At 36.9% G+C, this 68,434-nt stretch overlaps 3 protein-coding genes and 1 long non-coding RNA gene across 5 annotated transcripts; all 4 read right to left on the reverse strand.

Moving 5' to 3' along the window:
- Positions 1-10,143: 10,143 nt before the first annotated feature.
- LOC120262499 lies at positions 10,144-12,339 on the reverse strand. Its single transcript, XR_005536787.1, has 3 exons — positions 12,128-12,339; positions 11,076-11,125; positions 10,144-10,374 (listed from the first exon to the last, which is right to left on the reverse strand). It is a non-coding gene; the product is annotated as an uncharacterized LOC120262499 (long non-coding RNA).
- Positions 12,340-16,556: 4,217 nt separating this feature from the next.
- LOC120262503 (EG45-like domain containing protein) lies at positions 16,557-17,611 on the reverse strand. Its single transcript, XM_039270632.1, has 2 exons — positions 17,481-17,611; positions 16,557-16,923 (listed from the first exon to the last, which is right to left on the reverse strand). Exons 1-2 carry the CDS (start codon positions 17,581-17,583, stop codon positions 16,637-16,639), a joined length of 390 nt encoding a protein of 129 aa, XP_039126566.1. The 5' UTR covers positions 17,584-17,611; the 3' UTR covers positions 16,557-16,636.
- A 1,627-nt stretch (positions 17,612-19,238) lies between these two features.
- On the reverse strand, positions 19,239-20,177 carry LOC120259989. Its single transcript, XM_039267438.1, has one exon. It carries the CDS (start codon positions 20,175-20,177, stop codon positions 19,239-19,241), a length of 939 nt encoding a protein of 312 aa, XP_039123372.1.
- A 15,610-nt stretch (positions 20,178-35,787) lies between these two features.
- Positions 35,788-57,483, reverse strand: LOC120260931. Of its 2 annotated transcripts, none has more exons than XM_039268522.1 (26): positions 57,353-57,483; positions 56,217-56,411; positions 54,003-56,132; positions 52,899-52,974; positions 52,004-52,123; positions 50,611-50,824; positions 50,064-50,540; positions 49,807-49,992; positions 49,372-49,662; positions 47,108-47,752; positions 46,343-46,742; positions 46,092-46,234; positions 45,435-45,605; positions 43,950-44,138; positions 42,884-43,450; positions 42,733-42,789; positions 42,267-42,598; positions 41,629-42,058; positions 41,054-41,521; positions 40,109-40,225; positions 39,864-39,985; positions 39,032-39,794; positions 38,636-38,890; positions 38,365-38,547; positions 37,393-37,731; positions 35,788-36,980 (listed from the first exon to the last, which is right to left on the reverse strand). In XM_039268522.1, the coding sequence occupies exons 2-26, from the start codon at positions 56,398-56,400 to the stop codon at positions 36,228-36,230; spliced, it is 9,612 nt and encodes a 3,203-aa protein (XP_039124456.1). In that variant the 5' UTR covers positions 56,401-56,411; positions 57,353-57,483; the 3' UTR covers positions 35,788-36,227. The 2 variants fall into 2 exon arrangements, with proteins under 2 accessions (XP_039124456.1, XP_039124455.1); XM_039268521.1 differs by having other exon boundaries at positions 42,730-42,789.
- Positions 57,484-68,434: the final 10,951 nt, after the last annotated feature.

Genomic DNA, 68,434 nt, shown 5'->3' on the forward strand with positions numbered 1-68,434 from the left:
CTGCTTCATTTTCCCATTTTCTTAGCAATAAAAACTGAGTTAAAATCAATAAGATAATATGAAAAATGAGAAATCAATGAACTACACACCCAAGTATATGGGCATGTATCTTTGACTGTGGCCATGTAATTTAAATTTTCTTCACAAAATTTTCCCTTTAGAGAGAAACACAGACATTTACATGGCTGGGTAAATCATGATGTGTCCATCTAATTCCCAGTGAATAATAAAATTATCCAACTTGAGAAATACACAAGCATGAACACGCCCGTGTATACTGAGTTTGAGCCATGTACTTTAGGTGGCTACACTAAAAACCCCAGCCAGAGATTTACATGGTTAGAAACACAATCTTGTATATCTGGCTAGAAATGTGTAAAATGAGATCAAGCCAAAAGATATCGAGACAGAGATTTACACAGGTATAAACAAACCCATGTAACTCAAGCAGAGACCATGCAATGGTCGTCTTCTTCCTGAACATGAAGGATACATGGATGAAAACATGCCCATGTAGCACATTATGGAACCGTGCTCTATAAAACCCTAAGTTCAATCGAAGCGATTTCCTTGAGAAATTTCAAGATCTAAGATCCAAACTAAACTAGATGTCACATGCAATTGTTTTACTACAAGAATCGAACTAAATAAGCAAGAAATCTCAAAGAACAATTGATAGAATTATATTGATAGAAAACGGCAAAATAAGGTTTAGAGGGGAAGAGAATGTGATGAATGAGCGGGGAAATGACGTCCACAAGTTCTAACGAGGTCCTAAACGTGACAAGGACTGAGAAATGATGAGCGTAGGAGTAGTTTAAGTGGTGGAGGAAAAGGGAAAGGAGATGAGCAAATGAGAGAGATGATGAACAGTCTCTACCCTAACTTTACCCAGTACATGGTTAGAAGAACACGAACATGTATATCTATATCTACCCGTGCAATCAACAAGAAAAAGGAACCCTCGTGCAATGCACGTGACCACGCACGCATGAGACAAAGCTTTGCAAATAAAACTTGCCAAACTACGGGCCATGCAAATTTGCCCGTGTAGTTCAAATGTGATTGTCTACCTTCCAAAGCAGAAAGGTCTCACACGTGATAGACATGTGTGGACCAAGGTGAAGAGAAAACTCTCGGTCAGGATTACATCGCCACGAAAATTTAGTTATGTAATACTTCACCTGGCCGTGTAAATTACTGCCCCGAGAAATAAAATCTTCTTCTCACACCTGAGAGTTACATGGTCAAGAACATGACCGTGTATCTCATCCTTGGCCCGTGTAGTTTCTAGGTTTTACAACGTTAATACAATGTCTCAACAACCCAAGAACTACACTAGCATATACACGGCCTTGTACAGCCCGTGTATCTCCCCCAGGACACAATTGTCCTATTTTTAGAAACTGAATTAACTCAAATTCACTCTAATGTCCAAGCACAATAAAGAATGAGCAATCTAGACAAATTTGTGTTAACAACAAGGGCCCTAATGCATTCTAATCGCAAGAAAATGGATTGAAATCATGAATTATTTAAAATACACAAACTAATAAAGCAAGATCTAAAACAAGAACTCAAGCAAACAAAACTTGGGTTGCCTTCCAAGAAGCGCTTGTTTTACATCACTAGGCTTGATGTACCTGTGCAGATAAAGGAGGTTCATGAAGATAAAATACTTCCTTGTGTTCACTTTCATGACCCAAATATTTTTTTAAACGATGTTTATTAACCTTGAAAGTACCTCTATCTAGATCTGCTATTTCCATAGCTCCATATGGAAATACTTGTGTAACTGTAAATGGTCCTGCCCATTTGGATTTCAATTTACCCGAAAAAAGTCAAAGCCTCGAGTTGAATAGCAATACCTAATCGCCTTTCTCAAACTGCCTACCTCCCTTTACATGTTTGTCATGGTAATATTTCACTTTTTCCTTGTACAACCTAGAATTTTCATAAGCTTTCATTCTCCATTCTTTTAACTCATTCAATTGGAGTCTCCAATTTTGTCATACTTGCTCTATGTCAAAATTTATAGTTTTGATTGCTCAATATGCCTTGTGCTCTAATTCCACTGGTAAATGACATGCCTTGCCATACACAAGTCTAAACGGAGTGGTGCCAATTTAAAAAGGAACCTATCAACATGTTTAAAGTGAAAGATTTATCAAAATTAGCAGCAATGGATATCTTTCAAGCCCATCAAAGCAGGAAGTAGTTGAGGTATTGAAATGCTACCAGCTCTCACAAATGACAAGTTTGACATAGCAAAAATGAGAGAGACTACTGCACATTGGATACTTATGCATGAGCATCCATTTTCAATAATAGAAGAGGAAGGTTTAAATATGATGCAAAAATGTGTGATGCCTGAATAGGAAATAGTCTTACGTGTTACCATCAAGAAGGATTGCATGCAAGTTTATGAGAATGAAAAAAAATTGAAGGCATTGTTGAAGAATGTTAACAAGATAAGTTTGACTACATATTTGTCGAAGTCAAGTAATCAGAAGATTAGATATATGGTTTTGACAGCCCATTTTATTGATTGTAATTGGAGGTTGCAAAAGCGTGTCATTAATTTTGTTCACATTCCACCTCATCGTTGTGGTGTTGAATTGCATATTGCATTTTTAGGCGTTTGAAGGAGTGTGGAATTGAAAACAACGTGTTTACAATATCTATTGGTAATGCTTCATGATGTGGCAAATAAAATTCTCAAAGACACCTTTTCAAGAACTAAGAGGTTGCTTTGTGGAGGAAAGTTATTTCATATTTTTGTTGTGCACACATCATAAATCTCATGGTTTAAGATGGGATTTCTAAAATTGAAGAAATAATTGAAGATATTCATGAAAGTGTCATATTTGTTAATCAAATTAAGGCAAGGATTAAGTTATTTTCTGATATTGTGCAGCAGCTTCAATTGCCTCAAAGGAAACTCATTCTTGAATGTAAAACACGTTAGAATTTAGCATTTGAGATGTTATCAATTACGATAAAATTCAAAGAAATCTTTCTAATGTTCAAAGATTGGGAATCTCTCTATCATTGTTGTCCGAGTCCTGAAGATTGGGAGAATGTGTAGAAAATTTGTCAGATTTTAGAAGTGTTTAATGCAATCACAAAAATCATCTCTTGTAGTGATTATTCAACTTCCAATTTATTCTTAAATGAAGTTTATTGTGTGAAGGTTTTTTTGGATAAAAGGGCAAATGATGGAGATGATTTTATTCAAGCAATGGTTGGTCGAATAAAGTATAAGTTTGATAAATATTGGGGAGAATGTAATTTGTTGATGTCGGTGGCTGTGATCTTAGATTTAAATGCAAAATGAGGGTTGTTGAATTTTCTTTTTCCAAAATGTATTCAGATAGAGATGCAAGAGAAAATATTGTTAAAGTTCGCTAAGCTTTATATGATATTTATGAAGAATATATTCGTGAGAATAACTTGACAACAAGCATAGTGGTGAAACTTCAATTCTTAATAGTGATGATGTTGGTAGGAATGGTAAAGAGAAAAATTTATGTTGGTCTGAATTTTCAAGCTATGTGAAATTTGTTGAAAGAGCCTCACCATAAAATTCTGATCTTGATGCCTACCTAGCTGAAGGTTGTTTCCTTCTTGAAGGAGATCCTAATCAATTTGATGCTCTAGAATGGTGGAAAGGGAGTACTTTAAAGTATCACATTTTATCATAAATGGCCTGTGATATATTTGTTATTCCTATCACTACAATGGCTTCATAAGTTGCCTTTAGTACAAGGAGTAGAGTTATTGATACTTATCAGTCTTCATTAACTCCTGAAACAGTGCAAGGATTACTTTGTGAAGGAGATTAGTGTCGAGATCTTCATGGAGGAGATTTTTTGTGTCAATTTGATTATGTTTTTGAATGGCTATGATTATTAGTTTGCTTTAACGTGATATGTTTCGCATTTAATTAATTTGTGATGTTGATATAATTAATTTTTCCTTTTATTCTTTTAATTTTTTCCCTTGTTATAGTATGATTTTTTAAACAATTTCTATTTTATCTTGTTCATTTTAGAAAGAGAAGAAACAAGTTGAGATTACACTTGAAATTCCTTGAAGTTGAAGTCTTAAATAGTATGAAACATTACTTTTTCATGTTAATAGCATTTAAGTTTATTTATTTATGCCTTATTTTTTCTTTTATCATTAATTATCAAACTTTTTTGTTCTCTAATTATTTATTTGTATAGGTTTAATGAAAGACATGGTGGAAAACTCTCACTCCAGGAAAATTTGTTCATTAGATTATGAGAGCATATATGTTAATGTGTTTACTAATGGTTTTCTTTTTCGTTATGGAGTCGTGGACTATTTAAAATTTAGCAATATGATGTATTGTTAATTTGTCACTTGCAAGTGGTGACAAGTATGAATTGTAAAACCGGATAATTTTATTGTTCTAAGTGTTCTATTTGGTTAAGTAGAATGATGTTATCTTTGTTATCCTTACAAAAAAAATTAAATTTAGGTGTGTTGATGTAATGTTATTATAATATTTGTATTTATTATTGTTTTGAATTTTAATGCCTACCAGGTACATCCTAAGATCCTTGCGTGTGCTCAAAAGCAATGTTGCATTTCTTGTTCTCAAATACACCAAATTTTGCTAAGGTAACTGTGGGTTTCATACACATCGAGTTTTGCAATCACACAAGGATCTCTATGGCAATCCACATACCAAGTTTTACCAAAGCAACTGTGCAAATCAAACACATCAAGTCATGCAAATGCATGATTTAATGGAAGAATACACTAGAACTCCGTAGACATTAAATGCAAGTAAATCAACATAACACATAAACATCCAAGTTCATAGATCCAGACACAAGAGAATGGTTAGCCCTCATAGTTGTACAGATCAATACAATGCTAAGGAAAACAAAAGAATAAGAAGCCATGAAAGACTACCCTCTTTGCTTCTAAACCATTCCGACGATGCTCCGATGAAGTCACGCCGGCCAAGCTCCGCTCCACTCAAGATCTGCACCGTAGCTTCACTCCAGCCCCAAAATTGTGGATGGTGATAGCTTGGTAGCCACCCCTAAGAAGAAGGAAGAAAGAATCCCCTTCAAATGACCTAGATCTAGGTGTTTTTTGGGGAGAGCACGATCATGCTTAGGCCGTGCTTCTCCCCCTAATTATCTCAAGAAAGTCTAGGCAATTGAATCACAGAAATTCAGCATGAGCACGGCCCTACTTCTCAAAAGAGCAAGGTCGTACAAGGGGTACACAAACCATGTTTTTTCTCCAGACTTGTGCTACAGTGAAATAGCCCCGAATCCTTTTCTCCAGACTTTTTCCTGCAAGGAGCACACAAATTGTGTTTTGACCTCTTTTCACACTATAATTGCGCCAAATCCTTTTCTTTTGTACAGGGACTTATGTTCCTACACAATTATACAATAATACCCATAGTAGCATCGAATCACCACAAATAAATGCTTAAATACAAGATAATTACATGAAAAGGGTATAAAAATATCTATATGAAATGCACTCATCAATTTTTATAAGCTACAAAATGAAATTAACATTCTAGTTGAAGCCTATGTATTTAATGCTTAAGATCCAATGAAGATGAAGAACTGAGAATTATATTAAAATGATTCTGAGCTCAACATCAAATACCTAAATAGAATTGGATAGGGTATAATTTTAAAATAATTTTGATGCAAAGATTTAAAAAAAAAGAATTTGGATTGTAAATACATACTTGGCTTGTAGTAAGCAACAACTTAATGGTGAGGATTAAAGCTCTCTGATTCTGTGATTCTCACCTCCGACTCCAGCTTTAGAATTACAAATGAATGAGAATGACAAATGAATGAGAAGAATAGGGTAGGGTTATAAAATTGAGTCTTGAGACAAAGGAAAGTGAATTTATCTTTTATTATAGATTTTTTCCTATAAGTCATTAGACAATTCTTTAATTGCTTTTATAGAGATTTTATTTCTTGGTTTTAGTGGCGGAAAATTGAAAAAATAAAAAATAAATCAATATTATATAATGAATTTCTCCAAGTTGAGTGGGCCAGCTACCCCCATTGCCCCCACTCTAAATCTGTCCCTGCCCACACCTAAGATTTTAGTGCTACTTTCATTCACCATAATGCCCTAGCATTTACCTCATGTTAGATATGTGCATAATTGTGCTTGAGAATAGGAAATGGCTGGAGTTGAAAATATCGCATTAAATGTAGTTGAGTTGGTCATCTAGTCCGTTGTGAAAGGTATAGACTCATTTTTATTGAATTAATTTATTGTAATGGTAAATATTTATATTTAATATGCATTCTACGGGCTTAGGGTGGCCAAAATCATTTTCACACCAGAGACTTTATTTTATTTTAAATAAGACACACAATAGTAAGATTCATTGACTGGTGAGACATCACTTTCATTGAAAAAGATAGTGGAAATTGAGTCTCATACATCCTTGGAGGTGGAAAATCAAATAAACTTTCCAATAAGAAGGATGGATCAAGAGAATTAATCAGCTAACTTTGACAATGACATTATAAATAATCCATTTTTGAAAGGAACAACCATATTAAGATAGGATAAGTAATTCACTATTAATATGTCCTAGTTTATTTTTGCCCTAGATGTATATCTCAACTATTAGGAGTATGCCTATGAGCACCAACAAGGATATTTATATTAGAGCATTTCATTTGTATTACATACTTTTCATTATTAATAATAGGTATTTCATTTAATGTTCATATAAAATCTTAGGTTTGTATTTAAATAAGTATTGAAAATGATAGTTTATGTGTATTAAGTTAAACATCTACTCCAAATAGGATAAGGAGAAGGGCACTAGAAAATTTTAGTACTTATACACTTAAATAGTCTACAAATGAGAGAATCTTCAATTGGGCATTGAAGATTCGTATAGATTTGTATGACATATGCTTTAATAAAGAGTGTAAGTTGAACACTATGGGATAGTGGGAACATATGCCATAGATATATCAATAGGATTGGTATATTCAAACATGACTCGTAATAATCCCATTACATGGTTTTAACTCATTGATCGTCAATGAGTGGGATTGTTGATTTTGATCATATAGGTGGACCTTAGACTTAAGGTTCTATGATCATAATATGTTTATGATGTCTAATTTTCTACTAGAGTAGTTAGGTTTGATTTACCACTACAAGAGTAAAAACATTTAAGGCCCATTTGGTATACGAAAAAGTTAAAACTTTGCAATGAATGTAAAATCCATGAAAAACTTTCGCATGTTTGGTTCATAAAAGAACTATGCAATGTAGGTGGTTCTTTTGTAATCACTCTTCCTTTGAAGAGGAAAAGTGATGCACGTATAGGGGAGGGATATGAAAAATATTATATGCCTTGTTGTGAAAGAGTGGGAAATACAAAAATTCCCATATTATCCCTCCTTTTTTTTTATAAAAGAAAACCTTTCTTTTTCCTTTATTCCTTTCCAAAACCATAGCCTAAAATTTCTATCCCCACTTTTGAGTTTGGATTCTAATTCTTTAATAGTACATTAAACTAGTTAAGTTGTGACTGTTTTTCATTGTTATTGCAATTTTATGAGTCTATACACACTTGCAAATTATAAGCTAAAAATCAATTGTTTAAAATTCTCCAAAATTATTGTTTACCAAATTGCTATTGTTTACCAAATTATCAAAATTTATGTTTTCAAGTATTTAATTATTAAAAATTTATATGTTTATGAAATTTTAATTTTCTTTTTATATTTTAATTTGGATTTTTGCAGGATTATTTATCTTTTAAAATATCTAAAAAATTCAAACAAACCCCAATAAAAAATACTTTTTAGTTTTTTGCTTTAAAAACCTAGAAGTTTATATGACATTTCTATTTTTAAAATTAAAATTAAACTTAAATTGACAATTATTGAGAAATCACAAAAAAAAAAATCTAATAGATAAAATAAATCATTTTTAAAAAATAAATTTGAAAAGGATATATATATACTCAATAATGATAGCATGTAAAATGAACAAATGAAGCAAATGCTAAAGACTTATTCCTAGTAGTAAGGTGAAGTTATGAGTACTTTTATGAGTGTGGAGAATGGTGCCATGTGTCTTGACAGTTTGGCTTTGTTTTATTCACTAACCCCACCATGGCTCAACTAGCTTTAGATGAGGTAAGTATTATTGATGATTACAAGATTTGCTTTAATTTATGCAGCGGATGAGAGATGATTGTTGATTTGCTACGTTCTTTTTTTATCTTCAAAGTTAGGTTTCTTGAATTCCTTTTTTGATGATGTCTCTCTATGCTCTAATATTTGTGAGTTCTATAATCTACGTGCATATTTGGTTTTGTTAATTAGATTATAATGACTTTTCTCAGTTAATAATTTTTTAAAATTTAGGATCTCATGTTTCAAAATGGAATATAGTTTTTCACATTTTGATTGTGTGGTTTTACTAGTTTTCATGATTCCTTTATCTACTTTAAACAACAAAATCTTAATGGAATATTGAACTTGGGCTCTTCCTAATAGAGAAAAAATAATGGTATCAAAGTTGCAATTTTTTTTGAAATTTTTAAAATTACTTTACTAAGTTCTTAATTTTTATCTAAAAATACAAGATAATCATAAAAAATAATGAATAACACCTATGTCCCAAGGAAAGAGTCAAATTTTAGTAGTAAAAGAGACTAGAAAGAAACATTAGCGTTATTACAAGACTTGTTGAAATCACATGACTAAAACAAAGATTTAAATGTGTAGAGGAGTATTTCATCTCAAAATTTACATTGGACCATAGTTTAGGGTAGTTTTGTAATTGTATTTCGGATATTAAAATTTTTAATTTTATATATTCAAAATTAAAATTTTATATATTGGGTGATATTTATTCATTTTATATAATATTAAATATTTTTATATTCCTTTTGAATTAATAATTTTTTGTGACAATAAAAATGGCACTATTGACAACACTATCTCTAAAAACAATAGTGACAAAGTAATGGTCACTAATAAAAATATCATAGGTGACAACAAACTTTGTTACTATTTACAATCATTTTAGTGTCAACAATGGTGTCAGAATAAAATGAACTATTGTGATTATTTTATTTGTCATTATTCCATATTTTTTTATGTCAACAAAGTTATCACAAATAGTAAAGTTATTGTAACAATATAATTTTATCACAAATAACAATGTTTTTAAGGATAACAATTTGATTAAAAAATTCTGAGTACTTGTGGTCATATAGTTTATCACAAATATTAAGGTTTTTAGACATAATAATTTGGTCACAAATGTTTTGCGCAATTGTTACCATATTTGTAAAATGGTTACTATTATATTTATTACAAAGGTACTTGTGTCACGTCCCGAACCCGGCTCGCCGGACCTGGTGCGTAGACAAACGGCCACAGACCCATAAGGTGTGAACCCTATAGGCCTGCAAGGCCTCAGAATCTGATTCAGGACAGGCAAAACTATAACAACCATACTGAGTTACAGGATTATAGATTCTACAAAGTACATGATACCGAGATATAAGAAGTCCAAAATACAAAATACAGGAATACAGGGATAAACAATGACAAGAACTCAAAATTTACAACAAGATAAGACAACATCTATAGACAATCTTTCAAGATCCATGCTGGTCTAACACTCTTGATCTAAAAAGGATTTAAAGAAAATCCATGAGCTCACTAGCCCAGTAAGTAATCCAGAAATTGTTTTATAACAACAGGGTTTATGAATCTCGAATTCAGATATTAAGAATAATTCAATGTTTAAACATAGTTTAAACAAATACAAAATAAATAATTCAATACAGGTATAAATCTCAAGTAATAACGCTATTCAAGATAAGTGAAATCAAAAGAATACCATATTTCAGAACCGTGAATAATAATTCGTCAAAAATGAGCATAGGTCTTCAAAACATAATTTAAACAAAATACAAAGTGAAATACTCTAATAAAAGAATATTTCCAAACATGATTTACCAGAATTCAAAACCCAAAAAAAAAAATACGATATGAAAAATACAGAAATTTTCAAGGCAGGACAAATATTTTTGTTTTTTGTAGAAAATAAAAATCAAAAGGGCAAAGCTAAAAAAGTAATAGATTTAAGTGTATGTCTCCAAATTCACTATAGATGCCAGAAGTCATTTTTTTACCCTCAGTGGCCTAAGCCAGAATAACAGAGATCATTTATTTATCCTCGGTAACCCGAGACTGAATATCAGATGGCCGTTGATTATTTCACCAAACGGACACAGTGTGAAACTGCAGTCTCATTTTCCAAAACATCTTGTCAACAAGGTCACGGTTTAACCCCCCACTGAATACAGAATATCCATAAGTATTTTCCAAAAATTCATGTAATAAGATAAGGTAAATAAATAAATGAATAATTAATTAATTAATTACTTAATTAAATGCAAAAGAATATACCAACTTTTTCATACCTTAGCCTGATTTCCATTTTGAAGAAATAGTAACAACAATTCACAATTATTTTGCCAAAAATGCATGCAAAACAAAAAGGAGTTAAATAATCAATAAATTATATATATATATATATATATATATGAAAATGCCAACTTCCAACTTTGGCCGGATTCCCGCATTAAGACATAAGAAATATCAAGCTTCCACTAGAACAAACATCTCATGAAAAATAATAATGATAAAATAATAATAATTAATTAATTATCCAGAATATACCAAATCTTTAAATCTATTTGAAAGACTAAGATAGTAATTCAAAATCATCATGTTGCATGATTGGATGGTTGGAAAAAAAATATTATTATACAAATTTGGTTGATAAGGGAAAAATAAACAAATATAAATATTGGCAAGGCAAAAACCATGGTTCCAACTAAGTCTAAGAGTAATTTAAGTAAAACATAAATAATAAAATGTGATGGCATTTCCTAAATAATTTCAAAGAATAATCATAATAAATTTTCAGAAATTTATATAAAATAAATTCAAAACAATAAAATTTTAAATACAAGAGTTCAAGGGATTACTTACTTGATGATCTCCTAAATTCAATAGAAATCCAAGATTATTGCCCGGTGGTCCTATAATCCAAGGGAAGAACCAACCAAATGGTAAGAATACTTAAGCATGAAGAGTTCATGCATAGGCTATAGATGAGCTAGCCTACATACCAACTCTACAAAATAAAGCAAAAGCTTTTCTAACACCAATTCAAACTTATAACTTTAAGGGGGCAACAAGGGAAAGCCTCACTTGTTATAATTACTTGCACACAACCCAAACCCTAAATAGAGTAGTTTAAACATGCCAAAACAAAATAACTAGCATCTTAGAAGAATAAACTCAAAGGTTGCTAGTTCTTTTTCCAGGTAGCTAAAAGTATGAGTTTTTGAAAGGCATGCACAAAGAGCCGAAAATTAATAAAGCTAAACACACATGCTATAAATGTATATGCATTCACTAGGCATGCAAAAGCTTGAGTTTCATGCATAAAATGATATACAAGTAGATGGTTCTATGAGTGTGTGTATATATATATACATTCTTGGATGCCAAGAACTAAAGATATTCAAGGGGCACAAGAGTGCTCTTCAACCTAAGTAGATGTGGTTTCAAGTATGAATAAATATTTAGCCTCTTGCATGTGTATATATGCATACCTATAGCTTCCTGCACAATAAATAGCCATGGTCTCATGCATGCATATATATATATATATATATATATATATAGTTCCATGCAAGGATAAGCCAAAAACAAATCAAAAGGGTGAAGCTCTACAAACAAACATCATCATCAAAGGCAACCATAAACACATGAGAGTATAAAACACCCACTAAACAAGATGCAACTAGATCAAGGTGGCATACAAAGGTTTCAAGTTCCATGGAGTAGAAAAAAGAAAACAAGATCCAAGGATCACAAGGGTTGCATGAGTAAAAGCACAAGCAACTAGGAGCTTCAAAACATGCATCTCATTAGAAAAAAAAAACTATAACCATGCTTAAGATTTCACATACAACAAGCTTCTCCCAAAACTCTAGCACCAAGCTCTACTACCAACAAGAGGGCAAGAAACCTACCTAGCCTTCGTGGAAGCACCGGCGGCTCGTTGCTCCTCTTCACCTCGCTTCCGGATTACAAGAACTCTAGTAGAAACCCAAGCTTCAGGGAAGGACACACTTTTCTTCAACCTTCAAGGAGAGCTAGATGGAGTGGAAGAATGGATAGAAAGGATGGAGATGGAATAAATGAGGAAGATGATGGTCATAGGAGGAGTAAAAGTTCGGGCAAGTGGGAGGCAAGGATGGGATGGTGTCCAGGAATCCCTCCAGAAATTCCTCCTTTTAACAAGCTTTTCACAACAAGATGACAAGAGAAGAGGGATTAAGTGCAAATCAAGAGCTTAGCATCCTAAGCATGCTTTAGTTTTGGGTGGGGTCCACAACTTGTGATGGGAAATGATGACCTAAAAAATTAGTCATTTTTAATAATAGTGATTAAAATTATTGCTTTTAGTAACAACTTTTGTTATGACTAAAAATATAATTTCTTGTTGTGTACCCATTGGTAAATAGGCCAACCTTCAAAGTGTGGCAATGTCAGATGAGTAATAGTTGTAACTAATCACCAAGAAGGAATTTGATTTTTTAGAGGTAAACTAGTTAATATCTTATGCAATTAAGGGTATGTGAGATAAGAAGATTTTGGCTAAGCTGAAAATAATTGTGTGACACGAAGGGTAGTTTAGTAATTTTATTCTACTATGGTTAGTTGCATTGATCTAGTTTAGTGAGTTTGATGTTTTTCATGACTATCATTTGATTGAATTATAAGAATAAAGAATAAGCTAGGTATTGTCCATATCCTTTGGTATCCCTCTATTTCCAATTAAGAGAACGAGAGAGTCATGGTTAAAGGAATTGAGAATCATACTCAGTTTGAAAGTAGGGATAGAATTATCATTATGAATTTTACTTCATGAGATGAAGTGAAATTGTAGAATGGACTAGGTTTTGGTCTTAGGTTTAAATTTTCGATTAAGGTTCGATAGAATCTATTAGTGCAGAAGTAAAATGTTGGCATTATTTGACAACTTGTTCAGTTGGAGGTTCATGATGACTAGAATGCAATGACATGGAAATCATGATGACATGGCATTGGATGATGTGGTAAAAATATTTTTGGCCCATAGACTATGGAAGAAGGACTAATTTTGGTAGAACTAGAAAGGACAAGGGTGATCTTTACTTAGGAGCAAGCAAGGCCTACTAGCTATGTTTAACAAAGACGAAGTTAAGGAAGATACAAGGTATATTTAGTAAGGTGACTTGAAGCTCATACTTGGAGGGAGTTATTTAAAGACAAAACTAAATATAGATAGAGCTATTTAGAGATATGAGTAAATATAGTAATGATTGAAGAAGATTGTGAAGAACCAAACTTAGATGAATAGGAGATCAAGTTTTGGAACTGTAAGATTGTGAAAACTAAACTTGGCTGATTTGAAAATCAAGCTTGGTAGAAGATCTTTGAGAATTGTTGAAGAATATCTTTGGTATGGAGAAGATGCTCCATGGTAAGGTGCAACCTTTAAGAAGGTACTACTGACCAGATCATAAGGAGTTTGGCTAGTTACTGGTAAGTCGAGATTAATACTATTCGACACCATTTAACTAGGCACAACCAAGAGTGTTAGAGTGTCTTAAGATCAAGTTGCAATGGAAGCTGGAACTCAATCAAGGTTAGTAGGAGGGCCACGTTGCAAGTGGAGTTGCAACTTCTAAATTTTGGAAGGTGTCCAAGTTAGTAGCCATGGAGATTCTAAAAGAGGAAGGTTTTATCTTTGAAATGAGGAGATATCTATGTAAGTCTTTGTTCTAAATATTTAGGATGAACCGTTAGAGAGAGACCCAAGTATGTAAGTGAAAGAGTGTGCATCGGGCAATCAAGAAAAAAAGTGTGTGCTTGTTATCCTTAGTAAGTATGAGTGAAAGGCTTGTACCCATATATGTTCCCCTATTTTAGAAGATTTATCTATGGGCTTGGCTGCCCAGACATAAGCTATTGTTGAACCGAACTAAGTAAATTATCCTTGTGTCTTTTTTTTGTGGTTTAGTAGTATGTGTGCTTGCATGAAATATTGAGAGATTATCAACCCAAAACATCCTAGTAAAACTATCACAATTGAATAATTAATCAAAATTATAATGCTTGTAGACCAAAATTACTCTTGAATAATGTGTAAGTCGTGTGCCTTCATTTTGGCATATATAATGGTAATTATGCATAACGCAGTTTATATATAAATGATGAACTCTCCATGAGTGCATGGATCGTTACCAGTAATAAAGTAGTACCCTGCATGGGGTAGGGTTATCGAACCACAAGTCCTAGACTTCTAGTAATAATTGATCCTCTAATGTTTAGTCAAACCAAAAGGGGGTGATAATGGAGTTAACTACTACACAAGACTGAAGAACAAAGGGGTGGAAGAACCAAGTAGACTAGGGTTGAGTTTCAATAACAAGAGAGCAATGACCCGGGATGATTCCTACATACTCAAGATACCAACTTGAGTCTAATGCCTACCAAGGTACATTCTAAGATCCTTGTGGGTGCTCAAAAGTTTTGTTGCAGCTACGGTTATCAAATACGCTAAGTTTTCCAAGTGTAACTACGAGCTTCATACATGCCAAGTTTTGCAACTACACTAGGTAATCACAACTACGGTAACCCACACATGCCAAGTTTTACACAAGTATCTACCCAATTCAAGAACACCAAGTTATGCAACACATAAACTAACACAAGAAAGCAATAGAACTCCATAGGCATTAAAACTCAAGTAGTCAAAGTATAAGAAACAGCATAGTTCACAATCCCGGTGCACTGTGAAATGGTTAACCCCTCATGAATTCATACAAATGAGAGAATAAGATAGATATAAGGAAGAGAGACATCTAGACTTTCCCCTTTCACAAGATCTCTTCAAATGTAATTCAAGAACTTCAAGGAATGGGTAACTCCACTTCTCCAGCATCTCTAACTCACCCTTGATCTCTTTAACTCGTGTGATGGTAGCAGATCATAGTTCTCTTGAAACCTCCCCCGCTGGAGAAGAATTCTCCTGAACCAAAGATACCTTCAAACCCTAAATCTGGAAGATAAAAGGAACTTTTTGGGCTTAACAAGGTCTGAGCATGAGCGTGCTCAGACCATGCTAATCTTGGAGCTTCAGAGCGAAAAAGGCTAAGTGTATCTAGAGAAAGTCATGGGGAGAGCATGGTTTATGGCTTTGGGCTTTTGTACCACATCTAGTGGTCTGTTCTTGTATTTTGTACTGCTACTTTCCTTTTTATTTTAATTGAAGTGGTTTATCCACTTTTTTTTAAAAAAAAATAAATATATGTGGTAGCTATAATAATAATAATAATAATAATAATAATAATAATAATAATAATAATAATAATAATAATAATTTGAACTCAATCTAATCTATGGAAAATTCATAAAAAATCGAAATCTAAATGCGGCTGAAATGACAAGAGATTGAATAATAGCCGCATGTAATACATGTCACATACCGATTAATTGAATTCTGATGCATTATCTCTTTGATTAAGCGATCAAATTAGAGGTTAGTAAGATACATCTCGGATATTTGGCCCTCTTATACAATTAGTGGGCCAAATATTGGTGTCTTGTTTCAGCAGCCGCCTTTGGAAGTTCTAACTTGTTATGTCGTCAAAGTCAAATCATGGGGCCACTCCAACCCCATCATCTTGCCCATTTGCGCCACTTATCAAGAGCCAATCTCCCAATATTAAAATTCCAAGTCATCACTAGTCACACTCACATCGAAATCACTCATGTGGCCTATTTTTTTTTTCCTTCCTGCAAGTTTCAACATCTATTTTCAAGCTCTCATATATTTGTTAATATTGCAAAAAATATCCTCGTCATTTTTTACTAGCATTTTTATATGAAGCTATGTATGTATATTTTCATTAACAAAAGGGCATGTGCTCCAATATTAGTTACACTATGAAAGCTTTCGTTTGCGGGTCTCTCATATATAGCAGGGGTTCAAACTATATATATTAGACATAGTGGTCCCAAAAATCCATGACTGTGGGTGTAGATTTACAATCTAATTTTTATGTCAGCAAGGTGAAACAAGAGTCAACTATCATTGTTTCCTATGAACAAACTTCTAATTATATGTGTGCTTGTTGTAAAAAAAAAAAAAACTTTAATTTTTAATTTAAATCTGAATTATGTATTTTGCTTTTTACATGTGAACAACTCAGGTTTAAGCTATTCGCAGCATTTTTCATATTTTTACAATAAAAGAATAATTTAGTCATTTGATAAATAACAATTAGTATATTATTATAAAAAAAACAAAGGAATACGTTGACATAAAGTGGTAGCTATAGTAAGCAAATAATCAAAGAAATTTTTATCAAATAGTGATTAAACAACTAAAAGAGTTCAACCCAAGTCCAAGAAAAGTAACAAGGCAAATATATTTTTCATTTGACTGATTACAGTTTTGACATGAATACATAGTCAATACTTTAATTATATTATATCTGTGAATATTCAATGTTAATTTTGGTGCTTGATGTCTTGGACACAAGATCAAAGGCCTCATTAGACAAGAGGAGGGTGGCAGAGCAAGGGTTAGTCTTGCAAAGATCCACAACCTCAACAACAATGGATGCATCTTTGCATGGCCTCTTGAGTCCACTCAAACACCTGAGCTTGTATCTCCTCCCACATGCTGCTCCATTGTCCCAAATCCCACTACTTGCTGCAGCAAATAGTCCACCTTCAGGGAGATCATCTTTACTGTATCCCGGACATGTAGTTGCTGCAAATCATCAATAAATAAATACATAGATTAATACTTTGTTAAAGCCTTGGTTTATTATCACACTCTTATATATTATTCCTCTACTGAAGTGGATGAAAAGAAAGAGATCATGGTAGTGATATATTTATTGCTTTTTTTTGCCGCAGATGTCTTGTGTGAATGTGTATGATGAACTGTTGAAAATGATGTTTGGAAATATATAAGCAAATATATTTTTTGCATTGGCATGATAGCGAATATATACCTACCACAGGATAAAGTTAAGAGTTGATTTATAAATTTAAGAAAAGAAAGAAAAAAAAAAAGAACCACCTTTCAATTTTTTATCTTTCCTTTCAATCTATAGAATCGATGAAAAGATAAAATGGAAGGGAAGTATTGCTTTTAGTAATTAATTTTACTTCAGGGGTACATATAAACAATATTATTTTTGCAATGATATAATAGTAATTACTCATTTTTTATAATGGCTATGAAAGAAAAAAAAATAATAATAATAATAATAATAATACACACTCATCATACCCAACTTGGAAGGAATGAAAATAACTAACGGAGATAAGGAGGACCATATGATGTTGCAGTGCCTACATCTCCATTCACTAAGATCAATGAAGTGACAAAAAACCAAGTGAGCATTAATGCTACTAGTTTCATTGTGTAGTGGTTCTTCTAGGATGGAGAAGATATATGGATACGGATATCTTATTTGAAGGGGAATTCTCCCTGATTTATACTAGTGGGTGAGTGTGAGGATTACGGCATCTGGCTTCAAATGAAATCCTTGTCTAATCCACAATAACCACTTTGAGAGTGGGCTTGTCTTTTCATTAATAGTGGTGTGTCATGAAAAATGACTAAAATGGGAGAATTAATTAATGCACCACAAAGATGGCTGCAATTTAGTGGATGTGATTTGAAACAAAGGAATTCAACCAGTGATCTTATTCTAGTGATCTAATCTATTGGATTCATTGGCTTTGAAACTACTAATCAAAGAGGAAGGCGACTTAATTTGGCTAACTCGGTGATGCTATCTTTATTTCTTGTTTCTATTATATTATTATGTTGCTAACATGTGTTGTTTGTGAACCACTTGATGTAAGATGTAGATGGACTATCCTAGTGTCCACATTATCTGCAAGATTAGATCAATGTTTGGCCTGTTCATATAAAAGTTTCATCTCATGTAAAATATTCATATGAATTCTGGATGAGAACTTTAATTAATGTTCTAAGATAAAACTATTTGAGACTTTTCAAGCCGACTAACTAAAATAATCTCTTAATTAATCAGGGTGCTTTTTATAAATCAGATGATGCTTATCTGCTGCTTTAGCCAAACCCATTTGCTAAAACTCCAACTTTTGAAATCTTTCTATGGTCTCAAAATTATTGTGTATTTTCAGAATGAAACATTGTGGCATATGATGAAAAGGCGCTTAATTAAGAATTATCTTAAAATGAACAAAAATTTAAAAGCTAGTCCAATGATGAAGAAATATTTTACTGAACGTTGTGTCTGATGAGGAAAAGAGACTCAATCAAAGGTTATCTTTAATGATCAAAAGATACCAAGTAAAAGTTGTGCCCTAAAATGACCAGAATTTTATAAACCTATATATAGATTTGAAAGAATCATATTTTGAGATATAATAAAAAGTAGAGTTTATTAATTTCCTAATGTTTAAGTCAAATCCAAATTACTTAATCTACTTGATGCAGAAGGTAGACTAAAAGATTATGATAACTCTATATCCTCTAGTCGATCTTATCTGGTAGTTTAACATTGTAAGTATAAGATGAAGTTTAACATTAGCTATTTATAGATTTCTCTTCACATACCAAGTGGTGGGGCGAAATAAGCCTAAAGTTACTGATAGTTATTGCACATCTTGAAGCTAGTTTATTCTATTTTATTCGAATTCCAATACCATTGTTCTAATGCAAAATTGAATTTAGTGCTTCACTACAGCACCAAATTAATATGAGTTCAGGTCAAAAGTTTATTTTTTTTCTTGTTATTTTTTATTTTTATTTTTTGAAAAGATGGATAAACCACTTAAATTAAAATAAAAGGTAGTACAGAGGAGACAACCACTAGATGTGGTTTAAAACAAAACAAAACAAAACAAAAGAGATACAACAGAAAGTCGACAAACACAGGGGTAGAGGACCCCCAGAGCCAGAACCAGAACCAGAAATCCTCATCAACTAGCCAGAGTCAGGAACATGTGTCTCCTCGGAAGACCGAGTCTCCCACAAGTCCATCACCCTAGAACCAATAAACTCCAGGCTACATCTGACGATGTTCATGTCGCCTCCATCTTCTCTCTAAGTCCCTCTGAGACAGAAGAGCACCAAGACATGATCATACGAGCAATTTTCAAAATGAGACTGTTTATATGCAAAACATTGTCATTGAATATGCAATCATTCCTAGCAAGACAAATATTCCAGACAATGGCTTTTGCCACTAAATCCCCAAAGATCCTTTTCTTGTTAGCTAAACCCGTCCTCCAATGGCCCCACAGATCCTTGAGCGACGTCGGAGCTGAAGGAAAATGCAAGAGTCTGATGAAATGTTCCCAGACCTGTTTAGTATAAGAGCAATCTATGAACAAGTGGTCGCACGACTCTGATCCTGCGTGGCACAAGACGCAGGTGTCGGTGGGAAGCCTGTTGCATCTCCTAACCGTTAAGTTCTCCAAAGATAGGATTTTGTTTTTCCACGCAAGCCAATTGAATAGATTGATCTTCTTCGGCCATCCTCCACGCCAAAAGAAACGCGAAACCGGGCATCTGAGACCACCATCGATTAAAAAATTGTAGAAGGTCTTCACCGAGAAAATCTCGTTCCCCGTAAGTCTCCACTTCTTCTTATCCCCCAATAGATTGTCAGGTCTTCTCACCTTTGCACGAACTTGGTCAATCAAATCATTATCAATACATGGGACCTCATCTAAAAGATGGCCAAGTTCGTGAATCGTGCCATTTGGGCGACGACAGGTATAGAACTCCTCCGGCCACAAGTTCATTGGTGCAATTCCATTGAGCCATCCGTCCTTCCAAAATAGTGTATCCTTGCCGGAGCTGACTTCATGAGAGATGCAGTTTCTGAGGGCTGGCAGACAAGTTAAGACCCCTTTCCAGAAGAAGGAAACTCGACCAGATTGAATAGGCCATGACAAAGTTCTGATGGGGTCATAGTTGAATTGAATGACCTTGGAGCCACCCCAAGAGGGGTCCATATAGTATTTCCACAACCATTTCCCAAGTAGGGCCTGATTGAATCTAGCAAGATCCAAAATACCCCAATCCCCCTGATCCCTAGGTCTACAAAGGTTCTTCCAGCAAACTAGGCGACAACCTGAGTGATCTAAATCGGGACCAGACCAAAGAAAATCCCTTCTAATTCGATCGATGCCTTTAATGACCCAGCAGGATAAACGAAACAAAGACATTCAGTATGTTGGGATAGTCGACCACACTGAGTTCACCAGCGTTAGTCGACCTCCTAAGGAAATGTGCTTCATCTTCCAAGCCGCAAGTCTACGTCTCACTTTGAGAATGACGCCTTCCCAATCCTGCCGGTTTGGCCTTCTCCCAGAAATAGGGATACCTAAATAAGTGACAGGAAGCCGATTGACCTTGCACTGTAAGGTCGCCATCGCCGTCGCCGCTAGGTCCGAGAGCTCGCCCATTCTACTTGAGTAAAGACAAGTTTTTGAGAAGTTCGTTTTGAGTCCCGCCATGTCTTCGAACAAGTACAGGATAAGCTTAATAATCCTAAGATCCTCCACCCCACCAGACATCAAAATCAGCAAATCATCCGTATAGTGCAGGTTGCATTTTCTCCCAAACTCTCCCAGAGGAACCCCAACTAAAATTTTGGAAGTGAGAGCATGCGTAAACATCGAGCTAAGAACGTTGGTAACCAACACAAAAAGCAGAGGAGATAAGGGATCCCCCTGCCTCAACCCTCTTTGGTACCTTATATAACCGTTACCGGATCCATTAACCATAATCGAAGCCTTGGAAGAGTAAAGAATCTTTTTTATCCAACCGACCCATCTAACCCCAAAACCTCTAGCTTGCAGCAAATCAAGAAGAAAGTCCCAGTTCACCGTGTCAAAAGCTTTAGCGAAATCCACTTTAAGAATGCAACCCGGGAGCCTGCGCCTATGTAGGTTGAAGATCAATTCCTCTACAGTAGCGATGTTATCTAAAATGCACCTCCCTTTCAGGAAAACAGATTGGTCCGAGTCAACCAATGCATTCAACACAGTATTGAGCCTAGATGCTAAGATTTTCGACAGGATCTTTAGCATGGAATTGATAAGACTGATAGGACGAAAATCCCCCATCATCTTCGGGGTCTCCACCTTAGGGATCAGTGCAATACTAGCCCAATTGATGCGCTCTAAATTCGCTCTCCCCCAGAAGAAATCTTCGCAAAGTTGAAACATGTCCCGTTTGATTATCTCCCAAAACTGTCTAAAGAATTACAGCAGGAAACCATCGGGCCCAGGCGCTTTATCCTTGCCCAAGTTACAAATCGCTGATTTGACTTTCTCAATCGAGAACGGTCTCTCCAAGTGCGTGAGGTCCACATGATTCCTATTCGCAAGTAATATCTGAAAATCAATCGAGAACCTGGATGGACGCTTACAGCCAAATTGCTACTAAAAACGCGCCTCAAACACCTTCCCAATTTCTTTAGAGTCCGATGTCGTAACGTCATTGTGCCTGATACAGGGGATGAAGTTTCTATTCTTACGCCCATTCGCCACCGCATGGAAAAAACTAGTGTTGTCATCACCCTCTTTCAACCATTGTAGTCTGGAGCGCTGCTTCCAGTATAATTCCTCCTGCTTACAGATTTGAGCTAACTCAAGTCTAACCGCCTCCTCTTTATTGGACTCCTCCACTGATATAGGTTTGTTCTCTCTAGCAGAGTCTAACAATTCCAGCTCATGAAGTATAGCAAGTTTCTTAAGTTTAATAGAACCAAAGGTGAATTGTGCCCAGTGTCGTAGCTGGCCTTTAAGAGAAATCAACTTTTTAGCCATCACAAATGCTCCACACCCCTGAGGATCACGATCCTCCAACCACTTTTTGACTAGGTCCTCAAAGCCCTCCACCGTGGACCAAGCCATTTCGTATGTAAAGGGCCTAGGACTAGAGCAATGATACCTCACTTCAAGTCGGATAGGAACATGATCCGAGCCCAACCGAGGCAGGCTATTATGTATCATCTTAGGGAACATGCTAGCACAATCGCTGTTCACAATGAATCTGTCTAGCTTCACCCAGATCGGCTCCGCTTGTCCATTAGTCCAAGAGAATCTGCGACCTACCACTGGCGGCTCCTGAAGTTTAAGATTGTGCAAGAATGCATTTGCCTTTCTAATATCGTCCAGATTGGGGGGCCAATATTTTTGTCCTCCACCCTGAACGTAGCATTGAAGTCCCCACAAATAATCCAGGACATTCCATGAGGTCCCATGCTAGCCCTCAGCTTTTCCCAAAAATCGTTCTTGAGCACTCGGGCGTTAGGACCCTAAACAGTTGTGCAACGCCATGTCACATTGATATTCTTGGAATAGAATTCCATTGTAAGACTGAAAGTGCCTTTAAACAAAATAGTACCAGAAAGGATCGCACTGTTCCATCCGATAATAATCCCACCAGCCGAGCCACGAGCCGGAATGAAGCAGAACTCGTCCAACCGTCGACTGCCGATCTCCCTCCAGAGCGCAGGGGAGATCTCGTCAAGCTTGGACTCTTGAAGACAGCAGATATCCGCATAATGCATGTTGAGAAAATCTTTAACCAGAAACCTCTTAGCTGGCTTCCCTAGACCCCTAACATTCCAAGAGATAATATTCATGGGCACACCTAGTTCGCACGCTCCTCCGTAGAGAGAGCCGACAGCCCCTAGGGGGTCAATTTTGAAAGTTCTAAGTGACAAAGGTGACTTAGGCATGCAAATTCATCATTGGTAAAGGAAATACCACAAGCATCACAATATTTAGCAAGTTGAGCATTATTCCAATCGGAAATTAAACTAGGGTGGGAAGAGGTACCTTCGCCAGTGTCGCCTTTCAGTCCCTTTTTCTTGCAAGATCTCGGAGGTTCAACAATGAATCCGGCCTCCTCATTGAAACGAGATAATGGTTTCTTCTTGCGCTCACTTTTGCGGGTGATACATGGCTGTTTCCCATCACCTGTCTTCAACCCCCCTGGCAGTCCAGGCAATAGTTCCCTCAGATTCTTTTCGAATGCCGAAAATGAATTGTCCGAATTTTCGTTACTGTCGGAGGACTCAATCACCAGAGTTGGTGATTGCAAACCAACAGGGGCCAAGATTATTCCCCCTCTGCCGTGTTCGACTGACTCACACTAAGCCTCAGGGACCAACCCCCGATAATGAATTCCCAAATGAACCCCGCAGGTAGAGTGAAATTTGGTAACACTGATTTATCACTGAAGTTAAACGACCCAAGATCCAGCTCCCCTGAACATTTAGTACCTAAAGATAAATTAGGCCCATGTTCAATGTCAACACCCTTGTTTAGTAGCCCATCAATCAGCCCAAAAGCCGACTCCGTCTTTCCCACTAAAATTTCTCTACTATCCTTCTCCCTGTTAGCTTCAACTTGTTGTGCCAAGACCAAAAGTCCATCACCCAGTCCTTGGTTCACCTCCGTTACATTATCATGTATGCCATGCTCCCCAGCCTCCTTGTTAGTCTCGAAATGTTTGGCCAACACCACAAGTGGATCAGACAACATCAACATCCCAGGCCCAATATGCACTGACCCTTGATTTGAGTGACTAGGGCCCAAATCACAACCCACTTCACAAAGCAACACCGGGTCACAAGCAGCCTTCAAAACTGTGTCTCCAAGGCCCACAGTCACCTCCGACTCCCCCAATATAATTGGGTCCACAAACTCAGGCCCAGTATGATTAAGTCCCAACTTGAGTGATCCCCGGTCCGCACGTAAATCCCCATGCACTTCTCTCCTTACAATCCTCATATGCTTCACATTACCCGAAACCTAGGGGGAGACCCGCTTGGCTTCTAGAAGCTTAGTGGCTTTAACCTGCCAGCAATCGACACGTTTGCTTCTAGGGTCTGGTCCCGTCCGAATGTTGTATCTCATCGAATGAAGACGCTCGGATATCTGAGCGCGAATAATGCTACCATGTCTTGCCCTATCCGGTGATGGCTATTGGTCCGAACCCCTGATCCCCTACTACAGGAGTTCATCGTCGAAGCGGCACGGCAGGAGCCAAGCTCGACCACCCCTCCACTCCGCATAAAACAACCGTTCAAACTCTGCATCTTCGATCCCGGAGCTGGGATGCAATCATCGTGGGAGCTGGGCTCGGCCACAACCTTCCTCGCAGTGGAGTCAAAGACCTCTACTGCCGCATCTGGGCGGCCTGCGACAGTATCTGGACGGGAGCCAAGCTCTACCTGTCCACTATTATAATGCTTCTCCGCCAACTTTGGCGGTTTCTCCTTTGTCGAGACCACCGGTTGCTTCCCCTTCTCTAAGGCAGTGACCTCATGGGTGCTCCTTCGCACCTGCTGCTGCACCATCACCTCCCAAGGCTCCTGTAATACATACCTGCCTAACTCTGGTCGGAAGGTTGGTGTAACTCCCTACTCCCCGGTTATCAGTACCGTGTATCGCCTCATACCCACACTGAGGTCAAGTTCGAATGGTAGCACCACCCCAACTCTGCGACGAACTAGCACCGATAAGAATTGCTTATAATGCGTGGTCGCTGCGAAAACGCCACCAACACTCCCACAGGCTTCACAACCTCAGCAATGGTGCACCAACTCCACCCGTGTAAAGGAAAGTTCCACAGATGCATCCACTGTCCAGACCCTGACGTCCGGCCAACCGCACCTATCTCAGCCGACCACGGAGCTAACTTCAGAGTGCATGGCCCATCCTTGATAACTATGGTGAAATTGCCCAATTTGCAAACATCTCTTACCTCCTCTCTGTTAGCCAATGGTACAAGAAACGAGCAGTCTGTCAAAGGCGTGATCGGCCCAGCGAGAGTCCGATTGAGGATAGATGGAGCCACCTCCATGAGAGTCGAATCGTTTACGTGACCCTGCTCCAAAGAGAGAACTGCAACACTGGCCAAATCATCTCTCACTTTCTCTATCTCCGGTGTAAGCGGGATGGACAGCGAAGAACGTGAAAATCGTCCTAAGCGTCCGCAAGTCGCCTCGTTGGGTGACCGAGGACGTTTAGCACCAGAAAGTCTTGCACCATCCTGCATGTCCTTCAGCCTCCTCCTTGTGTCCTTCAACGTGTGTGAGTCCCCAGACGACTCCGAGCTCACCACCTGGGCAAAGGATCTCTTACCGTCGTCAGAGAAGCCCTTGCTTCTTCCCTTTTGCCTTACCATCGTGATCTTTGCCGCCGTCGCCACCCGGGCCTCCCCAGAGATTGCTGAGAAGCGACATCCCCCGATTTCTTGTTATTTTTGTGTGTGCTTTAAGGTTTACGAGCTCATTTCATCTATTAATTATTTCAAGAAAAATCATGAAAACCTCCTATTAAGAAACAAATATGAATATGATGAGTGATAAAAAATAAGATTATGTATTTTATTAGAAACACATACATAATTTGACTATTGACAATACATGGCCTTGATTCTTAAAATTAATAATATATTAAGAAAGAAAATTGAAAAGCTTTCATTTTGACATGTCTTTTCTCTCCTAAATTTTCTAGGTGGAGCCCATTTCGTTGGCTACTCCTAACTTTCTTACTAAAGAATATGCTTAATGTCCATTTAGCTTATTGACTTTGACTTTGGTCCTATTAGACTATATAAGTTTGCATCTTGAGCTTCAAGAGGCATCTTAAAGTTTATATAAGAATCAAATAATTTGAATTTCAAAATTAAAAAACCTATATTAAATTTGGAGAACCACAAGATTTCTTGAAGTGTCTAGTTTGGTTTGCAAGACTGTGAGAGTTTGATTTGAGATTTAACAAACCCTGAAAGTCTTATTTTGATTTAGAGGCCAATATGGTCCAAATTTGATACATGATCGACAATGAAGGTATAGTTAAAAACCTTTAAGTGCCATATTTGAATTTGAATAACCATAAAATTTAATTTGAAAGTTAAATGATTGTGATAGTGTTGATTAAGCTTTATGAATTGCAAAGATCCAATTTAGATTTAGATTTGACAAAGCATAAAGGTGTTATCTGAAATTTTATGAACTAGGAAAGTTCTATTTAGATTTAAAGCATCACAAAAGCCCAAATTTGGATTTGAAAGACCACAAAGGTTCTATTTAGAATCTGAGGATCACGAGGGTCTTAATTTTGATTTGAAGAGTGACAAAGGTTCAATTGAGATTTGGATTTTATAGACCACAAAAGTCCCATTTAGAACTTAAGGGACCGCGATGGTTTTATTTGGATTTTGATAAAACATAAAAGCCTTAGCTTAGTTTTGAAGGACTACAAAAGGTCCATTTTAGCTTTGAGAGTCTTGATTTATATTTAAAGAGCCATGACGGTGAATTTGATTTTGATAGACCATAAAAGTTTGACTTTGGAATTTAAGGATCAATAAAGCCTTAATTTGGATTTCGAGTACCATGAATATCCTATTTGGATTTAATAGGCCACAAGTTTTAATTGGAGGACTACAAGAGTTTTGATTGAGATATTTGGATTATGAAAGCCTATTTTAGATTTGAAGGAACAAGAAGGTCCAAATTAGATTTGGAGAACTATGAAAGTCTTATTTGGAATGTGAAAGATACCAGAATTTTGTTTTAAATGTGAAGGATTGTGAAAATCCTACTTTGATTCTAATAATCTTGAAATCTTCTTAGAGTTTGAGGTAGGCTTGAGATTTTGAAGCTTTGATGACTGTGAAAATCCTGTTTTAGGTTTTTAGTAGGCTTTGGTCCTCAACAAGCTAATATAAAAACTTTCATGGGCTTCAAGCCTTAATGGACCTAAATGTGCCCAAAAACCCGTTTGGACATAATATAGGCTTCAAGAGCCTAAATTTTGAAGTATCATGAAGGTTTTGTAATCTATCATTAAAGAACCATGAAGGTTCTATTTGAGATTTTCAAGCCTATTAAAACTCATAATAGGCCTTAGGTGTCTGAAACCTTGGAGGACTATAATGGTTTTGTGATTTCTATTAAGTGGATGAAGAAAGTCCAGCTTGGGTTGGAAGGCCCAAAATTTATTTAAGTCAATGGGTGGATTTGCATTGCAATGGGTCAGATCCACTACAACAGGTCAATCCTTAAAGGGTTATTGGTTGAGCTTAAAGGTTTATTGGAACCACTTTTAGAGTTATTGGATCTGTTTGAAAGGTTTATTAAAACAAGTTTTCAAACCCTCGTCTTGGGTAGGATCTCAAGGACGACGCTCAGGACCCTAACGCATGGCTTCTAACATGGACTCCTTCTCGACATGTGGTAAAATTCCCAGGTATGCATGCAACATGTGGATGCTTATTCTATTATGGCAGAGGGGATCGAAACCTCTCACTACCATATCACATCCGAATACCTATCCCAAAGAAAATCTACCCATTGGCTATGACTGAGGGGATGGACAAAATCTCTCTCAAGATTTGACGCCTGCTTAGCAGTCTAGTAACTGTGAAGCCATCAATCTCTCAATGGACCCCAACATCCCTTTTGATTTAGGAAATACTGCAACCCCTCCTTTGGAAACCAAACGAGCACCCCCACTATCTATTTGAAGAAATCAATAACCCCTTCAACCCATCTTCTAGTTTCCTCGGGGGCAATTGATCCTAGAAAAAAAAATGAAGATCACTTGATGGTGGTTGACAAAGTTATAAGGGCTATCTCCCAAACACCATCAAAAGATCCAAATGTGGAGGAAGTAACTTCAGACTCTCTTGGTGAAATTGAAGACTCTGACTCCACTATGGAACTAGATGATGACATGGTTTTTCTCCAGCATAAAAAAATCTTAAACTTGAAGCTTTAGCTAGGAAAGATCCCAAGAAAAAGCAACACTCAACCAAAAAAAAACAAAGGGAGTAAGTCCTCTATTTCTCAATTGTCCCTTTCTTTTCTTATCTCCTTATACATTTCTGTAATGTCTACTAAGATCATCTCTTGGAATTGTAGAAGGGCCTCAAACCCAAACATTGTAGACCATATCAAGGATATCATGAATAGGTTGAATCCCAATATCATTTGCTTGGTTGAGACTAAATCCAATATGAATAAAATCCAATTCTTTGGACTCACTTTATAGGTAAAATTCACTCCAGTAGCTGCCAACAGAATGTTGCTTCATCTAGTGATTGTCGGTGGAAAGAATACCTGGATTCTCTTAGTTACCTACAATTCTTAGGTGACAAATGACCACAAAATCCTTTAGCAAATGCTTTCTAGTATACCTTCTCTTAACATCCCCTAGCTCTTTACAAGGGATTTCTATGCTATTAACTTGCACATGGTGTAGGCTAACCTAGCTCATTGATGGGCCAGGTTGGATCTCTTCTTAGCTAATTCAGTCTGGTTCTTGGGTTTTCATTCATACACCAACTACCATCTTCCTCAAAGTAAGTCCGATCATTCTCCGATGTTTTTATCTGCACATTCTTATTCTTCTAATAAAAATAAAATATTTCATTTCAACAATTTTTTGTTGTATTAGGATGATTGTCACAATAGTGGTATTATAGCCTGGAATATTTACACTTCTTCATCCTTTATACATCCCTTTTCTCATTCTATCTCCTGAACAAAATCTAATCTTATCAGGTGAAGATCTTTTGGTCTGTATTCTATTAATGCTGAGATCCACAACCTCAAAGTGGAAATCAATAATATAGAATCTTCAGAGGCTTCCTCCCCCGACCTTGGTTTCAAACGTGGCTCAGATCCCTCTGCAATAGACACAATGCTCTCCTACGTCAGAATGCTATTTTTGGCACAAAGAGCGAAGATGCAATGGTTAAACAAAGGGGATCACAACACTAGCTACTTCCACAAGTCTACCAAAATCCGTCAACATCGAAACAAAATATGAGCCATCATTGATAATAGCAGTAATATCTTCACAGATCAAACTGATATTGAAAACTGTTTTTTAAATTTTTATAAAACCTATAGTCTTCATCCTCTTCTATCAATTTTAACCATTTGATTTATGCCATGGCTGATGGATTTGCCACATCAATTGGTGAGGATAAGGATGTTTATCACACCCTTAGATCCATGCCTCAGGGCAAAAGTCCAGGACTAGACAGTTTAAGTATTGATTTTGCACTTTCTATTAGAATATTATTAGTGATCATTTTTATAAAGCAGTCTCTTATTTGTTTAACGAATCGTTTCAAATATTTTGATGAATCGTTTAAAATATGTTATGCATAAACTAGTTGGCCTTGAACAAAATGAATTTCTCCCTGGGCATTTAACCTTTGATAATATCATTGTTGTCTAGGGGACAACTTACTCTATTGAGACCGACACAAATTCCCCCTCCCCCTTTTTTGACAATTGAATGGAATGCCATAATTGCTACTAATACACTCCTTGCGTATACTTTGCAAGTGTACTAGTCATATAAAAATAGCATAATGTACCTAAAGGTTAGGTAGTCGATTACACAAGGACCAGTTCTATTAGTACTTCTTTATCCTATTTTATCTAACCTATGAAAAGAGATTGATGTTGCTAACTCTATTTATTAATATCTAAAACTAAGGCAGAGAGAGATGATAGCTTAGGTTAAAATCAATAGATTGAGTAGTGCCCTAGGCTCACTTCTATCAAGACACTTGCAAAGACTTCTTGTATTGGCTAATGATAGAGCACTCTTGCACTGTAGAAATTCCTAGAGTAGTTGATCCCTTTGGTCCAAGCAATCACCCTTAGTCCCATATGGTAATGATACATTACCCAATGATTGCCTGATGCTCTGTGAATCTTTTTATTAGATTTAACCCTAATCCGAAGAGTTCGATACCATACACTTCTAAATCTCATAATGTACTCAACCTTTGAGGTATTCGACACCACATATCCTACTTTAGGCGTGCCTTCAATCTTCAAGGAGCTCGACACCATACAACTTAGCTCTAGAAGCGTACTCAACCCCCATCTCCTATGTGTGACCTACCATGATGGATTTCTCAATCATCATCACGCCAATCAAACATGCAATTAAAGCTTTCACATAATGCGATTGCAAGCACGAATCAACATAGAAGACTTACAAGAATACTCATAGTAAATATATGAAAACAAGAAAATCAAATATAATTAATCTTGAGATTCATGGCATGAGGCATGGAATAATAGTTTAGCCACTCATGTTCAAAGGTAGCATGATGCAATCAAAGATTGATGACAAAAAGGAAATCATTGCAAAACTCCATCAAGCTCCTCTCTAAAGTTGCAATAGAATCCAAGGATGGAGTAGAAAAATTCATCAAACACTCGCCTCCGGACCTCGAAGGAAGCTTGAATCGTCCCCGTATTGATGGTCTTCAGCCTTCCCATCAAAACCCTAGCCATCCCCCTCTATTCTCCAACCAAAACTCTTCTTCGAAACCTAACTTTCAGAATATACAAGTTTGACCCATGCATAGCCTTGCTTGGGGGCAAAATATCGCAAACTGGGATTTGCACAATCTTGACATAGTCATGCTTGATTAAGTACAATCGTGCAAGCAGTTGGGTGCCCATGCTTAAGCCATGTGCTAAAAATATGGCTTTTTCTGTGATTTGCATGGCCTTAAGTACGGTAGTGCTTAATGAAGCACAACCATGCAAGGAGAGATTGGGCAGTGCTCATTTCAGGTTTAATCTTTTGGACTCTATAGTGTTGTGCTACAATAATTTTGCTATAATATTTATGAACCACTTTGCCTCATTTTTGCACCAATTCACTCTAACATTCCTTCTTTTCATCCCAATTGACTAATACATGCTCAATCAATACAAAATACCCGACATGGCTAAAAATAGAAAAATTCATGTTAAAAGACAAGCTAAGTGCATGCGTTTATAGTATGAAAAATATACATTTCATGCACTCATCAACTACCCTCCAAAAAATGGGGTTCCCCTAACTTTTAGCTGTCTTGAATTCAATTTTGTATCTCTTCTGCTCCATTTTCTTTTCTCTTAAAAGCTGCCCCAATTCCTGGTTAACTACTAGTACGGAGGTGCGACAAGGAGACCCTTTCTCTCCTCTTATTTCTCTCCTTGTCACTCAAAACCGCTTAGCTATTTTAAATCAAGCCCTTTCTATCAATATAGTTTCTAGCTTTAATAGTAATCTTCGGCAAGAAATTGTTTACTTTCTTAAACATTTACCAAGATATTCCTGGTCGGAAACCTAAACTTGACAACAAATTTGCCATCTTCCTTCCTATTTAGTGCAACAAAAAAGTTGCCAAGTCCATCTCTAGAATTTTGGACATTAAACTTTGGCATTTTTTCCTTCACTTATCTTGGAACTCCTATTACCCCAGGAGGCTTCCTATGACTCAGTTTAATTTTCTTATCAACCAAATTAAGGCCGCAATTCACTCCTAGAATCACTCATCTATCTCAACTACCGGCTGGGTGGTTCGTTTAAATAACACTATCTTCTCTAAACCAACTTATTACCTTTCTATTTTTCTCATCCATGACATAATCCTATATTCCATCTCCAAACTTGCTCAACAATTTCTCTGGAGTAGAACAATTAATTGTAATGGCTTTCACACTGTCAACTGGAACATTACTACACTTGGAAAACTCGAGGAAAGGGGGGCTCAGTCTTCGGAATTCGAAATATGTCAAATTCTTTCTTATGGCTAAAATGTTTTTGCGATTTTGAATTATGAGAACAAACTTTGGGTTGATATTTCTAACGAGAAATATGGTCAATGGAATGTCTAGAATTGGGAAAACTTTTCAAATTCCTTTTGATTTTACAAGTCTCTTTACAAAATAGCTGATCTTCTCAAAGCTAATTTTAAAATTGCTACTTGTAATCCTAGGTTTACTATATTTATGATCATCTCAATGCACCAACTGATGCTTTAAGCCATTAGAATAGATGGCATCTCATTTGGGAACTCCAAGTCAACCCCTGAATAAAAATTTTTATTTGGAAACTGGTTCATGGCAAGCTTTCCCACAGGTGCTTATCCTTACAACATTAATGTGGGGCCTCACACTCTCTGTAACTTCTATGGTCTTGAATCTGAAATGACAAACCATTTGATTTGGAATTGCAACAAGACCCAATTTTTCCAGAATAGCTTGTTCATTTGGTTGGGCCTTGGCCACATTTTCTCAATATCCATAGATCAGGAAATTGGATCACCAAGCCATTCTAAACTTGGGCATGGGATGCTTTTTCAAAGGCACTCATTGCAACAACCTGGCTTATTTTGAAGGAAAGGTGTAACTTTGTTTTCAAATAATGGAACCCCAACTTTGGCACCATCTTAACTAGATCCTAGGCCCATTATGCAGATTATTTCCAAGCTATTAAATTGCCGAGAAAGGAATACTTCCATCATATTAATTCTTCTCCATCCATCACTGTCCACACAAATACCTCTAGGGAAGAAACCTCTAATTGATGTTGACTAGGTTTCATCATAATTTTTTTTTTTTTGGCCAAGATGAGCGGTTAGGCCACTAAGAAAGATAGCAGAGACATGCACAAGCCTCGGAGGAGAAAGTGGGGGCAGGGCCTATGTAGACAAGGGCACTAAGACCCCCTCACACTACTCACACTCCCAGAAATGTGCCCTCATCCATGATTCAAACTCTCACCACTTGTGAAGAATTCTAATGGGGACCCGGCTATCAATAAACCACTTGGTCGTTGGTGATTCATCATAACTTTTAATTACAAGCACATTCTTCTTGTAGAAGCCATGGAAGCCACTTTCGAGTCTCCAATTGCAATTGAAACTATAGCCATTAATCTGGCCGTCGAATTATGCTACACATATAAATGGATACCTGATAAGCTATACTACGATTGCCTTGGAGTAACTCAAATGCTTAAAACCTTTGAAGATTGTGTTGCCTAGGCCTTTAGATTTGAAATTTAAAACTTGAAGCAGAAATTGGACCTCTTCCGCCATTATTCTTAATAACATTGACGGGGATGAGAACTCGAGTTATGCTACACATATAAATGAATACTTGATAAGCTATACTACGATTGCCTTGGAGTTACTCAAATGCTTAAAAACTTTGAAGATTGTTTTGTCTAGACCTTTAGATTTGAAATTCAGAACCTGAAGCAAAAATTGGACCTCTTCCGCCATTATTCTTGATAACATCAACAGGGATGAAAATACCATTGTTGATGCTTTTGCAAACTATAGCAGATTTAACCCTAGCTGTTATTAGTTTCCCAAGGCCTAGATCGTCCACGCTGGCTTGAAGACATTTGTACTCTTTGAAATCTAAAGTTCTAAGTCTTAATTTTTGTTGGTGTTCTTTTTCTTATTTTGACTTCTGACTTTTTTTGTGAAAAATAAATAAATAAATAATCAATCTGCTCTCAAACAAGTAATTATCCCCAATTTTAAGACTTCAAGAATATTAAGAGAAAAATTTTTTTAAAAAAAAACCACTATACTCGTCAAAAAGTATAGAAATGAAAAATATTTATATCCCAGGTGGAATTTCTGCTGCAAATTAGATGAGTATGACGAGATCCAACTTCAATTGAATGGGTGCACAAAGAGCTCTTAACCCTCATAGCCAATTAATCGATCAAATCTCTTCTAGTTCAACTATACGCTCATATTTCACCAAAGATCATCCCTACTTTTAACTCAAAGCTCACCCGGTGCTACAGCACTAATCGGCCAGCTTGCAGCGCCTCCCTCTTTGTATGCGAACTGCGCAACGTCTGATTACTACTCTTGGACTCCACATTGCAGTTCCAGTTTTGGAATATTGAATTTATTATATTTATTTATTTCATTTTTCATAAAAATCAGAAATTGCAATGTTTTTCAAAACTTTTGTTATCAACCACCGTTCAGGGCTTGTTTTCAAGTAGAGCCCTTAACACTTGAACTGCCTTGGATCTTTTTGGTATTCATACTTTTGATAACATTAACTAGCTTGGCTCTATTGATCCTATTGGTTATAATCATTGGATCTGGACACCTAAGTCGAACATTTTCAAGCTTACCTCCAATGTTTATCATTTTCTCAATTGTAAAAGAATCTCTCCCATTTGGGCTGGTTGGAAAAAACTTTGGAATATTAGAACGGCTCCTAGAGTGAAGCACTTTTTGTGGCTTGTTTTTCATGGAAGACTCTCTACTTGTGATTTCCTGCATGCTATTAATCTTGGCCCTAGGAATATGTGTAGACTCTGTGGTTTGGAGTTGCAAACGGCTGAACATTTGTTCCTTACTTGTTGTAAGGCTCAGGCTATTTGGCAGCATACTGCTTACTTGATGGGCTCGTAAACTATTATGTTAAGTGAATTTGCCTCTGGTGCTTGGGTTGTTTGTCAGGCTATCTCTTCTTTTGCTAAAGCTCTTATCGCTTCTGTTGCCTGGCACATTTGGAAAGCCCGTTGTGACGCCATCTTTAGAGACTCTTCTATTAACATCCGTTTAATTTCTTTCAGGGCGCTTCACTTTGCCAAAAACAATTTTACTCTCATTCTCCTGTTTTTGGCAGGAAGCTGCTGTTGAATAATTTCACTGATTCAGACAGTCTGTTCCTGTTCTCTGCTGCCTATTGGAATGAGGACACCAAGGTAAGTTCTGCTGGTTTTTTCATTTCCAATTCTCACTATAATCTATCTCTTGTAGGCTGCTGTTCTTTGGATGCATCTTCTAAGCTGGACGCTAGCATTCAGGCGAATATCTTCGCTCTCAGAATTGGCCTGAAGGATCATGTCTCTGTCCGTAATATCTTCATTTCGTGCCCTGATCTCATGGATCTGTATTCAAGCTACAACTCTCGTCGGGATTGGCATTTTCGTGGAAAGATCAACACGCTCATTCACTTAATATCAGCCTATAATCAACCTCGCATTCTTGACATTCCTAAGATTTGGATGTCACCAGCGCATAAGTTAGCTTGTTTCGCTTCTAATCTTCATAGCACTTCTCTATTTCATTCTGGCAAGGATCTCCCGAGATGAATTATGAGAAGTTTTTACTCTGCTGGCTTCTTCTTTTAACACTTGTTGGCTTTTGTTGTGTCTCTCTATTAGTTATTGCTTCTAGTATTGTTAGGTTTTGACTTCAGTTCTGTTCTTCTCCTCTCTTTCTTGTAGTTTGTTGGCTGTTCCTTGTAACTCTTTTTCTTCAATATATTAGCTCTTTGAGCTCTTACAAAAAAAAAACACTTGAACTGCCCAGCCAAGCAATCAGTTCATCAATCCCCCTAAAGGAAATATATGAACTGCCTTAGAATAATAAACCCCTCACCAAAATCATAACAAAATTTTCGAAAATAAAAGGCTCAACCTCAAAGAAATGAACAACATTATGGAACATCACCATTGTTTATCATCAAGACAAAATATTCTGAAGGTCCATTGTGAAATACTATTGCCTTACAAACACTCAAACGCTTCAACATGCTAATTAATAGCATTTTTTCAATAAAGCTTGCCTGTCATGTGTCACAAAGGTTCCCCTCAACTTCTCACGCTGATCTGCTTATTAGCGATCTTGTTTATTCGGCTGTTCACAAAAACCATATACATCACAAAATACCAGTTCATATAGCAAACATACCAAAACGAAGCTTAGAATGCACCTGTTTGGACTGCAAATTGGTGGATATCTGTAGGAAAAAGAGGCTGTTCCTTTATACATGACAAAAAATAGAACAGTATAATATACAACACTCAAAAGAATAGCGAATGCTAAATGTACTACTCCATTGGAAGCCTAATGATGGATAGGAACCACTTCAACAAAATCTCCAGCCAAGATAAGGTCGAAAAACTCACCTCACCCAGCTGTCTCACAAGAGAATGCGCAGCCAACTAAAAAACAATTTACAGAAGAACAAACATAACTTAAATGACCTTTTGTATAAACCAAACGTATACTATGTAATTGAAGCTATAGAGATTCCTCCCAGAAATCTGCTCCAAGTAACACTGTTTCTACTGCCGTCTTCACGGAAAATCTTCAACAATGGCCTGAATCGGCGCTCTTGACTACCTTGCCAAGAAATTTTCTTTTTCTTTCAACGAGAAATGCTTGTGATGTTTGCCTTACATTAGTGGCAGGTATGCCCCACCATGACCCTTCCGCAAGATCAAGGGGCCTGCATTTTCTGGGACCTTATCTAACAATTTCATGCATGAATCTACCACATCAAGAAAACCAGTTGCAACTGTAGCCAATTGCATCCTAACTCTCAGATCCCGTGTTCTCCTCAATAGACTTCTGAATGATCTTCCCAAATGTTTCACCCACTCAGCAGGTAAACCTCCAGGCGAAAGCCACACAGAAAAATGAGATTGGTCACCCCTTGCAGCAACCTCAGCCCTGTAAAATCTTGCCAACTCAAGAAGCATTGATGACTGCAAAGGAAGCACAGCTACAAACTCGGCCACAAATTGTTCAACAAGGTCAGGCTTTAGCATTTGGTTCCATAGGACCAAAGCCCATTCACCAGACTGATTTAAGTTGTAGGCTTCTGCTATTATAAGGGCTTCAGGAAAGCGAGACTGCTCAACCAGAACCCGGCGAGCATTGGTTTCAGAGAGGTCAATCCACTGAATGTCAGGGATACGGACCTGGAGGGACAGGAGGGATGCACGTGCACAAGCCCGATCTGTCTTGTGGCCAGCATCAATAGTGGAGTAGACTTCAGCAGCCTCAATGAGGTAACGCATGGCCTCAAGAAGGTCCTCAGTCTGCCAGTACTTGTCCCGACGCATGAACCACTGTCGGATACACTGGCCAGACCTGGACTCTAGTAGTGAGGCTGTCTCATGCTTCATATCGAAGTGGCTGTAAACCTGGAAAGCCAAGAAAGACGGAAAGATGAGCTCTTGAAGAAACAGAGTTACTCCAACTTCTGTTTTAAAAAAGGGTGAAAAAGATTTGAAATGCTTAATATACTTTAAAATAAGTAAGAGGCTTAATGAAAAGAACCATGAGTTAGTGCTCCATTTCTTTTTGAATAAAATACACAATTTTTGTTGGTGCCAACTTTTATAAATCGAAACAAAGAACAAGTCTTCCAAATGCAATGTATGAAAGGTTTCCCATGATGAAGAGCACATACTCATGCATATGTGCAAAGACCCACACAGCACACTATCAAAGCCAAAATAACCACTACTCAACAAAAATTTCAAGCTAAAATTTAAAACAAATCCCCAGCAAGTTCTACAGTTAGATGCAGATAGATTGATAGAGCTTACTAACCAGAGCAAATGCATCAAGATCATGAGGGTTGAAAAGCTTCAATGAAGTAAGAACAGCCATTCGGAAACCTCGAACTGCCTCAGCTGTACTTGAAGCTGTCTCTGCGGTAGAATACTTCTGAAGCAGAAGTTCCAGCTGACCATTTTCTATAAGGATGTTAAGAATGAAATTCAAGGCATGGAAATTGCTCACACCAGTAATGAGGCGAGCCAAACAAGAAAAATCCCCCTCAGAAACATAAGATTCAACTCTATTTGCTGCAAGGGTAACAAGGACATCAACCCCATCAAGACAGGCTGAAGCCTTATAGAAGTGATGTGCTAGTATGAGAAGCTCAACCTGAGATGCCATAACCACTTGTCAAGAGCAAACTCAACCACCACCAATCAAATCATGATAGATACTAATAACAACTAAAAAAGATTCAAATTTGCATTTACCTATTATATGATGTGTGTGTGTGTTAGGTGCATTCATCTAGTAAGGAATGCCAAATATGAGAAACTGAAAGAGGAAGAAAACAGACAGCATTCGTCTTTGAGATGCAAAAAATTACCACAGAAAAATGACATAATTCGAACCAGTCATCATCACGTGTGGTGTGGATATCAGTGATTGGTTTGATGATCTAGGCATCATAAATGCTGATTGCTAAATTGTAAACAAAAAATAATTGATCTTATTACACTTCCACAAATTAACTAGAATATTCAAATATAGTTCATTTCTTTCTTTCTACAGTTTCCCACTGCCTAAGATAAATTATTTCCACAGTATAAACCCTCACAAGTGCATAAGAAAAACGTCTATGCTCCAAGCAATGAGGAACAAACCCAAAGAACAGAATTCCGGGTGTCATTTATCAGGAAAGATAAAATACTTCACAATATGTAGGCCATAAAGATTACAAAGACACTTTCTAAGAACTTAACACAGTTGACTAGTTGGTTATATTAAGAAAAATTCCTATACCTCACAAGCATGCGGTATTTCCTGTCCAGTCATAACCAAGCGCATCAATGCATGACCAATTCCTTGTTCTGAAGGGCACAGTTCTGCCCACTTTAAAAAATCAGAGAATCTCCATAAAAGAGGAGCCGGTCCTTCTTCCTTTTGAGAATCCATATATCCTCCACGATGTGCAGCCAACAGGCCCTGGTCAAAGCACAATTTGAATGAGACCAAATCAGCACAGATACAAAGCGAAGTTATGACAAACATAAAAGAGAACTCTAGAACAAGCCTTGAGGAAAGATTCAGCAAGAATCTGGGCAATGCTTGACGAAGGCATAGTATGAGTCTGGACCAAGAGTTTAGCTTCCTCAAGTGAGTCTTGTGCTTTGAGAGAAAGCAATTGCAGCAATTCAATTGGCCGTTTTTCAAATGCTTCACTAAATGAAAGGCCCAATACTTTAGCAGCTTTAACAACTGCAATTATTCTCCTACATAGACCACGCCCACAGCCATGACCACACTTGGTTGCTAAATACTCCAAGGACTGTAAATTTGCATTGAGTAAGAATGCTATCCTAAGTAAAAGAAATGAAATTCCAAACTCTTTGGCATTTAATGTTTTAGCAATAAGATATGATGTCATAAAACAAATGTAACTGCCACATAAGGATCTAGTAATAAAAACCTGCAATGGATCAATCATTTGATCTCCCCTGGGCACATCATGTGATTGAAGAACTGAAAGTACTCCATGATCCAAAAGAGATTCAGCAACTTCTTCACTATTACTGGAAGAGGAAAGAGCAGCAAGTTTTAATGCAGCATCGACAAGTAGCAGCTCAGATGGCACATTTGATGGGGATAACTTGTGTTGAAGTTGCTTGGCAGCTGTTATTTGTCCAAATTCAAGAAGTGACAGAACAGCCCTTTCCAACTCTGCAGGCTTAACTCTTTCTTCCCATCCTGAAACAGAAACTTCTATTTTCACATTTTCTTCCTGCAATTGCAAATTCTTAGATGGTTCAATACTGCTTTTAAGAGTGTGCGGAGAGCTTGGAGATTCATCAGCATCATTATTGCTATCTACACCATCTATGGCCGGTCTTCTTAATGGAAAATAGGCTTTACCCCTTCGCTTACTCCTTGCATTGTTTGCTGCAGGTGAGTTATTAGAATCTGAGGTTTGTAAATGTCGATTGTGGGCAAAGATGCTTTCCTTCAAGCCATTTTTCTCTGTTGTTCTCATCTTCATGGCATTTATATGATTGTCCATTCTTGCGATGATACTTGCAGTTTGTTCAATGATGCTGGCACTATTTCCACTGTTTAGGTTATGGACAGAGTTATGGGAGGTAAAGTCACCATCAGGTTTTGATTGAGCTTCTGACTCAACAGCTAAGAGCCATACTCTCGTCTCAATCTCCCGCAGAAGATGTAAAGGATAAACTCTGAAAGAAAAGGTGAAGTTAGAAAGCACTCATAGAATAATAAAATGAGGTAAAAATAGAAAAACTTACGGGTTGCATTGAGACATAGTTCCACTCAACCACTGTAGCGAAAGTAAGAGCATTTCATGTAGCTCTCTTGCTGGAATTTCTTTTTCAATGGCTTCTGCATGTTTGAGGAAAAACAATCCAGCCTGTAACAAAAAATAAATAAATAAATATCACAACAATATGCATTAGAAATTTCTTCAGCAAATTACATCAAAAGGTGTCATCCAGAAACCTTATGAGGAGAAAAAAAAGGAAAAAAGAACCACCTGCAATGGAGGGAAGGAATATCTCAAGAAAAGTGTTTGACAGTGGTTCCATAAAGCAGATCTTTCTTCTGGAACATCCCACAGAAACTCCTTCCACTCTGCAACCAGGGCTTCAGCCTGAAAAGAAGATGAAATTCACAATGGAAGAGACAATAATAAATGTAAATATCATAATTATGTCTACCATAAAATTATTAATTGGAATATTTCTAGCTAATACAGGGGTTGGGTGCCTGACGAGCGCCTACGAATCCCAACTTTGCGAATCAAAATTAATAAAGCTGGCTCCTTATATTATAGCACTAAAATTGACTGGCCATCATTTGCTATAACAACAAAATCTTATTAGATGCCATAACTCCACACAGAAATCATTTCTAAATGACAATAAAAATCATCCGAGAATATCAGGCTTTTTCTAGCAACAAAACCATCAGAGAAGATGCCAGCAACAAATCGAACTTGTACATTATCCCATCTATTGGATTATAATTTACAAATTTTTAAGAATAAATGATTGTTTGCAAGCACAGCATGATGACATTAAGAATATTTGGCGGCACTAGGAACATAACTCAGATAACAAATCACCAATAAATAAATCATATTGCACCCAAGTTTTCCTGAACTAACAAGTATTAAAAAGGCATAAATCACATGCAGCATATGCAGAATATGCCAGATTTAATTGTTATAGACAAATCCAACAGCAACTGACCTAGCACACATCAGGAAAACTGCTGGGGGTAATAGGATGAAATATTAACCACTAGGCTTGACAATAATAATGTAATTGGCATCTAGATCCATTTCTGAAAAATGGGTTCAATGAACATAAACAGAAAAGAAGGATGAAATATGTAAGCTAACCTCTTTATGTTGTTATCTTCAATCTTGTGCATTTATCATAAAAGATGAGAACCCTGGCATAGCATAAAGGAGTACCTGTGTTTCAGTAACATGGTGAACAGCTGACTTCCACGATGAACCAATTGATTCTAGTTGTCTAGCCCAATTACGAGCTTTTTCCCATTGCCCATTCTTTTCCAATGCAGTTAAAAGGGAAGCATCATCCAGAGTTTCATTTCCTAGATATATCTCATCATCTTTGCGTAAGGAAGGTTCAGCTAAATTGATTTTCCAAAACAATCGTTGGAAATAAGTGGCAGCAGATCCACCATCTCCAAAATCAGCTGCCGCTAGAAGTTGCAATAAGCACCTTCTTTCGTATGCTGATGGACATGTTGACAGCATGGCTTCTGCAGCTTTTACAGCAGTTGAGCTTATCCAATTGGTCTTAATTTGTGCATCTTTTGTAATGTTTAATTGTCCTGGTAAAGGTTCTTCCTTTATTCTGGCTGAAAATGATGCAAGGTGTGCTGCAGCCTCTGATAACCGCATTTGCGAGAATGCCTGGAAACAGTAGCAGATAGGTGTCAATTAGACATATCACCTACACCAATAACAAATAACATGGGATAACAATCACATGGTATTAAAGTTTCTAGTATGCCTAATACCTGAAGGGAACGAATGAAAGGAAGAAGAGAACATGATGGCAAAAACATTTCAAAAGCCCTCAACAAAGGGAAAAATAGATGTTGTTCACAGAGGACCGCAACCATATTTGTCAGTGAACTAAGCCCCTCATCAACATCACTGCAAACTTTTATTTGTTTATTAAACTTCCATTTTGCTTCCTCCTCACTGGCTAACCCTTGGACAATAGAAACCATGGCTGGACTTGATGCTGTTGAAGAGTTGAAAGACAGACCAACCATAGAACCTAATTCATGCTCCATCAACCGCCTTCTCTTTGGATTTCTCCGATTGTAACGACATGTAAGAGTTCTACTTCCAGCTGGCAATGCATTCATAACCTCTACAGCCAGTCCAACACTCTTTGCAATTTTGGCATGGATATCATTAACCTTGATTGATGATGTCTCCCTGCAAGAAGACAGTAAAGATGACCCATCCACATATAAAGGAGAAAATAATAATAACAAAATATGTACAAAGCACCACAAAATGTTCTCCCAAGAACAAAAGACACAGTTATCATCAAACTGTACAATCCGAGTGATACATTACACACAGTAGACCCCCCAAACAGCTCTTCAAACACTGTAACATCAGTGGACTAAAAGATTTTTACCTTGCTGCAGTAATCTCAAGCCAGACTGTTAAACATGATAAGGCTGACACATCAGAAAAGCATGAGGCAATTATTGCTAAGAGAGGCCAGCGTAAATCTTTTGCCTTTATTAGAAGGGCCTCTCCTGGATTTTGCTCTTTTTCACACTCAGCAAGAAGCCCAAATAGTTCTGCAGGGATGACTTTGCTGCATTCACTGAGAAAGGAGTTTCCAATACTTTTTTCTGAACATTCATTTGTTGATGAGTTACTTGTCTTTTTTGCTGAATGCATGCTCTTCAGGACTGTCAGTATGTGGGTTTTGAGTCGTGGATCACTGAATTCCTTGGCTGACTGAGAAAATGAAATAAATTAATTAACAAATGCAAGAATAAACAGGGTCAACATCAGTTGGTATTCAGTGAATACTGACTAATCAACATGGTAGTTGCTCATGTTTTTATGTGTTAAGAAATCAAACCTACCACCTGGATGATTATATCCATTGGATATCCCTCCATCTGAGCTTCTGTCAAGAACCCAACCTATCACAGTATAGATGCATAATCAGTCCAGTTTGAATTACAGCACACTGCCAGAAAACAGTAGCAGAAACATATAAATGGATATGAAGAGTACCCAATCATTGTCATTAGCAAGTACAGCAAGATATTTTGTGCTTAAAGGAATATTATGCATTTGACAAAAGGTGGTCACTAATTTCCAGCGCTGGCTTGCATCTTTCTGCTGAGAACGAAATTCAGACCCATCACCAATGCCACTTGAAAGCCAAGAGCCACAAGTTCTGCCTTCCTCCAGTGTTGGTAAGCTTGCTCTTTCCAGATGATGTAAGACAGTCCTAAGAGAATGAGATGACTTTTTACTTCTTGAGCAATGATTACCATCATTTTTCTGTTCCAAAGACCTATGCCCATCATGATGAACATAATCATCTGCTAATGCCCGAGCAAGAGACATTGCAAGGTCAGTTTTGTGAGGTGTTGTTGCATTAAATAAAGAACCCTTAGATGAAGCAGGGTCATGCTGAGAACCATGAGTGACCAAGCTATAGTAGGAAGAAATACGGCGCAGTACTGCAACATCCACACGCAGCATGGTGGCAGATAACCCACAAAGTTCCAACAGAAAAGCACATGAAGCAACCAATACAGTATCTTCAAAATGCATGATAGCAAGTGGCATGACCTGTAAAAGAAAGTACATGAAATTAGATAAAACATAGTCAAGATTTCAAGGACAATAACAAATCCAAATACTCAGATAGCAATTAGGAAACTTGGTCATATGTCCCAATGCAGAAAGCCTTCAAAATACGATAATTCATAAATTGTATAACTAAAAATTTCAGATCCAATATCTTTAATTTTCTTTACAAGAGTTTAATTATCACTTAATGATGACAAATTTTTTTTTTCATTGACAATCATGGAAAGTAACAGAATTAGAGCCATCTAGCCAAAAGATTGTTGGCGATCAGAATTTCTTATAAGTAATTATAAGAGAACAGCATATCAAAAACAATTTGCAGCTATTCCAGATGCCAACTTTCAATTAAAAGATTGTTCAAAATAAAAAAGCCTTGCTGCTTGTTGACAGCATATTCTTGCAAACCTATGAGAGCCAAATTTTCAAATATCAATTATTCCAATAAACCATGGAAAGCGAGAGAGAAAGGGCAGCCTACAGAAGAAAGAAGTGATCCTTCACTTTGAGTAAGAGGAGCAAGAAGCATCTGCACATTTGACTGAATGTTAGCTTGTCCAGATAAATCTTGTGCTGATTTCAGTTTTAGTGCCCGAAGTCCAAGGAGATGATTAAAAGCTGCGAGTGCACGACCCCGATGTAGATGATGTTCTACTTCGAAGGCATTTTCCTGAAATTGAGCATGCTATATAAACCCAGACCTTCACCAATGAGGTGATTATGAAAATAGAGATCAATAAGAAGTAAAATGGCAGGAAGTGCATCTTAAATTTGGCAATAAAAGACAACTGAATTGTTCCAACACAGAGAGATTATAGCTCCATGCTACTTGAACTGTTTAAAGATTTTGTTGTTAAATTTTTTTTTTTCCTAATATGTAGCAGCTCGCGGCCGTATTACTCTGGTTGCCCAATCTTCAAAGTCTAAGTCATTTCACATGTCTGTTAAGAAAATGCATATTAGAGCCTCATAATCATTTTGTAAGTAATATTACTCCGAAGTCCAAATAAAATTTACAACCTACTTTGGTTTCGGGAGCAGTCACAGGTTTATAAGAGTCAAACCAACAATCTGTCTAGTGAAATTGATTAACAGGTCTAATTCCACCAAAGCCAACATAACATTGAAAGCACAATTCTCATTACTACAGGTTTAGATGCCCAAAACTCTGGCCACAAGTCTATAATAAAATCAAAACATAATTCCATCCAGTTAAATTAAGTAACAGTTTTAGTTCCACCAATGCTAACCTTCAAAGCTAAAAGATTAATGAGATAAGGAGAGGACAACAAAACAAATGACAATCATCCTGCACTGGCACCACAATCCCCACCATAGCCATCAGGAAAAAAACCAAAAACAAATTATTAGTTTGAAATGTAGTTTCCATTGATAATTGATCAAAATTACAGAAAGAGGGAACTTCCATCATTTCATTGTAAAGAATTCATTTGTGTGATTATCATGTCTGAACAGGCATCACAATATAAAACATCATAATATTTTAAATAACAATATTATTATTTAAGTAATAAGTTAATTTTTTTCTTTATTTGTTTGTTTTTTCAAAGTTGACAAGCTGAGCTCTGTTACATCATCACTTCATCAGCTCAACTTGAAACTACGTTCAAGCTCAAATATCTGGCTTGAGCTTGGCTCATTTTTGTTGTTGAAATTTGAAGATAAGAGTCAGGCTGCTTGAGAGCATCTTGATGACTTATCAGCCCAAATTGGAGTAATGCTCAAAAAATAAAAAAAGAACCACCTTTCCATAGTGACTAGATACCAGGTTCGGGTTCATTAAATATCAAATTCAAAATGTCAGATTGAAAAATATTCTACATAAAGCATAATCTACGCATGTAGAAATTCTAGAAATGTACTTTGCAATAAAAAGTAAGATATTGTCACTCTTTAGGAGCTACAAAAGCCAAGCATAATTCTTCTTCCCGAAAAAGATACCAACCTCAAGTGACAAATATAGTTCCCTCTCAATACTTTCTTGAATGTTTGATTCCCACGAAAGAGCATTACATGCAGCTTTTCCATTTGAAATAAAATCATAACTGTGTTCTGCATAGAGAAAATGCTTCTCGGAAGGAATGTCACCTGATAGAGTATGCCATCCCAAAGGACCCTGTGACAAGAAATGTTTAACTTCACTTAACTGAATGAAAGAAAAATTCAGCCATATGGCAGATTCAATAGACATGATCCAGTTAACACGTCATTAATAAGATTAATCAGTATCTAAAGAATCAAATAGTAAAGTACAACATTCAGAGCTTTGCCAACAAGCATAAATGACGAGTTTAAAAAAATAATAATAATATTAATAATGAACTGTTGACAAAGTTAAATTTGACTTTCAATATAGACCTAAAATAGTGCAAAAAACAAGGATACATAAAACACATCCTGTTTGTAAATTGTATACTCCAAGGGGGCATGTCATGTTTCATGGATGTTTGGAAAGACAAGCAAAAATGTCCTGGTAAATCATGTGGTAAAACTTCATACTTCACCCTCAAGGATATGCAATTTCACTGAATAACAAATAAAAAGTGTGCCAAAAGATCTAAACATACAGTTCAGTAAGGGAGAATGGAGAAAGAGAAGAAACCTGGAAAAAGAGTTTAAGCAATCTTCTTATAGATTTCGGGAACCAGCATGGTAGCATTTGTATCAAGGAAGTGTCACCTCCGGTAGACATAAATATGCTCTCACGCCAATTTAAATAGTCTGTGAGAGCTGATTTTCCATATACTGTAAAATTGTTCTACAGTCAAATGCAGCAGGTGAACAATACAACCTCAAAAATAACACCTGAACAAGATTTTGTTTGCACGAAAATACGACAAACTAGAAACTCACCATTACTAGCTGCAGAATTAAAAGAGCAGCCATCCATGTCTTGTCCAAAGCATGATGTAACAAGTGTCCTCCAAAGGGTGGGAAATTGCTGGAGGCAAGGTCTTAGATTCTCCAATGTGCACTTATAGGAATCGCTACATTGCCATTTCACGCTTCCACTACATACACACTTTTGCATTGGGGCAGTGGCATACATTAGAGTAGCCAGTGCCGCCATTTCTCCCCCTCCTTCAGCCATATCATCAACAGTACGAATTATGTCATCTATATCAAGAGCACGAAGATTGCTACTTTTGGTTAAATGAAGAGATGAGTTTGAACGAGCATTCGAAAATGATGCTTCATACTCATGTCCTTTGATCCTTGAAAGTAGCAACCATTTTGCCCATTGGCAGTCACTCTGGAACATAAAAGCATGCAACAGGTCATGAAGTTGCCCACAAAAGAAATCATTTGTACCACTAATAACTTCAACAATCTACATGAGAGATAATATGGATCTCGCTACTGAACCAGAAAGGACAGCTGATGAAACTTATCAAAAAATCGTGAACACTCCAAAAGGAATATTCATCGGAAATCTTCTTTGTGGAAGTTCTCATTTTAAGTGTTAAAACTGTGAAAAGAACCTTGGTGACATGAAATTATTTGCCACATAATACTTCAATAAAAGATGTCAAACCAACAAAAACAAAACAACTGAACAGGAAAATTTCTGGCTCATTCAGGTAAAACAAAAATAGACATCAATCTCAAGGCACTTACCACAGCTTCCAGAAGTGAAGAAAGTGAGTGCTCATCATGGGCCAGATCCAAATTGTCAAGATAAAGGTCCAGAAGACTGGGCAAATTATATTGGGTACAATATCGGACAACCAGCTTATGCAATGCTTCTGAAGTGATTTCATGAAATTCCTCATCAATCTTTGTCAATTCCAACAATGGAGATCCATTAGAGGCTTTAGTATGAGCTGAAACTTTAGGAGTGACAATTAAGCCTGCACGAGCAAGAAGCCTTACAATATCAACTGTACTTCCCCAGTATTCTTGTAAAAAAATATGCTTCTTGGCTAGTTCCTGCTCCATATGCAACTTTAACCAGGATGAGCACCTAGTAGTAGCAGGAAAAGTTAAAGTTTTGACATTTGGAATAGTTATGTACACAGGGTCTAGCTCCTCAGCACTGTGGATGTACATATCATAATCCAAGTGCTTCATATCAGTTTGAGCACTTCTAGTTGAATGTGTAAGTTCCAGATTTACTTTAAGAGTGGCATCAGCTAATACAGAAGAAGGGATCAGATCTAACAATCTGTAGACCTCATCAAGATCATTGTGAGACAAATAATACTCAAGTTGTGATTCCCATGGTATATGAATTCCCATATAGAAAGGCTGATCAAGCACTATCTGCATCAGAAGAGGCATTTTGCATTAAATGATTGTGGAACTAATTAGGATCTAGCACTACTGCTGCTCAAAGAGAGAGAGTGTACAGGAAAAGAATAAGGCATGCACGCTAATAAGTATTAAGAACCATATTGAAAGGCTGGTCAAGGCTTATTCTTTTATAACATTTGTGAGGTAGCATCTAGTTTGCAACAGAGTTAACTGACTAGGCAGTTAAATAACTGTGTTGCTTATAAGAAGCAGCTATTTAGGCAATCATTGAACAAACAAGCCAAGTTAAAGAATGTTAGTCACTCAAGTTTAACATTGAGCTAAGCCTAAGAGTATAAAACACATTTGAGCTCAATAGTGTTGGTCATAAATAGTTCCGCAATGCAACTTCGATAAATATTATAGCAAATCAATGCATGTTAATTTGGTGTTAGAATTGAGGGGTTATGGCCTCAAAGGTGTGAAATTTTCCTTGTCTTAATTACATGTTAATCTAAACTCGTTTTTTAGACCTACATTAACATTTTTAAAGTAGTTTCCCTTAGCTTAGCCATCTCAAGTCATACCATTAGGGATTCATGTTCATCCAAAGTAGAATGAGAAAACATCAAGCTAGCATGTCCAAATAGGAAACTAATTTAATCTTGGTCATCCTTGGCTCTAGCTTAGCTGGTTTACACCACCAGTGGGAACCATGTATGAAATCCAAAGAGGCATAAATATGCAAGAGGAACAACTTTCGCCCATATGAGGATTTACAACCTGAGCCAGATAGCATCAGGGAGTGTCATGGGGCACCAGTAAGGCTAGCTTGTTGGCAACCTACCAGAAGGATTTGAGACCATCAAACAGCATCTTCATGGAAGAAATACTATAAATTTTCAACCATTCCAGATACAGTGTTGGCAGAAATGTTGCACTCTAACCAGCCATTTGAACTCATACAGTAACTATTGCAATGTTTAGTTGAGGAATAAGTCCAGCTAAATTTTTATCCCAACTTATCCCAACATCTCCAACCAATCATCACCTTCAGAATAACTTGGGATAAACATTACTCTTTCTTGACAAAACTCAATGAAATAAATAAATATAAGCATGAACTAACATTTTCTATAAAGATACTAATTATAAATAAGCATCAACCATTCACTGTAAAAAATATGTTAATCACATAGTATTTATTTTGCTTAACATTATTTAAGTCACAGCCAGGACAACTTGACATAAAAGCATCCCTCCAAAAATCAAATTTCAAAAGCTCAAACCCAACTAATTCCAAATCCAACGAAACACCTGGCATGCTGCATCATTCTTGCAACAGTTGGGCATCATTCTTGCAACAGTTGGGCAACATCTTCGGACACAAGGCATTGATCAAATCATCATCAATTCAGAGCAAGAATTAGGTTTAATAACTGAAGCAACACATAATTTTCAATGGCAAACCACAAATGGACTGTAAAGGTAACACATATGTGAATTAGAAAGTGACTGCCCTTTCTCAACATGAAAATGAAAGATTGAAGCATGTCACACATTATAAAAGTAAGAAATCCAGACCAAGAACTTATCATATTTTTAACAGTTCTATAATAAAGAAAAGGAAAGAAAAACATAGAACTTACACGTTCCATGGTTCTGTCATCCCAAGCATTTGACCATGCAAAAGCACAAGCCCAGTAGCCTGCATGACCATTATCTTCACAAATTTCAGATACAGGAGAGCTGTTATCTACGCTTACCCACAAACCACAGACAACTCCATCAACATCACCACATTCAATGGTAAGATTGTCACTGGTATGCAAAAATATCTTCAGTTTATTTGGTTCTGGTGTCAAGGTTGAAGCAGCAACAGTAATTTCCTTCTGCCTCCCAAGAAATGTCACCCAGAAGCTACTTCTCGGATAAAGCCTCTTTTCAGAAAGAACAGAGAAAGAGAGTTGGTTGGTTATCAAAATTCAATAGTATGCAGCTATTTAGGAAGGGAATATATATGAAAAAAATAATAAATTAAAAAAATTAAAAGAAGAAATATTGCATTTAAAGTGAAAGCAAACCTCAACAAGGGAAATCTTCTCTAACATATGGAGTTCATGTGTTCCAAGATACCCATTTGACTTCATTTCATCTGCAATTTGAGCTCGAAGTGATCTCCTAACAGTGCCATACAATAATTGTCTAAGGACAAGTTCTATGTCCTCTCCAAGCTTTTGCAATGTGGCCACAGCTAGTCCACTTTCACCCTGTCAGATGCAGTGCATCAGTTCATGTAAAATATTGGAGTCAGCTTCAATAAAATGCACAAACATACAACCTTCAAGAACAGATCATAAGCTATAGCTCTTCCAATTTTGCCAACTTCACTGAACATATCATGAGAATCTTCAGCAACTAATTCCCTTTGACGTTGAATATGCAACTGTAGAACTGCAAGAGGAAGACGGCCAGATTGTAAGGCGTCTTTCACAACCATTCTTAGGTCAAGATGGTCCATTTCCCAACGTGTAATCATATCCCTCGAGTTCTCCAAAGACATTACTTTCCTCTTCTGATTACCATCTAACTCAAGCACGTCCAATGCAGTGACTGAAGATTTAGCCAGTGACAGAGCTAGTTCATCAATGTTGTTAGGTTCAAACTCTGATCCAGGGAAATTTGATTCTGCTCTCTGGCCATCCAACAGATCCTGCAGACTTGATGACCCACCATCTGCTGCAACAATTGGAAGCGGAGAATCATCTTGCGCACCATATGTATCAACCACATTAGATGTCTCTCTGCCATCTAGAATCTGCAAAACAACTTGTCAATATCTCCAGCTGAAGTTCAGATTTACAATTCAAAAAACTTCCATTTCATACCACGCCTTGACCTGGCCTTCTGCCTTTTGTACTAAGTCGACTCCGGATATTTCTGATAACCTCCAAAAAGTGAGCCATCTCAGACAGCCTTCTTGCATTGCTAACTTCAATGGAATAATGTTTGGGCAAACTACATTGCTCGTCTTGCATGGGCTGTCCTAAACCATATTTTCGAACCATCTTTGTAGCAAAGCAAGCGGCAAGAGACAATAACCTGGAATAAAAAATAATAGACATGAAAATGGTAGAGATCGAAAAGGATCACATGATAAGTAAGATGGAAGTCAAGTTCCCTTCCACAAGACAATGTCATTCTATAATTGCAATAAATATTCAACATTCATTCAAATATTCAACAGCACAAAGGACAACGCCCATCAAAATTTCAGAAGTACAAAATAAACACCACATTGCATATCCCCATAATAATAAATTAATGGTGCTTTGAATCTAGAAATAAGAATAATCATTGGATTATATTAGTTGGAGAGGAAACAACCAAGAATGTTACTAAAACCAGGAAGTTAGAAAACAGGCAGATTAGTAAATTCCCCAAGATGTTATAAACAGCGGAACCTGTTAGCCATACACGTCAGCCACTACTAGTGTACTCCAGAAGGAAAAAGATGGATGGCCAAGGACATTAACTGCTTGCAGAACCACTAGAGGGTATCATGGAAAATTCCCAAATAAGACTGTAGCCAAAGGGTCACGTGCAAGACTTATAGCAGGGAGGGAGGAAGGGGATTAGGGCATGAAGAGGAGAAGAGCTCAGCAGACCTTATAGGTTTGGCCTATATCTTCCAATTTCTTTCTATCTGGCCGAAACCTGAGCTACAAGAGGAGTTGCTTTTATTTAAAAAATGCATGCTAAAGATTTGTTACATGCAGTCTGCGAAAGCAGATTAGCTCTTGCTTAAAACTACTCTCTAACTCATGCGTGTCATAATCAATAATGGAAAATATGTGCAAATAAAGAAAACTAAGTCATGATTAGCATTTAAGTAGAAATTTCACAAGCAATGTGTTTATTTCATATGATTATAGATTATTGGCATATAGAGAAGGGCAATAATGGCAAGGACGAGGCTAACTCTAATACCTCCATCTACACCTCTGGCATAATACCACATGGCTTGCTTATGTAAAAACAAAAATATTCGTCTCCAGCATTAAATACAGCAATGTGGAAACATTCCAAATTTCGCAGACCTAAAGAAAATCTGGATCTAAATATCCAACTGAGAAATTTCAGGTCTTCAGTCCATTGTAAAGAAAATACACATCTGACAGAAACATACAGACTAACCAAAACGTTTGATTCCTAAAGTGGGTGATTGAACACAATAAGCAGAGCGATGATGCATAAAAGAAGTAAGAAAATGAAATATACCTAAATGCCAATGCCACCTCATTGTCACTCCTTTTGCAAGAGATCTGATATAGAGAAGTAAATAACAACCTCAAGATGCCTTCTTCTGCCAGATTCACCTGAGCAAGCATATCCAAAGATCTGTTTATGCATTAAGAAGTCAGAAAGTCGGGAGTTGCACCATATGAAAGTAATCTACAATTCAAAGCACCACACATGCAGGTTCAACCTTTATCAGAGACACGTAACAGTTTGACATAGGCAAACACATGCACATGCATAAGCTAGACAAAGAATTCTGTCTATCAAATGAATATCATACTTGATAAGGTTGTTCAAGTCGGTAAAAGGCAATGAAGCATAAAGTGGAAGTATTTCATGGTTATTTAGGCAATTATACAAATAGGTCTTGGAAGCTCAGCATAATCGTATGACTGCTATCTTTTTAGGTGTACAGGGCAAGACTACAAAGGACCAGTTTCAAAGCAAGATGTCTGAGACAAAAAATCATAACCATCAAGACTTTCTACCTAATTGGGCTCAACATTTTCGTCCTTTTTCTAATTCCTCATATCTTTTCGCAACCTTATATTTTACAAAAAAGAAATCAAATCATATCCCAAAGCAACTGAATAATGAATCATTCACATTAGCCGTCACTACAAAATATATTCAAGTAAGCCATGGCCAGAACTGACATTGGATTCAGACAGGTATTCTTGCAGTGCATATTAAAGACCAATTCAAGAGGCCTGGATCATCAAGTACCCAAAATTTTAAGCATGAGAAATTTAAATATATATAACTAAGTAATAACAGCAGTTGTTAGTCCCATTTTTAATCCAGACTCTGCACCTTCAAATGGATTCCATGACAAAGCAATAGAAAACCCTAAATCTCAAGATAAGTAATATACTTTTCTATCTCATCAGGCTTCAAGTAGTGCAACGCCAACTCCATCTGACGAAGTCGAGCAATTTTCAGGTCCCAATCTGACACAATTAATAAAAATTGCCAATCACACAGATCATTTGGTGAGCATCAAAATATTACAGGCTATCATATGTTGCAAAATAACACTTCAAATTTTCCACATAGATGCATACTAATATGTCAACCAAGATCAGCTCATAATATTATTTACCATGGAATATGGATGCTGCATTTTGCAAGGAAAGACTGCATCCTTATTGCTAAAGGACATATTATCCCAATGAAACTCCATATATGAAACACAGCTAGTGCTCAATCAAGGCCAAACATAAAGAAAGTTCTACATTTAAATATATGGGCAACAAACAGAGAAAAGGAGAAAAGTGAAAAGAGCAATAAGAAACTTTTAAATCTAAAGATTTCACTCATAACCTTGTACAAGGTGAGGAACAGATTGCTGGGCAGCTAAAATAACAATTTAAAGAAAATCACAACAATGTAAAAGTCTCCGTATACTGCTACAGCTAGGAATAGATTTTAGGAAACAGGAAAGGGCGAGGAAGCTGGAGTAAAAGCTGGAGAGAAATTTAATAAAACAAGCAAGGGATGTTATATAAGTTTTTCCTTCAAAGAAGGAAAGGAAACAAGAGAAAAGCCCTGGTAGATTCATACTGAATGTAGTTTGAAAGCAGTTGAAAACCAGAATTAGCAATCTTGCCTCTATGCGGGTCAATAATCAAATCGATTGACAGCCATTAATACTAAGCTTTTAAACGGATTCCACCACATTAAATACATAATTTCCGCACCAAAATTTGTGTTGCTAGCATCATTGTTGGTAAATTCCCAATGAATATTTATAATAAACAATTGCAACTAATTGTAACTCATAAGGTCTGGTTGGGCAAGCGCAATAGAAGTGGTTTAAATAATTTATGGCCAACTTGTGATGAAACCGATTCTTAACTTAAAAAGTTAATACCTTTTACTAGCCAAAAGCAAACAACAAAAGGGGAAGAGAACATAAAATAGACAATAAAATGAAAGTAGCATTTTTAACACAAGAAAGTAAAGCATTATTATATACCATTTTGCAAACAAATGCAATCTGCCTCTTCAGGGCCTTCATATAAGAGTATTCTGTCCAAGACCTCAATTTGCCAAGGATTCCATAGCTCTCTAGAGTTATATAACTCCATAAAACTTTTTGCTTGATTATTACAATGTGCAGCAGTACTTGGCTGCCAATATCTCAAGGTTTTGACCTGCAGCAAATCAGATGAAATCGAAACTGATGGAAGAATCACAAACAGACCATCTTGAGTCACCATATATAAGTAGCCCTGAAGAAGAGAACCAATTGATTTTCCTTTAAAAATAAATTCTTTTGTCATAAACTTTCTGGACGGCAAGCATGTAGTAAAATCTCTTTCGTCTATGACAGGTAAATCTCCATGTAAACAGTTGTGAATGATTCTACAGTTTTTATCTTCCTTCAGACCACAACTTCTGATATGTCTTGTAATACCAAAAGGTGAAAGGCATACAACATCCTCCTTGTTAGACCTATATGCAGGAAGAAATATCCTTCGCACAGAAGTTGAAGACATTTTAGTTTTCAGAGGAACTGGAGAACCTTTTATCTGTGAAACAGAAGAAAATCCGCTCAAATCAGTACCAACTAGTCTTCTTTTACCTTTGGCATACACAAGTTCTTGTCTCATTTGATTAGCATCCTCCCTGTGACCATTGAAGGAAGGTTCAGAAGCATTTGAAGATTGGACTTTCTTAAGACCAGGAAAGACCTTCGGACCACCTATCTCAGCACCAGCAATCCTCCAGACCTCCAGAGTGCCAATATTAGAATAATGAGAAGTAGCCGTAAGATTATTAATAGCACAATGTTTTGCATATATATAATCATCAGCACATAACACATAGATTACTCCATGTTCATCAATTGAAGCAAGAAGAGAAGAATGTGAAGAAACCAGAATCCTTCTGAACTTTCTACTAGAAACAGTAGCTCTAGAACTGCTACCATTTCTATTAGCCTTGCAAGTGTCATTCTCTTCCTCTTGAGAACCATGAATTGCCACAGATGAAACTCGTTTCCCAGAGAGGAAAGGTTCGTCCAACCTAGAGTCGTTTTTTGCAATCAGACCACAGTCCCTTAGGGCATCAAAACTGGTGACAGGACTACCAGTGTTCACGTTCCAAATGCAAATAAACCCTGTAGAGTTAAGACAGATAAGGAAGTCCTCTGTAAACTGGAAATCAGCCCATTCTGGGCCAGTATAGAGACTCTGGGGTTTTACTGCACAAACCCACTGCATGCCCCACTGGTATAGCTTCACAACCACCACAAATACCTCATTTGCATTTCGTAGAAATTCTTCACAAGTTTCAAATAATGGATGCTCTGAAAGAGTCAAAACCAGACCAATTATGCAGTTTGAAGAGTTGGAGAACACTTTTGGACAGTAATATGTCATGCCAGCAGAACTACCATTATTATTCATGATTGACAGGTCAGACATGCATTCTGAAATCAGTGCCTCAATCCCTTGTTCGATGGTGGCTCCAGAGCCTTGGTTTTCCTTAGGACTATAAAAAGAATAAAACTCCAAGAATGTCAATGTGCTCTCAAAAATGCTGAATGACATGACCTCTGCAGAGTGAGGAAGGATAGATTTTCCAGGAAACCTCACAAGAAAATTACTAGCAAACTCAGCTGAGTTGACTTCTGTAAGGTAAGATTTTAGCCAAATTTTCTGTGTAGAAGAGGAACCCGATGAGCCAGCATTCCCAACCCCATGAGTGGGTCCCCATTCAATCCACTTGCCATCTAAAGATGCTCCTTCAGATGTTTGTTCGTTTACTTCCAGGTTTGCATACGGATAAAGAAAAGTATGAACAGTAATGCTACTAAAATCTGACGCTACAAGCAGTTCCCTATAACTAGAATTCTTTGAATCACCATATGTATCTCCCCAGTGTCCCCATGTTGATGACTTTATGCCAGAAATAGCAGTATAGCAGTTTGATGACGAACCAACATTTGATACCCTATCTACAGCTTGTGTTGTGCATGGAACATTGTCTGATGAGTCCAACAAACATACAGTTGTCTGCTCTGCAGAACAGGAACTTGATTCTTCAAGCCCCTCAACATTACCCCTGACTGACTGATCCTTGTCAAATGAACAAATTTCCCCTGAAAATATTAAATGGCCATCATCCTTGGTAAACATGGAAAGGCAGGCAGCAAGTTAATATTAAGAGAGATTTGTGAACTTACCCGTGATCAGAGGAAGCAATATGGCCTCATGCTGATAAGAAAGCAAGAGCAATAACTCCCTAGTCGGAGAAATTAAAGCCTCACAATAATCTGACAACTCTAAATTAAATTGCTCTGGACCCCATTTATGCAATCTCAGTACAAAAGGACCATCTTCAACCTCATCACTGGGAGGCATAACCATATATATTCAACCTGCATCGCACAAAATTAGCCTTCTATAAGTGATAACCTTTTATAAGTTCTAACCATCTATAACCTGATTTGTTCACAACAGAAAACCTAGATCAACTGAAACAGTATAATAGCCACAGTCGTTTACCTTTATATCAATCAGGAAATGAAATAAACAACGAAAATCTAGTTATCAACATAAACAAAGGTTAAATCAATTTGATTTATAAAAATTTTGGGCAAGAATGAGCCTTATTGCTAGTGGAGCATACCAATCAAATAGCAACCATCTCTGTCAAATTGTTCATAAAAAATATACCCTGATGAGCTCTCCCTTACTATCGATACAAAAACATAGGGGAAAGGGCAAACAAGTCCCTAACAATCCTTCACCTCTAAATCCATCAACAAATCAAACGAAACCCCCCATTAGTCATCTACACCATCAAATTAAAATAAATTTGACATATAGAAGTTATGGGCAAGGATGAACCTTCTTTCCGATGTTAGATAACATTCAAAATTAGCTTTCTATAACCAACTATAACATCATTTCCCTAAGTAGAAAACCAAGAAATAATAAGACGATATTACAAACAAAATCCTTCAACTCAAAATCTCTGTTAAATTGATAATCAAATCTCTAACCCGATGCCCTCTATCTAAAATTCTCAATATTGACAAATAAGAAAAGGGGAAAACGAAATATTGATGGGTCTCGTCCCCTAACAATTCATTCTTTTGAATTCTTAGCCTTCACAAAACCATGACATCTAAAGAAGAATAAAAGCTCAGTAGAATTCCAGTTCCAACTACATAATATTTTCTTTTCACTCCTCTTCCAGGATTCAAACAAGAAAATCCTCAATAACTTTGCAATCCGATTTAGGATCGCATTCTTTCTCAACAACATAGTTCCAAATTCAAAGAAAAAAAAATACTCTAAACCAAAAGGAGATCACCTGAGACGACCGCGGAGATAGAAAAGATTTCCAGGCGCCGCCAACGAACGGAAAAAATTTCCTAGCGTTCCAGCAAGGAATCGAGGTTTCCGGCGAGAACCAGAGCTCCTCCGATAGCGATAGAATGGAGAAGGGCCGGGTCGCGATCCAGGCAATAACATATTTATATAAGAACCACCGGGTTGAGTTTGGGTCTTTGATAATGGGCCGTGTTATGGGATTCCTCACTGAACCCGTTAAATCCATGACCATTGGCATCCAAAGCTTTAGCCACTGATTATTTCGACTAATTAATATTATCATCTCTCGCTGGAATGTTTAACGGGCGGGAATGCAAAACCGTTAATGATAAAAAGATCCGAAACCCGGTATGCCTGACGTCACAAAGCATCAAGGTTATCATTGCCACTAATTATTTCACTAATTAATAATTATATCTAAGTTTAGAGCTTTTTAGGGTTAATAGACGTACATGCCCGCAGCCCACTCATGCCCGATCCAATAATTCAAAAGATTCGAAACGCGATATGGCTGATGTAGAATCAAAGTTATTATTGCGCTATTAATGATATCCTTTCACTTTGTATAGCATGCTCAAAAAAATAAAATAACTTTGAACCAACTGGCAAGCTAGTTCCCAAAATATATATTGGGAGAGATACATATAAATATATTATAATAAGCCAAGCTAGAAAAATACTGTTAGCTAGAAAACAGTCAATAAACATATGATTAAATGATAATAACAAATTAACGATAGCTTTTAATCTCAAATTAAAACCCCCTAAGCTATTAAAAAAAAAAAGAAATACCAATTTTTTGAAAAGCTTTCTTATTGTATTAAAATATAAAATTAATAACAGTAGCATGAAAATAAGCACGATTGTGTAAGGAGCTATTTGCTTGTGCTTCTTTAATTCTTCAAAAACCTTTCTGCACAGTCATGCAAGGAGCAAAGGCCTATGTTGGCTCAGTAAACTTTGAATTCTCAGCTCCTGTGATATGCACACAACATCTTCTATCATTGCTAGGGAGAGCTCGGCGATGTGGTACATCATCGACATTAGCAGGGCTAATAGGCGAGTGATTAAACCATTGTCTTCCCATCGAGTAGTGTATAGAGATGGTCTCAAGTGGTGAATGACCACTGGTTCTTCCAGAGTACTGTCCTATGTGGCACGAGCACAAAATCGATGGTGAATATAATAGTTAAGTGGAAACAAATTAGCTTAAATGGAATCGACTAATATGAAATGGAAACATAAAAACTTACGTGGGAGAAAACAAACTTAAATGATAACAGAGAGCTTAAGCAAAAAGGTCTAGCAATAAATTGAAACAAAAGAATGTCAAAGTTAACAAAGAAGTTTAAGAGAGAATATATACTATTAAGTAAGAGTCTTACTTTGCCCATCATGCAATGGAGGTAAATGATTATTGTTGCTTGCTCCAGCTGGTCTAACTTCATGAAACCAGCATGACATTTTTTTTTTGGAATGAATTCATCTTAACCTGTTATGATTCTTACCTGGCAATAAGGATGAGTTCCTTATAGGTTATCAGAGGTTCAGTTAAGGCCACCGCTTGTTCAAGGGTTGAGGGTATTGCCGGTTTAGTGAAGTTCAATTGTTGTTCAATCTCAGCTGTAAGCAATGCCTCAGTGGAGGATGATGATTGTTCAACGCCATCGGTGGGTACTTCAACAACAATGAACAATCCCTTCAATAAGGGAACTTTTGGTTCATTTGTGGAGGTGGGTACTTCTATGACAATGGAAGGTGTCTCAATGGATGTCACCTGCTTTTCGGAGTTGTCAGTGGGTCCTTCAGTCAAGAAACTTGGTAGTTCAGTGGCAGTAGTCATTGGGTCTGTGGCTGCCCTTTGAGTGTTGACGAAAGATGTCGAGAGTTCTGATGTGGCCCTAGGTGACTTGGGGACAGGGGCGGAGGGAGAGGAGGAACATGCGCCCCTTGTCATTGGCGGGCCCCTCCCCCCTTTTACTTCTCTCTCTGACTTAATTTTTATTTCTCTCTTTCTCTGTCTCTGTCTATTTTTATTTTTATTTCCCCTCCCCCCTTCTCCCTCCTTAACCTCTCTCTTTGTTTTTATTTTTATTCCCCCCTCCATTTCTCTTTAGGCTTTTATTTTTATTTTTTAAAATATCTATATTTTTGGAGTTTTTATTTTATTTTAAAAAAAAATAATCTTTTTTTACAAATTAATACCTATCGTCTAAAACATAATAATTTTTTTAAAAATATTTACAAAAATTTATTATTTGATCTATTGATATTTTATAAATTACTTTATGTAGTATATTTCTTTTTAAAAAATCTATGTTTTAATCTTTGGTTTTTACAAATCAGTTTATATAATATATAAAATTATATTCTTAGCAAAGTTTTTGTAAAAATTTATTATTTGGCACCTGATTTTTGTAAACTAAACTATAAATTAACATATAAATAAAATTTAAAAAGTATATAAAAATTTTATTAATTGAATTTCTTTTTTTTTGCAATTCGGCCCAACCCTATAATTTCCAGCTCCAACACTGCTTGGGCGGTTGTTTTCCGCAATGAGAATCTCAGCGCGGAACCACTAATTCTTTCGCTCAAATTTTGTGGGGCATCATCCCACGTATCATTAATAGGAGGGGTACTTAATTTTTTTTTCATGCTTGCTAGTGATTCAATTATGTTGTTTACATTGACTATGACATCATCCTCGACATGGGATGACAAGTGGAATTAGTTTGCTTCTTTCTTTGTCATGCCCCTAGGAGCAATCTTCTTCAGCAAGGCTTCCGAGATGATTGACTTGCACAGATATAGAATGTGTCACCCATGTTGTCTTTCTTGTCGGTGCTTTAAGTGGTGGGGAAGAAGGCAATTGTGGGCTTCACTTTATGGCAATCTTTTTTGTGTGCTTCCCATTGGGAGACAACGATATGGAGGGACTTTGATCTTCTTCATTCGGCAAAGGCAGTGTATTTTGTGACTCACCCCTCCTCTCCATTATGTCTACCCAGGCATGTAGACCATTAAACACTTTGGTTAGTGATAAGTGCTTGTGTATAGTAATACGAAGTATTCTTTTCTTATGATGAGCATTATTTTTATTTGATTTTAGCTCTAATACATGTGTATTTGTGAACTTTCGTGCATGAAGGGTTGTAAAGCCAAATATGAAAGAAAGAAGCCAAAATAGATTGTGATTGTACTTCGTTGATGAAGTCTTGGAGTGAATAAATGTGAAGACACAAGTTGTGATAGAAGATACGTGAATGTGTGCCAACCTCCATGCGCTCAAGCAATTACATGATTTGGAGGGGCACAAAAGCAGTTACATTTGCAGATTCTGACTTGTGCAATGTTAGCAAGATCTTCACCAATATGGCATTTTATTGAAGAAGCGATGCGATCTATGGCATAGAAGTGTGCCCATTTATGTTGCTTTGATGAAAAGTGTGGATTCGGGAGTATTTTGGCAGAGTACTATAGCAGGTATTGTTGTAGCAATTTACTGTGCCAGTTATTGTTCACAGCCCGTAGAAAATCAAATTTCCAGAAATCCACACGAGCGTGTGGAAATTCCACACTCCCATGTGGATGCCCCGATTCCAGCCCTTTATAAAGCCGCGACTTGTACCGATTTGGGGATCCATCTTTCATCTTTCTTTCTATCTTTTCTCCAGCTTTTGGGAGGCTTGCGGCTAGGGTTTAGAGGGCTTTGGCAAGGGTTTTGGAGTGGTTCTACGGCTTTGACACTGCATTTCTCTTAGAAGATAGTTATTGGGGGAGCTTTCGTCGGCACTAATCCGACGAGGTGTGTCCTAGGCTTGACAAAAGGACGAGGCTACTGCACAAGACTATCGACACGAATACCGAGGGGGTTTTCTTATGGATCACATGTATTTACTTTCGATTTCATTATTGATTATATCTTTCTCCATGGAGAGCTAAACCCCCTAGGGACTTGTAAACCCTAAGATGTTATTGTTTCATTGACCTTTTATTATGTTTTTCTTAATTGATGTCTTTAATTGAGTTCCAATCTTGAATGTTTGTTGAATGATTTCTCCCTTAGAGTGACACTAGGGTTGAGAGTCCATCTTGGTAGACTTTGTGGATGAGTGACACACCATGAGGGTTAGACAATGCTAGATTGGAGAGGGTTGAGAAGGTGAGTCGAGAGGTAGCGGAGCGTCCTCTTTACCCTATGGTGTGATTTATCCTACCTCCATGTTCCTAGAGTTCTTTGCGGTCACAATAGAGTGAAGTGTTAAGAGAGGAACTCCGCTGAGGCTTAGTTGCGCGAGCAACAGAGTGAAGCGTTGAAGTAATCCTTAGTATCTAGGGCTTAATTATGACTAGGGGTCTTTTGCCTGGACCAAAGGGTTAGATCTATATATATAGAAATAGGGTCTATCACTTAGAATCCCTAGAGCTTCTTGCAACTGTACACAGTGTAAGGTATTGAGACTGAGTGATTTCTCCGCCGGGGTATAGTGTAGAGTTAGTCACAGTTGACCTTAGGTTTGGGACCGTGTATTTTAGGATCTCCAAGACTTATTAAGCATCAGTTAAGAAATATAATAGTTGGTCTTGCACTTGAATCAATAACCCTAGGAGGAGCAATGTCCGAGTGCCCCACTTTCTATCGATTGTCTTTCCTCTCATTTTATTGTGCCTCTCTTTCTTATTTTCTTTAGTCTTGTTCACTTTGATTTTATCCACACTATTATTGTTTCATCTTCATTTAGTTAAGTAGCAATCGTTGTGTTTCTATTCACTATTCCTTGTCGATACGACAACCCACTCACCTGGGATTTATTACTTCGACAAACCCTTGAATTAGCATCTCAAATCCCTGCAATAAATGGTTTACAACATTGTTGTCCATTGTTCTCCTCGGGGGACTAGTAGCAAAGGAATGGTACTGGGTGCTATGTTAGGGCTACTTGGGTGGGGAAGAAGCTCAATCCTTCTTTAAGGTCTTCCTGTCTACTTTGCCCAGAGAAGTCTATTGGTAACTAGTGAATCTCAAAAACAGCTTGGCCTAACAAGGACTTCTTCCTTTTTGCTAGCTGGGACAAGCTCGGAAAACTGTTCATGTAAAAAAAAAAGTTTAAGTGACAACTTATTAAAATAAATAAAATTTAGGGAGCATAGACATCAATGTTCCTAGATAAGAGGGAACATACACTGATAAATGTGAACATGAGTCAATAAGAGGAAACATTCGGAAATAATTTGAAACAACAAATGCTAAATAGGAATGTATTGTAATAAGCAGAACCGTTTGTACATAAATGATATTTGAAAAATAGACCCTAAAAACTGAATAGCTCTTTGCCCTCGAGTGATGATAGTAAGGGACTAGGGATACTCGCTTGCTGAAACTGTTCTCCCCGTGACATATTATTCAATGAGTCCTCCCAAAATGCACCTTTTTTCCTAGTGCCATTCACCTAGTAGACTATACATTTAGGTTGACAACACACCCTTTTACTTAGACTATGTTCTTCTTCTTCCCAAAAGACCTTGCTTGTACTCAAGCTGTAGTTTGGGGGATGTCCTCCATAAGTCACCTATGCATGGGCTATGCCCTTGCATTATGGTCTAGTACAGGTTGGTCTTGGACATAGTCTACTATCTAATTAGGCATGAAATAAGGAGTGTTCTTGAATAGCATGCTTCCTAGGAGATATATACCATCAAGAGCCTCACAAAGTTCTCCTGTTCTCCTTTTTTTTTTCAGGAAAAGATTGAGAAAGGTTTTCTTGATGGCATCCTTGCATCTTTCATATGTTTTGGATTGATATTTTGCTTCAAATTCTGATTGTGTTTTCTTCTACTTGCATACCACTGAGTCTCCATTATAGTCGAGGCTAAGAATGATAACAACATCTTTGGGTCTAAAAGTCAGCAAGCTTTCACTAATCTTGAACTTTTGAGTATGCTCATCATATCTTTGCAACAGAGCATGAAGCAATCCCCTCTCTTGTAGTACTCGGACAATTTTCGTTAATGATGTAAAAGGTGTCCTTCAAATAATCTCCAAGTGCCTTCCACTCATTTGTAGTTTTAACTTAATAAGTGTTTCCACTATTGGGACCAAGTAGCACCCTCCGTTGACAACGTTGCATCATATCTTCATTACCTACAATAAGAGCAATGCATAACTCAACATTCATTAATGTTTAAATAGAAACGAGTTATAATAAGGGAAAACACCAGAGTTTTAATAGAAACCATTTTGTTTGAGTGGTAAATATCATTTGCAAGGAGGAAAATAGTTTAGTTGGTACAACAGAGGCTATCTGAACACATCACACACTACTGATTTTCTCCTTTTGAGATAAGACAAACCAAGATGATGAATTTTGAGTGGGAGCATGTACGTAAAATGTACAATCAATGAGAACAATAAAAAACACAAGAACAAATATTTATGGGAAATATAATCACAAGACATGCTTCATCTTTCGAAACATATTGGACCAAAGCCATTGAGCACTACCATATAAAATTCCAAACTAAATTATATAAACAAACATAAGTGGGTGTCTTAACACCATTATCTTAATGAGGATCACGGGTATAGAATCCACAAAACATATAGGAACTCGAAACATTAATTTCACAATAAGAACCCTTAACAACTAGATCAAGATAAAATAACAAACAAAACTGTGAAATCTTTCATCACAAAACTATGGAGCACAAAAAAAGTAGAAAAACAACATTAAACCCCCTAATCTTCGTTTGTGGTATCCCAACTTACTTTTCTACCTTAGGGTATGACTTTTGTTGCTTTTAGGAGTGAAAATATGGTGACGAGGAGGCTTTAGGGCACAACAGGAGGTCTTTGGTAAATTGTCGTCGCAAGGCCTTTGGTGTCAAGCTGAATGAAGTGAAGGTGTGAAATGAACACACACGCACACACACACACACACACACACACACACACACACACACACACACACACACACACACACACACACACACGCACATAGAGGAAAGATCTCCACTCTGCCTTTGTTTGAGAAAAGAAAGGGGTGAAGAGAAGAAGAAAGGGTGCTAAGATAGATCCCATTGCATCCCCTTGGTATTCGTAGCCATCAAAACTAACATTTTCCATCAGCTGACTACGAGACAATGAATGGAGGGGTATTCTCATTAAAATACACTAAGATTCACTCTGTTGGAGGATGGTTGGATTAAAAAAGAATGTTATGAAAAAAAGAGAGAGACTTATAGTGGATACTGAAAGCTGAAGGGACTTTTTGTTTATAACTGAATCTGTGAGGAATTTTCTATTCATTTCCTATAGTAATAAAAATAACCAACTAGAAGACCCCAGGGTATACTAGTTGCTTTTAATATTTAGGAGTGATAACCCTTTTCTTCCTAGTTAGCCTTGGGAGTTCCATCACAAAGGATTTCATTGGGATAGTCTTGGATTTCTTGAACATGCCACTCTCCTTATCTTTGGTAGTGAAAGTGAATGAATGTTCCTCATCATCTCCTCCTTACTTGATGTTCGTAATTCTTTTAGGAAAAATTAGTCTATTATGGACATTTGTTCTTGCAGCGAGAACCTCCTCCTGGACGTCAGCAGTCGGTATTACATTTGAACGATCTCGCTTTGATGACAAGTGTGGCATGTAAGCTTCAATTGGTGATGATGATTGACTTGACATGCAGGTGGAAAATTTCGTCATGGTCCCAAACTTAATTTCCATTCTTGCAAGACCAAGGAAGATAGAAGAAGTATAAGACAACTTTACTTTGGTGCCTTCTCCAAGAAAAATGGTGCATGAAGGAGTAGTGTTTTTGTTGCTTGCAGATGCCATTGCAAAATTCTAACAAAGAAGAAATTCACATTAGCATCTTAAAAGTGATTTCTTAAAATTTCTCTTTCACACTTTTGGTTTAAAGATGGAATGAGAAGTCATGTTTCACTGGGAGTGCAAGAATTTGTGAAGTCCTTCATTCTCGCCCCGCCTTCAACAAGGTTGACCTACCAAAAATAATGGGTCACAAATCAAAATTTAGTTATTTAAAGCTTCACGGTGATTTTGGTTCATGACTTTCATTTGAGGCAAACCCTTAATGTAAATTACCCTCTACATTGTTATAGGAACAACCGGTTGAGAATCACTGTGTTTGGTTGAATGTAGTTGTAAATATAGTAAATTTTCATAACTATAAATACTTGGGTTTTAAAATGCTGTGAAGTCAAATTTTGCATTTGGTCAGATGTAACTGGAAATCCTGTATTACAAAATTTTATATTTAGTTAGAGAGATTTTTAACTATGCAATTGGAATACATGTGATATGGACACTCAAGGTAAGATTACTCACTTTATATATAATTTGTTTTTATGTAGATTGATATTGTTTAGTACGTGTAATTCTTGTATTAATCATTTTGACTATTGGTTATATTCTAAAAATTTATTATTAAATTTATTATTACATTGATTAAATATATTATTAAAATTTATTGAATTTAAAATTTAAACTAATAGAAAGAGGGAACTCATTTTTCATAATGTCATACAACTCCTCTCTTCCTATGAGCCCTATAAACATATAATTTTAATAAAATATTAGTCATATGAGGAGAATTTATGTGTCAAACTATTAAAATCATTTTACGGAAATGTATGTGCAATAAAATTTTCTTGATTTCATTAATTTATAGTGATTCTTTTTGTGTATATATCAAATATTTTTATCACAAAATGGCAAAGAAATAAATATATTTTTCTATGTGTAAATAACTATAATTTTTTTAATATTATGTTAAAGTAACAAAACACAAGCTCTTTTATGCAAAAATTCATTCCATTTATTTTAATACAATAAAAGTATAATGGTGCAACCCACAAACTTGTACAACATTGAAACACTAACCAATTTGTTACAAATTGTGTAATAACCATAACAATATTAATTACACAAATGACACAAAATCAAGTTCTTATTGACTTCATTACCTTGAAATGAACTTGCCATGAGATTCCTCTTGTTCACATGTGACACACCCCTTGCGTATGTGTACCGCAAGTGCACGGGTTGTTGAAGTAATAAAGTACCCCAGTGAGTGGGTAGTCGTATCCACAAGGAATAGTGCTCAGAAACACAAGAATTTCTATTTAACTATAGTAAAAATGATTGAGGAGTTGTGTGAACAATATCAATGCAAATAAAAGTAAAGAAAAGAAAAGGAGCGCAATAGGGATAAGGAGAGGCAATAGATAGAGAGATAGGGCACCCAGACATTGCTCACCCTAGGATTATTATTTCAAGTGCAAGACTAATCATTATGCCTCCTAATTGATGCTTAATGAGTCATGGACATCCAAAGACACTTGTTCCCAAATCTAAGATCAACCGTGACTAACCCTACACCATGCCCCGGCGAAAAGGGATACTCTCGACGCATCACACTGTGTGGGGTTACATGAAGCTCTAGGGATTCCAAGTGATAAACCCTATTCTCTAAAATAGATCTAACCCTTTGGTCCAGATGAAAGACCCCTAGTCACAATTAAGCCCCAGCACCAAGGATTACTTCAACATTGACCGCAAAGAAGTCTTGGAACATGGAGGTAGGATAAACCGTATTAGAAAGGAAAGGGGATGTTCCGCTACCTCTTAACTCACCCTCTCGACCCTCTCCAACCTTGCTTTTGTCTAATCCTAATGGAGTGTCACTCATCCACGAGGATTACCAAAATGGATTCTCAACCCTAGTGTCACTCTAAGGGAAAATTAATACAACAAGCATTCAAGGATGGAACTCAATTAAAACATCAATTAAAGAAGCATAATAAAGGTCAATGAAACAAAATCATTCTAGGCTTTACAAGTCCAAGCACTCACTAGGGGTTTAGCTCTCTATGGAGCAATACACTATCAATAATGAAATCAATAGTGAAAACATGCAATCCATAGATAAAACACCCTTGTAGTCCGTATCGATGGTCTTGTGGAGCCGCTTCGTCTTCTCCAAAGGTTCCCTTGTCAAGCCTAGGGTACACCTCGCCGAATTGGTGCCGATGAAAGCTTCCCCAATAACTCTCCTCCAAAGGAACACGATGTGGAAGGCTATAGAATTGCTCCAAAAACCTAGGCAAAGCCTCTCCAAACCCTAGCTGCGAGCACCTCCAAAGATGGGCCAAAGATGGGCAAAAGATGGAGGAAAGATTGGAAAAAGATCCCCCAATAACTCTCAAAATGCAGTATTTATAGGGCTAGAATTGGGCATCCACACAAGCGTATGGAATTTCCACACGCCCATGTGAATTTCCAGGTCTTCATTTCCCGCGCGTTGTGAAGAGCAACTGCTATAGTAGTTTTGCTACATTAATTTTGCTATAGTAAACTACTACATTACTGAAAAGTGCTTGTTTATAAGTAATACAAAGTGTTCTTTTCTTACATTGAGCATTATTTTTATCTGATTTTATCGTTTATTCATGTGTATTTGTGTTCTTTTGTGCATGTAGGGTTATGGAGACAAAGTTGGATGAAAGAAAGCAAAAGTAGATTGTGGATGCAATTATTGATGAAGTTCTTAGATTGGACAAACGCGAAGACACGAGTCATGCTCAAAGACATATAGGAGTGTGCCGACCTCCATTGTGCTTAAGAGAATACACAAAGTGGAGGAGCACAAAGGCAGTCACACTCATGCGCTTTGACTTATGCAATACTAGTAAAATCTTCGTCAATATGGTTTCACTAAAGATGCGACGCGATCTACTGCATGAATGTGTGCCCATTCATGTGGCCTCGATGAAAAATATGGATTCGAGAGCATTCCGGTGAAGTAATGTAGCAAATTACTAAAATAAATCACTATAGAAGTTACTGTTCACAGCGCGTGGAAAAACCAAAGTCTGCAAATCCACACGGCCATGTGGAAATTCCACACGCCCATGTGGATGCCCGATTCCAGCCCCTATAAATACCATGACTTGAGACGTTTTGAAAGATCTTTCCCTATCTTTTTCCCATCTTTGGAGGCACTCGCGGCTAGGGTTTGGAGAGGCTTTGCCTAG

The sequence above is a fragment of the Dioscorea cayenensis genome, chromosome 5, assembly GCF_009730915.1.
Source record: "Dioscorea cayenensis subsp. rotundata cultivar TDr96_F1 chromosome 5, TDr96_F1_v2_PseudoChromosome.rev07_lg8_w22 25.fasta, whole genome shotgun sequence".
In the NCBI taxonomy this organism is placed as follows: domain Eukaryota; kingdom Viridiplantae; phylum Streptophyta; class Magnoliopsida; order Dioscoreales; family Dioscoreaceae; genus Dioscorea; species Dioscorea cayenensis.

What these genes read in the sequence shown, in the direction of transcription:
- LOC120262503 (XM_039270632.1), bottom strand. Translation starts at nt 17,583, where the DNA reads ATGAAACTAGTAGCATTAATGCTCACTTGGTTTTTTGTCACTTCATTG. An exon ending in ATATGGTCCTCCTTATCTCC is followed by an intron (nt 16,924 to 17,480) that starts GTTAGTTATTTT and finishes GATGATTTGCAG; the next exon opens with CAACTACATGTCCGGGATAC.
- LOC120259989 (XM_039267438.1), bottom strand. Translation starts at nt 20,177, where the DNA reads ATGGACCCCTCTTGGGGTGGCTCCAAGGTCATTCAATTCAACTATGAC.
- LOC120260931 (XM_039268521.1), bottom strand. Translation starts at nt 56,400, where the DNA reads ATGGTTATGCCTCCCAGTGATGAGGTTGAAGATGGTCCTTTTGTACTG. An exon ending in TTGCATTTGTTTGCAAAATG is followed by an intron (nt 52,975 to 54,002) that starts GTATATAATAAT and finishes TAATTGTGTCAG; the next exon opens with ATTGGGACCTGAAAATTGCT. An exon ending in CTTTCATTCGTTCCCTTCAG is followed by an intron (nt 41,522 to 41,628) that starts GTATTAGGCATA and finishes TACTGTTTCCAG; the next exon opens with GCATTCTCGCAAATGCGGTT.